The following is a 69,417-nucleotide window of genomic DNA, read 5'->3' on the forward strand; positions in this document are numbered from 1 at the left end:
CCTTCCACTGACCGCTGCACACCTGCACCAGGGTAAACCTCCGCCTACTGCAGTCCTGCTTTACAGGTGAAAATAGAGCAACAGGACCGCTGAGTCTTTGACTTTATTTATGTTCTGCTGTGTTTTACTTGCATCTATTTGAAAGAGTGAGTGTAAACACAAAAAATTATTTTATTTTATGTGCTGGAATGTGCAGAAAATAGGTTTAAATGTTAAACTCATTTATTCAAGTCAGAGAATGTTGCATATAATTAAATTTTTGCTTGATGCATAAAGTTAAAAGATTAAAAATGATAAAACAAGTTAAAAAAAGAGACTTTTCCATTTGATTACATTTTGTATGATGGATTATGTAGAAAAAGTAGAATTGGGCTGAAAGATCTATTGCTTTATCACCTCTTCAGGTTGTAAATCGTGTTTTTAAAAAGTAACTAAGTAACTAAGTAACTAAGTAATTAATTACTTTTGAAAATAAGTAATCAGTAAAGTAACGGGATTACTTTTTTGGGGAAGTAATCAGTAATTAGTTACTGATTACTTTTTTCAAGTAACTTGACCAACACTGCTCGTGTAAATATTTTTTACAAACACACAAATCCTCCTCTGTAGCCGGTGCTCTCCTTTGGTTTAGAACCAGTAATAAAAATGTATAAACCTGTCACAGCATCCTGCTGATGTGCACAACTGACAACACAGCAAACGTGTTGTTGTGTTGTCAGGGCTCGTGTTAGCAGCTCACTACAAAGGTCCCACTGGGAATCTGCCATTTTTAGTCAGCATGCATGAAGGTCACAGTTACAGCTTCATGATGAACTTTATCAGAACGAGCTGACGGCCGCGCTGTGTGACTGTTTATGCTTCTTGTTTTGTAGTGAAAATAAATCAGCACAGGTTCAAACGTTGTGACAGGAAACTTCAGCATCATAACCCTAACCCTCCTGGCTCAGCTGTGTACTTGACGTCTCTTCTAAGCAGAAAGGAAGCTCTGAATCAAAAAGGACGACTTCCTGACACAGAGCGGACTTTTAGGTTCTACAGGTCAAAGGTCAGGACAGCGTAAACCTGTTGTATCCGCGGCTGAAGCTCAGACTGAGCTCTCCTGGGACAGCAGGATGCTACCAGGGCGCTTACATTTGGCCCTGCAGTGTTATCCATGTGATATATCACTGTGAGTCCGTGAGCTGCGTCCCCACTGTGGCCAAAGTGCGCACTCATGTGTGTCATGTGTGTGTCATTGTAAGGTGATGTAATCAGGTACCAGTCTACTTAATAAGGTAGGCTGTTGTTGTGATTTGGTGCTTTATAAATAAAACTGAATTGAATTGGATGTGGTCATAAACTTTCCCCAGGTGGACTTTCCTTCCTCCTCAGACATTCCTGACCTTTGACCCCATGTTTGAGCTGCTGTCGGGTTTACCTGCCTTCAACCTGCAGGGTGAAGTCTGAGCGCGCTCAGGAGTTACACTCTTAGTTTTTTCTGAGGCAGATTTCAAATGTACGACATAAATGTAGAAATGATTGATCGTCATCACGTCGCCAGCGAACAGGCTGCGTGTGATTGGTGGACGAGGTGTAAGTGTGCCGCTTGTTTACACTCCACACATCCTCAGACACACACATCGATCAGCTGCTGATAGCTTTCATCACACTCTTATTGACACAACAGGAGGCGGAGGGCCAACGTGTGCCGTCTGTTTGCCGCCACAGGCCTCATCCATGCAGCGCGTGGGGGCAAAACACCCCCCCAGTCATCCCCATTAAAACCACAGCATTTGCATCTGAGACTGGGAGGAGGAGGGGGAGGAGAGGGAGGGTGGTGCTGAATGATCTCAGCTGGCAGGATGACTGAAGCCCTGAGGTACGACTCAGTGATGAGGCTGCACACACACACACACAGACTCACACACACACACACACACAGACTCACACACACACACACACACAGACTCACACACAGACTCACACAGACTCACACACACACACACACACAGACTCACACACACACACACACACACAGACTCACACAGACTCACACACACACACACACACACACACACACACACACACACACAGACTCACACACACACACACACACACACACAGACTCACACACACACACACACACAGACTCACACACACACACACACACACACAGACTCACACAGACTCACACACACACACACACACACAGACTCACACACACACACACACACACACACAGACTCACACAGACTCACACACACACACACACAGACTCACACACACACACAGACTCACACAGACTCACACACACACACAGACTCACACACACACACACACACACACAGACAGACACACACACACACACACACACACACACAGACTCACACACAGACTCACACACACACACACACACAGACTCACACAGACTCACACACACACACACACACACACACACACACACACACACACACACACAGACTCACACACAGACTCACACACAGACAGACACACACACACACACACACACACACACACAGACTCACACACAGACAGACACACACACACACACACAGACTCACACACAGACTCACACACACACACACACACAGACTCACACACACACACACAGACTCACACACAGACACACACAGACTCACACAGACTCACACACACACACACACACACACACACACACACAGACTCACACACAGACAGACACACACACACACACACAGACTCACACACACACACACACAGACTCACAGCAGGTTGTTGGTCTTCGGTCAAATCTGAAGTCGTTTTTTTAGACGCGGTTATGAAAACGATGGCGTGCACACAGTCATTACAGAAACCTGACCTTTGACCTCTGCCACATCCAACTTCGACTTCATTATCCTCCAATCAGAGGTCCCCTGAAACAGCAGCGTGGAGGTCAAAGGTCAGACAGCAGGGAGCAGACTACAGGTGAGGCTGCGCTGTGAGGACACAGCACTAACACATCACAAGTACAAGTACCTCGGGCTGTGGGTGGACAATAAACTGGACTGGTCATGCAACACAGAGCACCTGTATAAAAAAGCCCAAAGCCGACTGTACTTCCTCAGGAGGCTGAGGTCTTTTAACATCTGCAGGAAGCTCCTGAGGATGTTTTACCAGTCGGTGGTTGCTGGAGTACTTTTCTATGCTGTGGTGTGCTGGGGGAGCAGCACAGCAAAGAAGGACTCATCCAGGCTGGAGAAACTGATCAGGAGGGCTAGCTCTGTGGTCGGCATGAAGCTGGACACTCTGGTGACAGTGGCAGAGAAAAGGACACTAAAGAAACTGCTGGACATTATGAACAATGCTGGGCATCCTCTGCACACGGCCATAAACAACCAGAAGAGTCTGTTCAGTGACAGGTTGCTTCTCCCCAAGACAAGAACTAACAGACTTAAAAACTCCTTTGTCCCACACGCCATCAGACTGTTTAACTCCTCTCTGGAGGGGAGAGGGAGGGGAAACAGGAGGACAAAGGAGGGGGGAACAACTAAGCTGTAGTGCCTCTGCACCTCACTGTGCAATACCTTTTGTAAATAGTCAACAGTGCAATAGACTCAATACTTGAAATGTGCAATTCACTTGTATTTTTATTTTTTATTCCTATTTATTCTATTTATCCCCTTTGTATATTTTATTTATATTTGTCTCTGTATTTATATATGTGTGTGTGTGTGTGTGTGTGTGTGTGTATATGTGTGTATATATATATATATATATATTAGGGGTGCAACGATATTCGTATCGATATTGAACCGTTCGATACAGTGCTTTCGGTTCGGTACGCATATGTATCGAACAATACAACATTTGTAATTTATTTTATCAACTTTCCTTCTGATGATGCTGTCTGTGTTGAGCGCTCAGTGAATCTGCGTTCGACTACTCCGCCTAGGCTGCACTGTCGAGCGCAGATCCACTGAGCGCTCAACACAGACAGCATCGTCGGAAGGAAGAGCGCAGGGCACCTCCCCCACCCTCATTCAGATCTGGCGTTTGGAATTATTTTGGTCTTCATGTGACGTATGACCCTGAAGGTAAGCGAGTCATGGACTAAAGTAAAACAGTATGTTGGATGTGCCATGCAATGCTCAATTACATGGGTGGGAACTAGTGTGTTAGCGCAGTTAGCTTGTTAACGTGTTGGCCGTCTATCCCCACGCACGGGGCGATCGGCGGTAGCTCGTTAACGGAGATTTGCCGTGTTGTGGCGTTAAGGTCATTTCAACGAGATTAACCTGAAAGCACTAGTGGGAACACAACGAATATGACTGCACATTTACATCATCCTAGTGCAAAGACAAGTGGAAGCAGACAAAAACAATCAAGCATGCTACTAACTTTAGCCGAGTCACTTAGACAGCTGTTAGCACATGATTCTCCTTATGCTGCTGAGAATATAGCCCAGAAGAAGCGGATAGTATAGCTTTTATTTTGGAAAGAGACATTTCTCTGTAATAAACTCTCTTTTCCAAAGATGAGTGATTCCTCAATCAGATACAGGGCTCACAATATCGCTAGCCCGACGTCCTGGGGCTAGCGATTTTTTCAGTCGGGCTACCAAAATGTATCTCTTCCCTGCCCGTCGGGCTATTGTAGGAAGGAAAAATATATGTCAATGCTTTTGCATTCTTTCAGAAATGTAGCTGGGTAATTATGTCATTGGCATCGGTGAGCCACTGTCAATATGTGACATATTGAAATCGCGTTTGAATTTGCGCTTGTTTTTTTGCTTTCACTTTGCAATCGTGTGAACTGTGTATAGAGAGCGACAGCACTGATCTGTGAGTGATGATAATTTGTGCACCAATTCCTCTGATATCGTCTTATTAATCGTTAGCTTACTATGCAAACATGACAAGTGAAATCTCCTGCAGCAAGCTTACACATGTGAGAGGTTGATCGCAGAGAATCGCTGAGCTTATGTGAGTCCGTGTGTAAAAGCAGCAGGATATATATTTTAGTTCTGCTGAGCCAAATAAGACAGGTCAGGGTGAAGAAGTGACAGCCAAAGAAAAGCTTACCACAAAACGGAGAAGTTATGACAAATCAGACTATAAGGCAAAAAGAAAGTGCAGCTTTATGGTTTCATGGACAAAAGAATTTCTGTGGCTGCAATATGATGAGCTAAATAACCAGGGCTGCACATAAGTGGTCCGCAGGTGCACATTCGCTGTCAAAATAAAAAACACGCACAAGGGTTAGGGTTAAATTTAAAAACTGTACTTTTGAGTTAAAATATAAATTTATAATTTTAATAAATGAAAAATTAAAAAGGCATGAACATTTTTTTTGTATCGAAAAAATATCGAACCGTGACACCAAAGTATCGAACCGAACCGAACCGTGAATTTTGTGTATCGTTGCACCCCTAATATGTATATATATATATATATATATATATATATATATACATAGAGGAACCCACCCGAGGGATTAATAAAGTTCTATCTTATCTTATCTTATCTCTTATCAGCCAGTAACCCCGGGCAAGAGCGCAGGCTGGACTGAACCCGGGACCTTGGTTCTGTGAGGCGACAGCGCCCCCGCCGTCCCCTGTGCCGGTCTGACCGGCATCCTCCTCCAGAGTCCGGAGATGCGTGTGATGGTCCTGATCAGCTGCTCCGGCACAAGCAGAGAGAAACACGCCAGCCTCCTCAGCAGACGCCGCAGCTCGCAGACCGCCGTGGTCCTGCACCGGCGTCCTGTCCTCCTCCACCTCAGACTCCCCGCTCCCTGACGTCCCGGCTCCATCCCTGAGTGAGGAGCAGCTGGAGACAGCGTAGCTCCCGCCTACAGAGGACATCCTATGAGCGTGAGGCGAGCTCATCGGTCCACGCCTCTGTGCTCGCAGCAGCAACGGACGCCATGTCCACACCAACGCGTTCTGTGTTGTGGCCTCCCGTCAGCACTGAGGCGGCGTGTTACGTCAAGGGAAACGCAGCGTTTTGGAAACGCTCTCCCAAGCAGATACATTTGAAAACACTCCATCGCAGTGTGGACTGCGTAACCGCAGGTGTTTGGAAACAATGATGCATTTCAGTCATGTGATGCAGTCATGTGACCAATAAGACAGCAGAGGCCGTTACACAGCAGCTGTTTGTCTGCAGCCCTGTTACCGTCTGTGCTCCTCGTAGCTTTTCTTCAAATTCTTTAACGCGCAGCAACAACTCCACCTCATCGTCGGTCCATTTTCAAAACTCGCTGCTTTTCCTCGACGTTCTGCTGCTGCGACATTTCAGAGCGCCGGAAAGTAAAGCGGCAGACGAGCCTCATGCATGCGCAGTACGGGACGTTTCAGTGAGGATGAACAGCTGTTCGACTGAAAACAACAGTGTGGACGTCGCCACCGTCAGGCTGTGTAGCTCCACTCACGCTGGTTCAAGTCCAGCGTTTGTGCAGCGACGTGGTCTACCTCCCCTATGTGTCTGGTGGATATAAACACATTAACACACCAAATCCGAGAGGTTCTACTCGTCACTCAGAGGGTTCACTTGTCTGTGTGTCTGGTTTGCTAAAGGTCTGGAGGTTCAGATGTCCTGAAGGACCAATCATAACACCCATACAGTGTTATGATTGGTCCTGTATGGATATGAAGTTACGGGGAGCAGAGCTCTGCATGGGCTCACTCAGAGGTTTCACCAGTCCAGATACAGTGAAGACCAATCAAACCACTTAAAACCTCACAGAGGTTCCAGTGAACAGCAGCAGGTCAGCTGAGGCTTCTCTTGTTCGGGGGCTGTGATCCAGATTTGACTGAAGGCTGAAGAAAAGATTTTTAATGGAGCAGATTTGAGTGTTTTGTGTTTCTGCAGGTTTCACCAGTTTGAGTTTGAATGTGCTCAGAAAACAAACTGTCGCTGCTCTGAGAGCTGTCAGCAGGTGAGTCTCCCTGATGGTTGGGGGAGGAGCCGATGTGGTTTCACTTTAACGGACGTGAAACGAAGGATAGAGGTCGCCCTGAATAAAGCTGTCAGGATACCAGCGTGACGAGCCGCCCGCCAGCTCACCGTCAACTGTTTCAGCGCATCATCATCATCATCATCATCATCATCACTTAGCGCTTTAAACACATGCTGTTCACTAAAGAATCAAATTACATAAGAAAAAGTAAAATAATGAATCATTTAATGAAAAGAGAAACTGAGTCTCTCTGAGGCCAACAGAATGAAAATGGCTTTAACGCGTCTTTGAAGTGGACAAGAAGCGGCCGCTCTAACGTGTGGAGGGGGGCTATTCCATCATTTAGGAGCCACCATAGAAAAGGCCCCGCCCCCTCTGGTCAGCTGACCTGAGAGACCGACAGGATGTGTGCGGATGAAGAAGCTCAGAGAGGCGAGACTGAGGGCACCGACAGCCAGAGAGGCCAGCACAGGGTCACATGCTCTGTTTGACCTGCTAGCAGTCGTGCAGCTGCGACAGCAGCGACTGGCTCACCTCCTCATTACTGTGGTGAGCTACACAAGTAAGAGCCTGGATCAGGTTCAAAGGTGCTGTCAGTCGCATTAAAAGATAAAAACTGGACTTCCCCACTGCTCTGATTTAGCTGTCCACTTTGAAACCCACGTCAGGAACAACAGGTATAAAATAAACATCAGGATCCCAAATCTACACAAGAGCACTCACAGGGACACCAGGACCAAACAGGGACACCAGGACCAAACAGGGACACCAGGACCAAACAGGGACACCAGGACCAAACAGGGACACCAGGACCGAACAGGGACACCAGGAACAAACACCTGCTGTCTTTTCTTTCAAATGTAAACAGTTTAGAGCCAACCGAGCTTTACTGTCATCCAGACGCCAGAGGTTTATGGAGACGCATCAATCTGCTTTAGGGGTGGGTAGATTTGGCAGAGGGGACAGAGGGACACAGAGGACAGAGGGGACAGAGAGGACAGAGGGGACAGAGGGGACAGAGGGACACAGAGGACAGAGGGGACAGAGAGGACAGAGACAGAGGGGACAGAGACAGAGGGGACAGAGCCCCGTCCTTTTCAATAAAGCTCAGACAATGACGTCAGGAGAAACTTGCAGACAGACTCGGTGCAGCAGTAAGAACCGAGTGTTACACAGGTGAGTTACGACTGTTGGAAGAGGTTAGGTCATATCTGCAGGGTCGGGGTGAGATTAGCTTTGTGCCGAGGTCAGACTGAGGTCAGACTGAGGTCAGACTGTCATATATGTAATAAACATGAGGGTGTGCTGCTGTCAGTTTCCCTCTCCGGCTCTCAGACTCCATCTATGTGACGTTATGCAAATATGCGGCAGCCAGACATGCTGCCACTTGTTGCCAGCTCCTCTGCCAGCCCTCGTGCTGATGTGCCCTTTAGCAACAGAGACTCTGTGATGACGTGTCTCATGGGGGGATTTACGCCCTCTGTAGTGCAGAGGGATGAGGTGGGCTCGGTCACAGCCGTGGGTCGCAGAGTGGGCTGACAGAGACTCGGCAGAGGTCTGAGCTCTGGCCTGTCTGTGATGTTTCTACACCAGCAGAGAGCACAAAGACAGCTGCAGGTGTTTGCGTCGTGCGATCTCCTGCGAGTGGATCAGGAAACATGCAGGCAGGGATTGTTAACGTTACCGTGGTGTTGGGGTTGCTGAGCTTCCTCTGTCAGGCGGACAAACACAGAAACTGCTGGTGTGTAAAGTTCTCGTGAGGACGTCCCGACCCGAGGAGGCACGCTGAGACACGAGCACGGCGTCATGGGGGTAATAACTGCTGCAAACAATAACAACGTGTCCCGCAGCTCCGACAGGTGATTTATTAATGCAGCCGTTCAAAAGGAGCATCAAGACTCAGAGAGGGACGAAACAACGCTCCGCAGAGAGTCAGGCTGAAACAGAAACCAAAGGAGCGCCTGCCGTCATCGAGCCAATTCAATTCAATTCATAGTCGCCTGAAGGCACTTTATATTGTACAGTTGATCGTACAATAATAGATACAGAGATGAGTCCACTGTCAGAGGCCATAAGAAGATCATTTGTAACCTTCACTAAAGCTGTTTCTGTGCTGTGCTGAGCTCTGAAACCTGACTGAAACTCTTCAAATAAACCTCTGCAGATGATCTGTTCGCTGTTTGACAACTACTCTTTCAAGGATGTTTGATATAAAGGAAGGTTGGAGATTGGCCTATAATTAGCTAAGACTGCTGGGTCTAGAGATGCTTTTTGAGTAAAGGTTTAACTACAGCCAGCTTGAAGGCCTGTGGTACATGGCTGATCATTAGAGATAGGTTGATCATATTTAAGATCGAAGAATTAATTAATGGCAGGACTTCTTTGAGCAGTTTTGTAGGAATGGGGTCTAAAAGACACGTTGATGGTTTGGAGGAAGTAATTATTGAAGTTAACTCAGAAAGATCAATTAGAGAAAAAGAGTCTAACTTAACATCAATGGTACTAAGAGTAGCTGTAGATAATATTACATCTGTGGGATGATTACTGGTAATTTTTTCTCTAATGATTAAAATGTTATTTGTGAAGAAGTTCATGAAGTCATTACTAGTTAACGTTAAAGGGATGGTTGGCTCAACAGAGCTCTGACTGTTTGTCAGCCTGGCTACAGAGCTGAAGAGAAACCTGGGGTTGTTCTTATTGTCTTCAATCAGTGATGAATAGTAAGATGTTCTGGCTTTGTGGAGGGCTTTCTTATAAAGCAGCAAACTATTTCTCCAGGCTAAATGATGATCCTCTAAATTTGTGACACGCCATTTCCTCTCCAGCTTACGAGTCATCTGCTTTAGGCTACGTGTTTGAGATTATACCACGGAGTCAGGTACTTCTGATTAGAGACCTTAGAACTGACCTCACAGCCCATTGTTCCTTCAGTGGGCTGGTTTCAGTCATTATGCAAATGTCCTGTTTATAAGGTTGGAACCTGCAGGGTTCTTTTACACTTTGACAGAAGCCGGTTGAGTCTAATAACAGATTAAATGCTGTGTTGAGGCACGTTGAGCTGACCGAGCGTGAAAACATTCCTGACAGTAATCAGCGATGATGTGGGGAAAAACAAAACGCTAATAATGAAACTGCTCGTGGTTTTAGCAGCCTCACTGGGTCATGACCATCTTTTATATACAGTCTGTGGCCACACTGACCCCACCGTGCCGGACGACCCCGGAGACGTGTCCGTCCTCCTGTTTCAGACCCGGCACGTGGCTCCGGGTCCAGCTCGCGGGTTAGATGCTGCAGGGTCACTGATGATGTAACAGCTGTGACATCATTTCCTGTCTCACCCTTTAATGTTTGTGCTTTTTAAACTTCAAATATTCATTTGATTCTTTCTTCAATTTCGATCAAATTTATTTGTATTTTTACTCATTTTTGGTCCTTTTGCTCGTTTCTGTGGATCAATGAGTGTGTTTATTGATTATTGGTGAGACGAGTCACTCATGTTGCTTCGCTGTCGCTCATCATCGATCTGCTGTAACAAACCAGGGCTGCATAAATAAGCAAAGCTGCTCCATATTGAACACAAACACTGTCTCTGTGCTGCAGTAACAGCCTCTGTGTGGCGCTGCTGCCCCCGTGTGGCTGCACCGCAGACCTGCAGCAGCTGAAACTGAGCCACATGTTCCAGATGTTTTCCCTGCACAGCTGTTTCACACTCAGCCTTAATTTACTGATTCATCAGATCGAAATATGACTGATCAATCGAGGTGATCGGATTTGTTTGTTTACCTTCAGCCGAATCACATCTCCATTTCTGACTAAGTGAAATCAAGCTCTGGTTTACTCACAACTTTCTTAAACTTAATGGCAATAAAACAGAATTCATTTTAACAGGCACCAGATCAAAACTGACCAAAGTCCCGACCAGAAGTCACTGATCACTCTGCTGTCACACCCTCCCCGCAGGTCCTGGGGTCATCCTCGACAGCACAGAAAAAACATCACTCAGCCTTCCTACTTTCATCTCCATAACATTGACCTCCTCCAATCAGTACACTATAAACATCTGCTCTGGATTTCTGTGATTTATGGTCCGTCTCATGAATCCCTCCATAAACTGCAGTTGGTTCAAAAACAGCTGCTCGTAATATTTCCAGAGCTAGATCCACTGAACATAGAACAGCTGTTCATTGGTTCACCTCCGTGTCAATTCCAACATCCTCCATATTTATCTGATCTTCTCCACCCACCCCCTCGTACACGCCGCTCTTCTCCAGCCTTCTGTCTGCTCCACCTGCTCGCCTGATCACCGCGGGACTCTTCGTCAGGTCTCCAGACCACAAACTCTCTCTCACCTTTAAATCACGTCTCAAACTCATCTGTTCAGAGCAGCGTACAGCTGATCTGTCTCGGTCCATCTTTACCATAGTTGTTGTTGTTTTGACCTTATGGCTAAATTTTATTTTGCCATGTTTATTATATTTTATTGCTGCTATTGTAAAATGACCTTGAGGTCTTAAAGGCGCCTGTGAATAACATGTGTTATTATTATTATAACAAAAACTGATTTTTGATCAGCACAGATCATCATCATCATCATCATCAGTATTCTTGTTGTTACACTTTAGCAGGTAAATAATACCTTAAAAAATGTCATAAAATTAGAAATTTTAACTATTACGAAGCTTTTATAACCTTTACATTTGATATTGTTTACATATATAATCAAACATGTTGTAATAATTTAACAATTAGAGAAAATATGTTGAACAATATAATTTTCAGTCCAGATTTTATGTAAAAAATAAAAATGTTGTAATAAATAATTTTTCGATCCTTTTGTTCAGCACGTATGTAAATATAATAACGACCTGTTTCGTTAAAGCTCCCGTTCGTGTTTCACAGGTAACGTTTCAAACAGCTGTTGTCAGGTCAGTGCATCCTTCATTGCCTCCTTTACCTGAGGAGACACTGAAGCCTCCTTTATGAAGGGGAGGAGACGACGCGACCATCAAGATGTTTGTGCGGCTGCAGGAACGAGTTCAGACGCGTCACGGCGTTAACGACTTTAATAAGAAAAAACAAAAACATCTGTGAAACATCTGCCTTCACAGTCCTGATCACAGATCAATACATCGATCATACAGAAACATTTTTCACTCAAACATCAACATCGTTCTTTATCTGAAGTCTGGATTTAAAATTCTCCTGCTGGATTAGCCTAGCTTAGCACAAACACTGGCAGTGGATGGAAACTGTTAGCGCAGCTGGAGGAAGAACTGTTCATTTGGGGGTGGGGCTTATGAAGGGGAGGCCGGGTGGGCTTCAGAGGGGTTTGGGCAGGCTGGAAACTTCCTGCAAGCACTCGTCATACGCTTCCTGGTACTCTTCATGAGGTTTGATGAGGATGACGCAGGTCGGCCTCTTCGAGCCCGCAGAGGAACCCAGATCCTGGAACAGAGTTTCACAATAAGAGTCAGGAAATGAAAAACACTTTAAAGCCAGAACTTTCACTGCTATGCTGATGACACCCAGCTCTATCTGTCCATGAAGCCAGATAACACACACCAATGAGTTAAACTGCAGGAATGTCTTAAAGACATAAAGACCTGGATGGCCGCTAACTTTCTGCTTCTTAATTCAGATCAAACTGAGGTTATTGTACTCGGCCCTGAAAAGCTTAGAAATATGGTATCTAACCAGATTCTTACTCTGGATGGCATTACCTTGGCCTCCAGTAACACTGTGAGGAACCTTGGAGTCATTTTTGACCAGGACATGTCCTTCAACGCACATATTAAACAAATATGTAAGACTGCTTTCTTCCATTTGTGCAACATCTCTAAAGTTAGAAATATCCTGTCTCAGAGTGACGCTGAAAAACTAGTTCATGCATTTATTACTTCCAGGCTGGACGACCGTAATTCATTATTATCAGGAAGTCCTAAAAACTCCCTGAAACACCTGTTGTTGTGATTTGTTGCTGTATAAATAAAACTGAATTGGAAGCACACAGACTTTTCAAAATAAGAGAAATTATCCCAACACTAAAAGTCAGGAAATCACAAAAGATTTGAAAATAAGAGTCTGAAGCTGACACGTGCTCACGTGTCACATGATCAGACGTTTGATTTGATTGATTGGCTGAAGCTCAGCCGGTCATCGACTAATCAGAAGGTTGGTGGTTTGATCTGCATGCAAGAAAGCTTTTCTACTGAAAACGTCTCGATGCACACTCGATCATCCAGGGAAGTAAATCTGCAAAAGTTGATTCTGTTCATGTGGATGTTTTCAATGGTGCTCATGGCCACTGATCAGCGGTCATGAGAATCTGCATAATTAAGATTAAGGAGCTGACCCCCCAGCCCGTTGTTCCTTCAGTGGGCTGGTTTCAGTGATTATGCAAATGTCCTGTTTATAAGATTGAAATCTGCAGTCAGCTGAGACTGAAGAAGCAGGGTTCATACGCCTTTTTCAGGGTCAAATTCAAGCACTTTTCAAGCACTTTCAAGGTCCCTTTTCAAGCTTTTCCAGCACCCCCCCCCAAAATAAATAAGTAAGTCTTCTCATCAGATATTGATGCTTCTTTCCTGTAGGAGACAGATGTTTGTTTGTTTTTTAAGTTAATTCCCAATAAAACCTTTTGCTAACTACGTCGCTGTCTGTATCATTGCTGAAGGCCTAAACGTCACCTTTGAAGTGTTTGTGCTGATAACATCATGCACAGTCAGACTGGAGAACAGCACAGACTGGGAGGCTCTGAACACATCACATACTTCAATTCAACATATACGACTTTAAGGATGCACAAGCATCCACTTAAAATATTTAATTTATCATCTGTCATATTATTATGTACAAGTCCAGTGTATTTTGTTCATCTGCCTTAAATAAACAGGCAGCCTTACAGTATGAAATATTCATGTACAAACTCACATAACTGTGTGAACTGTCTCAGCAGCTGATTGTGCCCCACAGGCCTCAGTGTGAGCTTGAAGACATTTATAATGTTGAAGTGGTTTAATGTGTCGGTGCTGACGATAAACACAGTTTGAATGAAACTGTGGTCGCACAGAAACAAGAGGCTATTCTTTGGATCAGTCATATCACCATCACTTCACCCAAAAGCACCAAGTTAATACTCAAAGAAGCTGCAGCTACACACAAATATAAAGAGTACTTTTAGCCTCTGACCCTCTGGCTCCAGGGTTGATTTGTTCTCTATCTTTCACCTTTAAAAACTGTTTATCTTGCCAATCTGTTATTTTCTCATTTTGACAAACTGTTTCAGCACAATTGATCTAAATTCAGACAAAATTTAAAATACGAGTAGAAAGAGATCTTACTGACTGCAAAACCCACAAACATCTTTACACTGCAGTCTGCTGTTGGTGGCTTTTTTGCAGCAACTGTGACGTTCACTACTAGAACTGACACACAAAACAACGACTACACACTAACTACAAAATGCAACACACTAACTTGAGACTCCAAACATGGCAAACGTCACAAACCTCCCTCTCTCTCTCTCTCTCGCTCACTCCTAAAACCTCCTCCTCTTCCCAAACAACCAGATGCCACATGTTGCCGTATCATTTTTTGATTGGTCCACACGTTAACATTTTTCCACCAATAGGGATGGAGTGTTTTTTCTTTTTCTTTTTTCACTCACAAGCAAAGCGTGCTTGCTGGCGCTCTCCTTAGAAAACGCTGTTTTTACCGTTTCTTCCCGGAGTAAACGCCACTGTTGTAACAAACAAACAAACATCGGTTTTACGTGGCCTATCAACACAGTTTAAACACTGATACATAGTTTGAAATCTGCACATTCGACCCAAGTTGAAATGGAGACTCTGGTCCCAGAGGGTTAACCAGAAATCCTACGTTAGCTAGTTATGTATCAGGCTAAAGTTTAAAGCTTTCACTGGAGTAAATGAACTCATATCACTGCTCAGTAATGTTAGCTAAGCTCACAGCATATCCCATAACAGCGCTGCCATACTGCATCACACTCAGTGCATCTCAATCATGTCTCCAGCGAGTTTGATAGCAAAATAATAATCACAATTTAAAAATAGCGTGTGTAACGTACACGTACTGGAAAATATTTACTAGCACTCACCTATCATGACTGGAGAGCACAAACTCCGCCATTGTTGTTTTCCATCAAACACTCATTAAAACAGCGACCTACAGGAATGTTAGCGCACTCATCCCCGACTGTCCGAGGGAGGGGCGGGGCCACACGGTGAAACAGATGCAAGGCAGCCAGGCGGGGAAAATTCGCGACTCATTTTATTTCTATCTGATAAGAAAACGATTCAATCAGTTATTTGTGGTGAATGAAACACAGCTACACTTTCAAGCACTTTTAAGCACCACATCTGAAATTCAAGCACTTTTCAAACCTTGAAAAGACAACATTAAAATTCAAGCATTTTCAAGGATTTCAAGCGAACGAACCCTGAAGGAGTCAGCTGATGATGACGAAACGTTTCTCCCACTGAAAACGTCCAGATGAACAGAATCGACTTTTGGAGCTTCAGCTGAAAAGTTTGTTTTGTGAGTCGTACAAAGTGTTGTACAAGAACCAATCAGCTTCTCCGACCTCCTCACCAACTGTTTTCTACAAGACGTGAGGTCAAATGAGCGCCACAGCCACAGACGGTGCACGCTGTCCAAAGACAGAGTAAGAGCTGAACTCCTGATTGTATAATCTGCTGCCTGGGGAGCGCGGGCAGCCGGAGCGCGGGCAGCCGTGTCCACATGGTCAGAAACAGCAGGCAGAGACACGGACGCCTGCACACTCGTACGGACCGTCTGAGACGTCACATTCACACAGCGCTCTGAGACACACTCGTGTCGACTGTAACGTTTTCCTGCTGCGCTGAGGAAAGTGCAGCGAGCAGTGCACACACATGCTGTGTGAGCGGCGCTCTGCAAGCACAGACTGAGTTTCAGCCACGCCCATGACGCCTCCATCCAACCTTGACAGAGCGACGCGTTCAGAGCCCGCCCCCATCAGGTGACAGACCTTCAGCACACCTGTCCACTGTCACTCACCACTTTAGACGGGATGTAGGCGTACGGCAGGCTTCTGTCCTCACACATGACGGGCAGGTGGGAGTAGACGTCGATGGGCAGCGTGTCGCCCGCCATCACCACGATGCTGCAGACACATCAGAAACACACCTGTGATCGTCACGAACACCTGGACACACCTGAGGACGCGCTGGAAGGTGCAGCAGCGGCTCACCCTTTCTCTCCTTTGTTGATGAACTTCTGAACTTCTTTGACTCCTCGTCGGATGTTCTTCACTTTGGCAGCTGGACGATAGAAACAGAGACACATTGAACCAGACTCCAGTCAAAAACCTGCAGTTTTAAGCTCAAGTGCAACATGAAGGATCTGCGCCTCCTTCAAGCCCAGTCCAGCTGCAAACTGCATTTAAAGTGAGGAGGAGCACATCTGGATGTTTAAAGCTCTAACATCTGCAGTGGTTCACATGATTCCCGACAACAAAAGTTCCCTCACAAACCAAACTGTGAAGGAGATTTTCTCACATACTAAAAACACTTCAAAATAAAAGCACATGCAGCTGCCTTTTAAAACGCCCAGTGTAACCGGAAGCGGTTCTGACTGAACCTTTCACTGAGGATGACGCTGTACAAACAGCCGCTGATTTCTCACAGAAAATTACCAATAGATTAGAAACTGTGCATCTATAAACGACGTGTTTACGGCCGAATTAACCAGAAGCTTTAGACGACTCGAACACTTTCTTATTTAAAGTCCTACATCGACTCTATCAACTGCAGAGCAGAAAGAAACCGTTAAATTCGTGAATTTTTAAACAGAGTTCGGCGCCACCTCCACGAGAACAGCAATCTCCAACATTTCCCGGCCGTTATTCTTCTTCTTCTCACCTTTTTTCACGCATTTGTAGAGCTTCTTGCTGAGTTTTTTGGAGGCCAGCGGCTGAGCGATCGGGTTCAGGTGAGCGATCAGCTCCTGGTACGACCTGTCGGTGCCCCCGGTACCGGCTTCTTCACCCTCCTCCGAAACTTTCTCCTTCTTCACCTTCGTCATTTCTGATCGATAATCACTGGTGATCGATACCCGTTTAATTGTTTTCTGCTCGGACTCCTGCCTGCTGATCACAACACGCACACAGAAAAGACCCCACACGTGTTTCAAGACTCTTTCTCTGCCGTTTATGAAAATGCTGAACCACAGCGCCACCAGCGGCCCGGAGGGCAGCGGCAGCACCACCCTTCAAAATAAAATACCAAACTTCCTTTTTTAGGTTTAGTCAGAATTTTACTGACACGTCAGAAAATTTCCTCGTAAATATATATCTATATCTATGTCTATAAAGAGATAAATAATAACATTAAAAAAAGTGAAAGTTTAAGTGAAGAGTTTTGGATTCAGTAAGAAGGAAATAATTTCCCCCTAAAATCTAAAAACCAGCTTCACTGTGTGGACACTCGAATTTTCTTTCATTACAAGAAGCTAACAAACAAATTAATTACTGCTCATCAGAATAATCTGAAGAGAGTATGTTATTAATATTTTTCTTATAAACGTAATGATCAAGTTTTATTGCAAAGTGACACGACAGTAAAATGAAAAACTGCTAAATGAAAAGTAATGAACAGTATAAGACCTTTGATTCCACATACACATTACTCATAGTGTTTATTTCATTACATTTGATCGGGAAGAAATAAAAAAAAAAGTTTAAATACAATTTCCATTTTTAAAGGTTTTTATTTTGTCAGTATTGAATTTGGCTAGAAGCCAAACCTGAATTGTGTAAAAACATTTAAATGATTTCATGTGAATTGTGAATCCTGAAATCACCTTCAAAGCTCACACAGACTGAATATTTGTGCAATGATTAAATATCAGATCTGAGCTTCTCTCCACAGTCTCGATTCATCTTTAAGCTCAGTCACAAGCATGAATTTAATTTTAATGAATTTAAGCTAACAAACATCTAAATCGAGTAAACAGATGAGCAACAGAACAAAAACTGGTTTGTTAAAAACAAATAACTGATAAACACAGTAAACACTGATGATTATTGATTTGTCCTGGTGCGGAGCTGGGCCACGACGGCCGGTCTGGAGCAATGACTTCACGCTGATGACATCATCACTGGCGGATGATGTCACTGCATGGTGGGGAGCTTCTGCTTCTTCATCTCGGTGGCCATTTGACACCAAACGCAGGGCAGACAGAAGGTGGAGCACAAACAGTCGGTGCAGAGGTTCCCCTGAAACAGGCAGAGTGAGCCACACTGACTAATGTTAGCTTAGCGGCTGCTAACTACAACCAAACGAGCGTCTCAGCGCCACCTCGTGGTCCTACTTTGATGCCGTAGCGCTGACGCAGCGACACCCTGATGGACATCGTGATGGGACGGACGCAGCCGAACACGTCCAGCAGGGGGAGACAGAGACACTGACCGAACTGTTGGGTGGTTCGACAGACGAAGCAGGGGCAGCACCAGAAGGCGAAGCAGCCTGAACGACAGACGACGACAAACAAACTGAATAACGACATGAAACAAAGTAACACAAAAAACTGAAAAAAACAAGAGCAACAAACTGCAAACTCTAAATAAAAATAAAAACAGCATCTTTATATTTGATTTAAAAAAAAGTTCAATCATAAAATATGAATTGTTTCCTTTTGTTTAACAAATAAACGTATTGTTTACACTGTAGATGCTGCTTAGGTTCAGACCATGTTTTTGTTTTTTTAAAGATGCGAGTAAAACCAAACCTCAGCTGATGTTGTTAGCCTTTGGATGGATTCACACACTGATGATAATTTGACGCTTTTTGAATGGAGTTTGGTGCAGAGCCTCAGCAGCTGCTCTGAATATGAACTCATCAAAGAACCAAAGAAGCTTTGTGTCTGATTCTGAACTTTGGGACATTTTTAGATTCAAACTGATTCAGTGTGAATGAACGAACATGTGACCTCAGTGCTGTTTATATTCTGATCTATTTAAAATGATAAACTTATTTAAAATCAAAGGAAAACAGATGACAGCTGATGTTTGTCTCTGTGGAAGCTGATAAATTAAAGAACGAGTGTTTGTTTATGTTCAATTAGATTCTTATAATAATTCTTATGAGCTGTTAAAGCGTCGGCTGCATGCCCGTGTCCAGCTGTTAGTCTGGTCCCGAGTGTCAGCGTGGGATCAGTGAAGTCCGCTCTGATTGAAGCGTGGTTGTTACTCTACATTGCTTCTTGTCGTCGCAGCAGTCGCAGATCCCTGAAGCCCAGTCAGCTTCCACCGAGGAAACGAAGAGCTGCTGAGGCTGCGTCATCACCGGCCGGCTCATCGTTCACCTGTGGTACCCAGTCGTTAGTGATCATTTATTAACAGATTCCATAATCATCACAAGTGTGCGTTAGTACAAGTTATTCACATGGGTCACTGCCTCCCTGAGTTAGCAGGGCAAAGGTCAAAGTTCATGACAGGACATGAGAAAAAGATTGAACCCTCTCCTAGAGTTAGGGTGAGGAGCTCCAACCTGAACCGCTGCGCCACATCGAGAGGAGCCAGTCGAGGAGGTTTGGGCTCCTGCTGGGCGTTTGAAGCATGTCGTACTGACGGAGGCCCCGGGACAGAGCCGGGACTCACGGACAGATCGCAGCTCCTGACTGGTGTGAGTGAGGGACCCTGGGCTTACAGCTGCTGGAAGAGTATAGCCTGGTTGGAAGAGCCGCCAGGCAGCTTGACTTAGGTTTGCAAAGCTGCACCTGAACTAACCACAAGAACCAAAGATCAGAGAGCTGTGCATGGATGCTGCGAGCCTCAATGACCTGCAGCTGTAAAGAAGAGTGGACCAAAACTCGCCCACAGAGATGTGACCCACAGAAACCAGCACCGAGACTTTATCTACAAACTGCACTGTCACAGGAATGCAGAGAGCCGTGTGAGCAACGGGAGAAACAATAACAAGAAACATCCGAGAACGTCGGCACTAACAGCACGACGCAGCCACAGAGGAGAGAAGACAAACCTCCACGGTCCAAAGAGTCAGGTCCACTTCCTGTGATCTTGAAAGGATCATGCAGCTGTCACGAGTTCAAGCTTTTACTTTGATATTTTACAAACAGGAAATATGAGGTTACATTAAACTATGTACACAAGTCACACAAACCACATTAAAAAGTCGAGTGAAATTCTCGCACACAAGAATTTCACTCGCATGTGCTGTGCCAGTGTGCCTGCACATGTGATGTGACAATAAAAGTGATTTGATTTGACAAGTCACACAAACCACATTAAAAAGTCTTATCAAATCCAAATGTTGCTGATGATTTTTGAAAAAATATGAAGCTCGAGGTGAAACAGTTCTCATCACCATCTACACCAGGACTCGAGTGTCCGTGATCCAGCACAGCTGATTTAAATGACTAAATTATCTCCTCAACATGTCCTGAGGTTCTCCAGAGGCCTGGTAATGAACTAATCATGTGATTCAGGTGTGTTGACCCAGGGTGAGCTCTATAGAGAATCCCCCATGTTTGTATCCTGTGGACGCAGTGAGGATGAATGAAAATACCAAATATTTCGTCACACGCTGTACAGTCATCAAGCCCAAGACTGTGATCAGTGGATATACACAGACATGGGTAAAATAACAACAACATTCATGTGAGACAACGTGACAGGAATGTTAGAATAACTGTTTCAAACCATCGAAGAAGCAAAGAGCAGCAGACACACAAACCCACAATCCCAGCTGCTGCGACTAAAACCTGAACAATAATGAGATGATATAAAAGTGGGATCGTCTTACCTGTGTGACTGATGTGGTCGCTCTGATTGGGGAGGTGAAGGTTTCGGATAAACCTGATGGAGTTCAGGTGGGCGGAGCCTGCTGAACTCAGCTGCATACGAGGTCTCATCTCGTTCATTTAAAATGTGTTAAAAACAAGTTTGATTATTTATTTAAACTGGTTTCATTCAACTTTATAAAAATATATAAATTAAAATAAAACACTTTATATGTTCCAGTTTTTTTTTTTACCTGTATGTCAGATTGAGACATTTGCAATGCAGTTTAACATAAACTGCCTCATTTACAGTCAGTGCTGAGTGTAACGTGTTATCATCACTTGCTACGTTACTATAATCACATTACATTCTCAGTAATGCAGTAAAGTAATGCATTTAATCACTGCAGGACGGACAGCAGAGCAGCCACACAGCTGTGAACGTGACTTTTATGTCATTGCACAAAAGGATGAGAGCGTGACGGTAAAGTGGAGACGGCTCCAGGACAGAAGCAGCAGCACTGCTAACACAACTCGTGCTGTCCGATGGCTCTTCAGTCCAACACTGATTTTAGTGTAATTTATCAATTCTGAATGTTTTGGGAAAACATTTTATTAAAAGCTTCGTTTGAATGTTTTTACTATGGAGAACACACCCGGACAAAAGTTTCAAATCTTTTGTCCTCCAGGCCTGCAGCTGTACACTCGCTGTCTTTGGATCTGTCCCCCCCCTTCCATATTTGACATAATAGTATGATCCTAGTGTGTCTTTGCATGTGATTGGCTGCATGGTGTGCCCGTCAGTACAAAGTACCGCCTGCCTGGACTCTCATCAGGGCTGAGCAGCAGGTGCTGAATAGCGATGATAAATTTGATTCTTTTTACTGAATCGAGTTTTAATGACTCACTCACCAAAGTGAATCGAATTTTTGAGTCATTTGAGTCACTGAGTCAGTTGACCAGAGAGTGCAAAAATGTACATTTTCACTCAAACTTAATTTGCTAAGATGAGTGATTGTAAAAGAAAACAACTATCTTATAGAGCAAAAAATAGCAAAAAAAATCTAAAGGGAACATTTATTTATTTTTCCTCAAATGTGTCAAATATATATTTTCTCATCTAAATGTCCACTGAGCTGTGAGCCAGGGGGCGGTAATGGACCTTAACATTGGTCGCCAACCAAGAAGAAGAAGAAGCTGTGAGCCAGGAGGGAGGGGGTGAGTAGCTCAAATGTGCTGTTAGCATGTTAGCAGAGCGATGCTACTGTGAACCGAGGAGCTATTGTCTTGATGTGAGCTTCTACTCAGGGTTTTTTCTTCCAGTTCAGAGCAGAAACGTTGTTGTTAAGATACTGGATGTTGTGTTTTTCTCCACAATTTTAATTATAAGCTAGACATATTTCTACTAATGGAATTAGTTTGCTAACAGCAACAGGGATGAGTCAGTGAGTCAGTTGGGCTTGTGAATCATGATTCACGAGTCAGTAAAATGATTATCGAGTATTGAACGATTCGTTCATGATTCGCGCATCACTAGTGCTGAACATTCGGCTCTCCCTGAGGAGTCTGCTGTTATGAGTGACACATCACCATGCTAATGCTAAGCTAACGGTAAGCTAGCCACAGACTCAGTGATGTATGCAGACTCCAGCACAGCAGCCAGAGCCTGAACTTCACCAGGTAACAGTCAGGCTGCTGTTTCTACCTGCTCATGTCTCTACAGTAGAATCACCGTGGCGACCGCCTCTCTGTGCTGAGACATCCGGTGTGTCCTCACGAGTTCATGACGGTGTGCTTAGCCTCAGGTTTACAGTATATTATGAGACCGTGTGTTTCAGGTCATTTTACAGAGACGTGAAAGTAACAAACATACTGCATTACATTTAAGAAAAGGAACAAGTAATGTGTAATAGATTACTTTTCTTTATAGTCACTCTGTAGTTTGAGTAAATGTGGAGTATGCAGTGGAAGGATCTGAATAATTGTAAGACATATTTAGATTTTAATGCATAAAACACAATAATATAATAAAGTTTTTTATATTTGAGGAGCGAGGGAGAGCCAACATGTCAAAAACAACAAGAATGTTGTACTTTATACGAGATGTGCCACAAATTATTACTATGATTATAGTGATTAAGTCACTAACGGGCAGAGATGGGCAGTAACGCGTTACAAGTAACGCGTTACTGTAATCCGATTACTTTTTCAATTAATGAGTAAAATAAGAGATTACCTTAGCAAAAACGGTAATTAGATTACCGTTACTTTCCCGTAGGAACGCTGCGTTACTGCGTTACTAAAACTGTGATTTTTTTTGCGAGAATGTCTCACGACAGTGACGTAAGCGAGTGCGCCGTTCGTGACAACAGCTTTGTGCAGATCAATAATGGATCATATATCGAGTGCAGAGAGAGTATGAGCGTGCAGCGTTTAAAGCGTGGAAGTACTGACCTTACTTTGAGTTTGATTCCATAAAAAGTGACAAAAACATTAGTGTCCGCTGTGCGTGGGAAGAAAACTTCTTTTTACAGCGAAAAAACCCCTAAACTTCCAACAAGCACCGAGTAGCTACGACGTAATGGGAAACTCACAGAGAAACTCGCGGATTCTTCCACTGACCGCGGCACACCTGCACCAGCGTAAACCTCCGCCTGCCCCACTCCTGCTTTACAGGTGAAAATAGAGCAACAGGACCGCTGAGTCTTTGACTTTATTTATTTTCTGCTGTGTTTTACTTGATTTTTAGAATAGAATAGAATAGAATAATCCTTTAATTGTCCCACAAGGGGAAATTTGTTTTGTGCATAAACACAAAAAAATATTTTATTTTATGTGCAGAAAATAGGTTTAAATGTTCAACAAACAGAGAAAATGTTTAAAGGATGAAAAACTAATAGCTATAAAAACTCTGATCAAAGAAGTTCAAAAAATTTTTCAAATATTTTATTAAATCTGAGAAAAACCTGAAATCATACCAGATCTTTCACAATAAGAGCTCATTTGTATTTACATGTTAGTCTGTTAACCACCTGCTGCCTACAGACCCTCCCACCTGAGGGAGATTTACCACCTGAAGCTCTCTGATTGGACAGAAATGAAGGCACAGCTCTGGCTCAAACTCCAGAAAGCCTGTTGTTATTCGTTATATCGTCTTCAGCCCCGGCAGCTGAGTGGGCGGAGCCTCAGATCTGCAGAGGTAGTTCTCGTATACGCCTTCGCTGCCGCTGATGTGGTACACGGCGTCCCCGGCGGAGCTTTTGCTGTGAAGCTGCACAGCAGACGACGTGGAGCTGAAGCGGGCCGAGGTGTCGAACTGCTGAAACTTCTGAGGGCTGAGACACGAGAGCCGAGAGTCAGCAGCTTTAATTATTATTAAATGTCTTCATAGTTACTTCCTGTACAGAATAAAAGACTTCCTGTGGAGACGTTCTAGACTCATTTGTAGGATTCTTTAAAGCTGCTGAACTTTCAGGGAAATTTGTAGAAACTATGTTGACTTGAAATTGGAAAATAAACTGCAGATAAATGATCAGCGGAGCGGGCGTTAAAATAACGAGCGGGCTGCAGCTTCATGAGGATGCTTAAAGGGTCTGAAGCTCACTGCTCAGTTTCCGCTCGTTTGAAATTGGCTGTGTGGTTTGTGGTTTTGGACACATCTGGTTTCAGTCTGAGCGCGTGTGAAGACGTTATGATGAAGCTGTATCGACAGACTGAAGGCTGAGAAATCGTGAAAAGCTCATAGATGTCGTCCTTCAGTGCCGTCGATGATCGAGGCGCTGAGCCGCGTCATTTATTCAGGAGACACAAAGAAGAAGTCCATGATCATACTCACCGTCTGCAGAGCAGCTTCAGGCCTCCTGCTGCAGAGACACAGAGGACAGACAGACGTGAGCTGTGGGCGACCTCGTGCCCCTGTAAACATTTGAAACCCTGTTGCAGCCGCCATCTACAAACCACAGAGCTGCCGGGACACGCACACCGTGACCGAGCTTCAGCTGGGCGAGCTACTCTGCAGATATGAGCTTCTGATCATTACAGTTACTTTGATGGGAAGTTAGAAGGCGTCATAAATGGAGTCACGAGTGCTGAAACTGAACAGGATGGATGTTTATCTGGATCCCATCCTGGCACCAAACGAAGGTGGAAACACATCAGGCTCAGTGCAGAACTAAAGCTTTGTTTTGGCTTCAGAGTTTCACACTCACTGGATGTGAAACTTCAGACAATAACAGAACTGAAAGGTTTTCCATCTCTGATCATCTGAAGTGACGTCGTGGCTGCGTGAGGGCGTCACTCGCAGCATTCAGTGTGGAGGTGAGGTTCTGACAGTCGTCTTTGATCAGTAACATGAGAAACAGCAGTGGGTCAAACATGTAACGCAGCTGTGGCGAGCTGAAGAACTCACCGATGAGGAGCAGCAACACCGAACCCAGCAGCACGTAGAACACAACGCCCGTCAGAGCTCCGCCCTCCTGCTTCTGCAGACACACAAACACACAGCGGCGGTTTAACACGTCACACGTCTGTGCAGATTAGCAACACGTGAGCAGCAGACTGAGCTGATCCAAGACAACAAAAAGGCAAAGAAACAAAATCCAGAGCAGGAACTGAGGGGCGGGACTATTTATACACACACCGGGTAATCAGGACGTTCACGCTAATAATATAATCACATGAGAGTAAAAGCAACCATTAGACCAGGCTACGTCCATAATGAAGTCTCTGGAGATCGACCGTCGGTGGCTCGTACCGCGGGGGGTGACGGGCAGTACTAACGGTAACATCGATAACAAAATTATAACCAGAACCAAAGACTCAAAGCACTGAACGTCCAAACCCAACCAATCAAAAGCATCAAACAATCAACGAGCACCAAACTCTTAGCCTGCCGTCCTCTGCCTCCGTTTTCCGGCCCCTGATGACAGGATGCGAAAGGATTCAGTGCTGCTGTTTCATTTAAGGACCTTTCATTAGTGCATGTGTAGTTGGACCACAGACACCCTGAAGCCACAGCTGTTTGTGCACATCACTCCGTCCTTTGGGGACGCTCACATGGATCCTGCTGCTGGTACTCAGAGGAGAGACTTCTACAAACAGCTTCAGTCTCCAACATTAGACACGCCTGACATCAATAGAACAGGTTACTCATTGTGTTTCTCACAGGATCTCTCACCTCACTGCCGCTCGTCACACTGTGGGAGGAAGTCAGCAGGCTTTCTGTGGAGGTCAGGTGACCTGCAGGATGAGGAAGTGAAAGCAACCGCTTTAAAGGGAGTTTCATCAGCAGCCCGACGCTCTAGCGCAGGGGTGTCAAACTCAAACACACAGTGGGCCAAAATTCAAAACTGGAACAAAGTCGCGGGCTAACGTTAATATTTATTGAAATATATTTATTCCTCCAGATATAAGAATGAATCTTTTCTTATGGACACGTTTTGCTGGAAAACTGAATATGGAACAAGCAAAGCTTAATACTAAACAATACATATATTAGCTGTATAATAGCAGTAGGCCAGCTCTGATAGTCATTTGGTGTGGCTTCGCGGGCCAGAGTCTGACACCTACGCTCTAGAGCTTCACTTTAACCTGCTGATGCTGTATCGCAGACACACTGGGAGCCTGATGTCACAGCATCACTGGGACCATCAATCTGACAAATCAGGAGCTGCTGCTGTAAATATGTGACGACTAATGAAGTTTACTCCACAGAAATGCTGTTGTTTGTTTGTGTGTCACTGAGGAAATGATGGGTTTAAGCTGAAAGACCTGGTTTCATGTGCAGATTTGCTGTGAGCAGGACGAGTGTGCAGCGCGTTACAAACTACACACAGCTTTGGATCGGTCACCTGCAGTCTGAGAGGCCGCGGTGGTCTTTGTCGTCGAGGCTGTTGATGTGTGAATTTGTGGAGCTGAAACAAACACGAACTCGTTACCATCATGAACATAAAAGTTCAGGCAGACAGTTTAAACGCACGAGTGGATTCTGCTGTTTGATCCTCAGCTGCAGACTCACCTGGGACAACGGTCAGCTCGATCTGATGCTTCTCATCGTTGAACAGCCCGGGTATATGCACCCTGCAGCCGTATCGTCCAGCGTCTCCCTCTGTCAGGCTCTTTATGGTCAGAGACACGTCTCCGTCCTCCAGTCGGCCCAGCAGCTCATACCTGCTGGAAGCTCTGGTTAACACTTTGTCTCCATCTGTGGAGATCAGCTGATTGGAGCACTTGTTGGGCGGTATCTCTCCTCGCTGCCAGCACACTTCCACGGCGCCGTGATATTTCCTGTCATATTTACAGGGCAGAGTGACGTCCTGACCTGTGTGACCTTTGACCCTGCTGTCACATTCACAGACTGGAAACAGAAACACAGGAAAACGTTGTTACATCAGATCCAAACTCTGCTCAGGTCAGCGTCTCGTCATCTTCACTGGTTTCACTGGTTCCAGTAGACTCAGCTGTGCAGCCTGGGACATCTCACACAGCTCCATGAAGTCGTCCCATCAAACACTTACAAACCCTCCCAGACCAGTTCAGGCTGCAGACTGGGATGAAACCAGGTTTGATGTGTGTGTTCATGTACAGGTGACCCGGGTCTGTCCAAGTCACAACATGACCACACGCTTGTGTCTATAACCCAGCTGTGCAGCTGAGACTGAACAACTAAACTCCAACAGCAGACTGACCTCTGACCCTAACACGCTCTGCAGCCGTGTTTGTCCTGACAGACACATCAGCAGGCGAGACTCGCGCTCGTTTCTGTAAAAGCATTTTCATTCAGACTGAGCTCGACCGCTCTGCACACAGAGTCACGTAGCGAGCGCTCCTCTGTGGTGCCCGCCCCCCGTCACTGACCTACTTCACTGACCTACACAGAGCAGAGAGCAGCACAGACCTGATGATGGGCTCTGCTTTAATGCTGCTATCAACGACAGAGACAGGAAGCTGCTCACAGTCAGAGACTCTTAGAGATCTGCTCATCTGGATTTAAGGTTTTACAGACAAAACTGAAGCAGAGGAAAGACACACACACACACACACACACACACACACACACACACACACACACACACAGCAGTTACCTGAGAGCAGAGCGAGCAGCAGCCTGAGCTTCATGACGGAGCTGAATGCGCCTCAGAGCAGCTCCAACAGCTGCTGACAGCCACCACAGCTGCACGCTGCAAGAAATGAAGTGACGCGTAAAAACCAGCACCACACGCTGCTGCGGCAGGAGCATCACACACAGCAGGCAGGGACCAATCAGAGAGCAGCTCTCTGTTTACACGCACACAATAATGTCACGAAAGTACATTTTAAAAAGGGCTCTGTAAACATGGCCGATCACTTTCATTCTGATGATCTGCAGAAAAATCTGGACACGAAAAGCTGCAGACGTGACTACATACAGTGCAGACAGCCTGGACCCTCTGTGGGATCTGATCTCTGAATAGCTGCAGACCAAACTGTGGTTTGTTTACTTCCACAGCACGTCTCGTAGACATAGAGCAGAGAGCAGTCCTATCTCAGGTCTGAGAACAGAAGACAGGAAAAGATCAGGAAAGAAACAACTTCCCCAAACCAAAGCACCAATGAAACGAACGGTAACACAGGCTGATCGAGAGTAGCCTGATTAATATAAATGTGACTGACAAAAGCCAAAATAATTCCCGCTGATGTCTTTGTGTCCATCAGCTCCTTTTCTAGACATTTCTATCCAACCAAATTTGTCGCAGTCTGTGGTGGCAGACCGTGGGTGTTTGGGGAAGTAGGACCCAAAATGCAGGACTCTTCAATGCAAGCAATGCGTTGTGCCTCAGCCGCACGCTGCAAGAAATGAAGTGACGTGATAGGGTTGGGTAGGTTTGACAACGAGCTCACCCGAAACCTTGGCTGATTGTGACCCACACCTGTGTTCACACCTTGGCTCATGTGATTGGTCTGGGCTCTTATCGAGTAACTGCTAGTGATGATAAATTTGATTCTTTTTACTGAATCGAGTTTTAATGAGTCACTCACCGAAGTGAATCGGGTTTTTTGAGTCACTGAGTCAGTCGACCAGAGAGTGCAAAAATGTACATTTTCACTCAAACTTAATTTGCTTCTCTTTTCATGTAAATCCTACTGCTAAGATGAGTGATTGTAAAAGAAAACAACTATTTTATAGAGCAAAAACATTAAAACATTCTAAAGGAAATATTTATTTTTATTTTTTTTATTAGTATTTTCCTCAAATGTGTCAAATATATATTTTCTCATCTAAATGTCCACTGAGCTGTGAGCCAGGGGGCGGTAATGGACCTTAACATTGGTCGCCAACCAAGAAGAAGAAGCTGTGAGCCAGGAGGGAGGGGGTGAGTGAGTCAAATGCAGTGTTGCCAACTTAGCAACTTTGTCGCTATATTTAGCGAGTTTTCAGACCCCCTAAAAAAGACGTGAGAGCGCGTATCGCTTTTACTCTCAACAAGCAGCGGGTGCTGTAACGCAGTCAGTTCTTCTTTTACTCTTATGCTGTTTTGTGGATCACAAGGTTTAAAACTACTTATACACACACACACACAGTAACTCCACCAGAGCGCCTATTTCGGGTCACTTTTGCCGGTCCAAGCCCGGGTAAAGGAGCAGGGTTGGAATTGTGTCATTAAAAAAACAATAATTGCTAAAAGAAATTTAATTTGTAGTTCTAAATAGACTCTAAATGCATTTAGGACGTTTTTTACTGACTTTATGTCTCTTCCACGATGTAATTTCTCTCTCCAACAACATAGGTTACAATTAGATTAGCATGACCAATTATGCAAATTAGGCGATGACGTCATTTAGCGACTTTTAGGACAACCAATAGCGATTTTCCTTACTGAGGAGTTTGCAACACTGGTCAAATGTGCTGTTAGCAGAGCGATGCTACTGTGAACCGAGGAGCTATTGTCTTGATGTGAGCTTCTACTCAGGGTTTTTTCTTCCAGTTCAGAGCAGAAACGTTTTTGTTGAGATACTGGATGTTGTGTTTTTTTCTCCACAATTTTAATTATAAGCTAGACATATTTCTACTAATGGAATTAGTTTGCTAATTTCAGTTGACCCTAGAACTGAAGAAGCTTCTCGGATGAGAGGTGAAACGTCTTCAAGTAACTTACAGGAGTCCATCGGCCTCAGTGATTGCAATGGTTCCAGTACTCACTGACAGGTTCTGGGCACTTTTTGCGTGTCTCTGGCCAGCCTGACTGGATGATGCGTTTGAGGGTAGAGAGTTGTTCGTCTTGGGCCGTGGCGGTTTTGATGCATTCCAGTTTCTCTGTGCTCACTGGTGCTGTCTGGATGATTGTGTGTACTTGTGTTTCCATTTCCTCACTTAGTGAGCTGTCACTGTCGTCTGTTGACTTTCTTGATAGCGTGTCTGCTACTGGGATCTCTTTTCCAGGCCTGTGGACAAGTGTTATGCTGTACTTCTGAAGCGCAAGCAGCGTACGTTGTAGTCCAGGCGGTGCAGTGATGTAGTGATGAAATCTTTTACAGCCATAGAGGACGGCGTAGAGTTCTTTCTCTCTTTGGGCGTAGTTTTGCTCTGTTTTGTTGAGCGGTTTCGACGCGTATGTGACCGGCCTTCCTTCTTTTTTTTTAGAAGCGTCTATTTGTAGTGTTACCTCCTTTTGAGGGTTGAAATATGCAAGCACTGGCCCTGGTTCGGCAGTAAGGGTGTCTTGGATTTGCTGGAAAGCACGCACGTGTTCTTCTTCCCATTTGAACAGCATGTCTTGGCGCAGCAGCAGTCTGAGTGGTGCGCTCATTTCTGCCAGGTGAATTAATCTGGCGAGATAATTCACCATATCTAGGATTGTCTCCAGCTCTGCAGCGTTTTCTGGAGGTTTCATGTTTTTGATAGCTTTTACCTTGAGTGGGTCTGGTTTCAGCCCGTTGTTTGTGGGCTTATGTCCGGAAAAGCTCACCTCTGTAACACAGATGCGGCACTAAACCTCTCTCTCTTGTGCGGTTGAGCATGGCTTTGAGGTTCTTGTCGTGTTCCTCTTTTGTTTTCCCGAACACAATGATGTCGTCCACGATGCCTGCCACTCCTTCCAGGCCTTCATACGTCTCGTCAATCCTCCTCTGGAACTCATCTTGAGCAGACACAATGCCAAAGGGGAGTCTGAGGAAACGGTGTCTGCCGAAGATTGTGTTGAAAGTAGTCAGAAAGGACGACTCTTCACTTAGCTTGATGGGCCAATAGCCGGAACGTGTGTCGAGGATGCTGAAAAACTTTGCACCTGTAGGCTTGTATGTCACATCCTCAAGAGTGGGGAGTGGATAGTGTGGTCTCATTATGGCTTTGTTTAGAGGTCTTGGGTCCAGGCACAGCCGGAGTTTGGGTCTTTTCGGGTTCTCGCAGATTACAACAACGTTGACCCATTTGGTGGCCTCTGTCACTTTCTGGACAATCTTGTCTCTTCCCATATTGTTCAGCTCTGATTTGACCCGATCTGTGAGGACAAAAGGCACTATTTTTGGTGGGCACACGACTGGTGCGACAGTCGGGTCCACTGTGAAGCTGCACTCACCTTGGAATTCCTCAATGCCTTTGAAAACGTCAGAATATTCGCTCATGATGTCTGGTGCTTTGGTGGGCTGCTCTGCTTCCATGCTCTCCGTTACTGCGTACTACAGATGGCACGATACCACTTTTTTATGTCCGATACCGATATGAATCCGATATAGTGTGTTTTAATAAATAAAACTGTTTTTTAAATATCTTTCTGCATTTTGTATAAGTTCAAACTCAACTTTAAATAAACAACAACACTAAAGCTATTCTGTTATACCTGTATGCAAAAAACACACTGCACCCAAAATATTTCATAGTTCAGCAAAACTGATCAATCTAATAAACTTAAACCTGTTCAATCCTCCTATTCTGGTATTTTAAAGAGTAAGCAACCAAACTAATAGGTTTGCCAACTCCCAGCAAAAAAGGTTTATGTGGAACATAAACAAGCGGACACGCGATGGTCTTACCATCGTTGTTGCTAACGACAACGCATAAAAACAGGCGCTTGTCCGTCCGTAGTGTGGTTATATTAAATATAAGAGAAAGAGAGAACTTTAATAAATGAACATAGCCACTACAGCGACCATCAGAACGATGAAAAACATATTATCGTAAACAGTTTATTTTACGACACCACGAAACAAACGATAGCGTAAAATGAAACGATAGATGTTTTTATATCGTCATCCGATATATATGGTTATATGAACAGCCCTACTATAACCTAGTAAAGTATAAAGAGTAAATGTACTTAGTTACCTTCCACCACTGAAAAGCTTAATTTCCAGGTTACTTAGTTCTTCTAATTTAAGCAACTCAAGTTTAGTCTGCTTAATTTTTCTAACTAAGCAGAAGTTCGTTATTGATGTAAACAGCAGTGCAGGTGAGGGTGCTGAGCCTGAGCTCCAAACAGATAAACAAGCTTCATCCTTACACGACCGCCACGTGTCACAGTCAGGAGGGCGTGCTGAGCCAACCAGAGGAGAAGAGAGCCATTGGTACCACATCAGGTATGCACGGTCAATTGCTGGGTGCCGAACAGCACGCAAGTAGTTTCAGTGACAACTTTTATTTTCACCACAAGTGTTCACAACTGGAATGTGAGTTTCACAAATGCTAAATACAACAACTAAACCATAGAGGTTTATGCAGCCTGAGCTAAGTGAGCAATCTGGTCATTCGTCAGTGGAAAACAGCTGCTCCGAGGATTGGGCTGGAGGGAGAGTCAACCTGGGTCCGGGGAAAGGGTCAGAGTCACTGAATATAGACGTTCAGGTAGGGTTCGGGAGGAATATGGGCAAGCTGTGAGTTAGCGCAGGTGGTCTGTAGTGGCAGGGAGGCAGGCAGGTGAACGGGGTGAACAACCCGTGGGACTGGCAGGTGGTCCAGCGTCCAGATGGGAGCTCTTCGGCAGAGATTTGCGTCCAGCAACTTGATGCGTGGAAGGGTTAGCTGAGAATCTGCCGAAGAGAGGTTGCGTACGCTGGCCTTATGAGTCCCCGGCTTAATCACCCACAGGTGCGAGCAATCAGCAGAACACAGAGGCCCCTCCCAGCGGTGGAGATGCCGGCTCAGAGGGAGACGCACTAGCACACCCCTGGACCATGACACGCACAAAACACACCTGCACCTGCAGCACAGAGTCCTCCAGCCGGGGTGTAGCTTTGAGCCTGTGGCCTGATGGGAGTTGTAGTTCTTTCACAGGGTCTTCTCTCTTAATCAGAGAATCAGTGATCTGAGGAGGAGGCTCCATCTGTGAAGATAGCTGATCACTGAGGTGGTGGAGGAAAAAATGCAGCAGTACAGAGCCGTTCTCCTCCTGCAGGGGGTGCTGTGGTGTCTTCAGCCTGAGCGGGTGGAGCAGGAGAGCTGGAGATGAACTTCCTGAGTGAGCTGCTGGGCATGAAGGTGGTGCTGCTGCTGGAGCAGAGAGTCTTTACAGGAGAGACAGGGGGAGGGCGCCGCCATGATGGTGATGTTGGTGTAACGCCATCATGGATGAAATAAAGCTCGTGTGCTTTTTTCTGACATGTCAACTTTTTTTCCCCTTTCAGAAACAAAGACGTCACATCTGAGCTGGATCAAAGGAACAAATAACGTTTATTACTGTCGTCATAGCGATCTTACAAAATTGCATCTTTACCCTAGTACAGGTGTGGGGTTCTCACGCGTAACTCCGCCCCCATGGCTGTGATTAGAGATATTACAGAGTCTTTTTTAATCATAGTCAGTCCATCAAACAGCCTGAGCTCACAGCACAGCTGAGTCTGTGTAGCTGCAGGTCATCTGTCCGGCCAGCAGGTGGAAGCAGCGTGCAGAAGAAGAACTGAGCGCCCAGGTTACCAGTCAGAGGTAAACGTGTTTCAAGGAACAGAAGAAGAGTTCAAACCAACCTTTAAAAGTCCTCCAAACATTTTATTAAATTAAATCTGAAAAGCCAGGAAACCTCACCAAACCTTTCACAATAAAAGCTCTTTACATCTTTATTTACATGTTAGCACCTGCTGTCTGCAAACCTTCAGCCTGAAGGCGGGGTTAGTCACCTGGGACCACAGCTGTAGCTCTCTGATTGGACGCTTTCAAAGCAAAGCGTGAGAGCAAGGCTATCTTCCTAAAATACTGGAGGCTTCTCAGGGCAAAGCTGTTGTCTCGTCTGTCCGCGACAGAGCTCGTCATCGTCCTGCCTCCAGACTCTGCGGATGAGTGGGTGGAGCCTCAGAGCTCAGGGGCAATTCTCGTATACGCCTCCCTCACCACCATCCATCTGGTAGATGTTGTCCACGGCGGCGGGCTGAGCGTGCAGCTGCAGAGTCGACGACGTGGGGTTGAACCGCACCGAGTCGCTGATATGCCGATGCTGCCGAGGACTGAGACATGAGAGCGAGAGTGTTAGTCAGCTGACCTTTGGCTATAGAAACATTAATGAGATTACTCTGACTGCAGGAGATTATAACATCCTGCAGAGAAGCTCCAAAATAAAACGATTTGCTGCTTCTGTCACATTTTATTATAAACCAAATATTAAAAAATATGATTTAATTTTATCCACACATCTAAAACTCTAAGCTGCTGATTGAATCTGTTTCCTGCTTCCATCCTCATCATGACTCAGATTTTCCAAAGTAAAAGCCTCAGACTTGACTCAAAGCAGTGTGAAAGGTCACTTCCTGTTCGTGACTCTGATTATGCTGCAGTTCAAATGAAGCATTAACGAGCAGTCGTGTTAATGATGATGATGAAGGACCTTCCTCCCCATGCTCTGAGGCTCCAGTGCAGCAGTGATGGAGCTGGAAACACTGAGGCTGTGGATCAACCACACCCACTCGTGCTGGAGCAGCTCTGATGGACTCGGCTCACAGTCGCTGAATCACAAACCAAAGATCGAGACAACCCGTCCCTGTAAACGGCAGAGCTTTGGTAGTGTCGCGCTTGTTCTTGAGTTTGGACGCCATAATGGCGGACTGTGTTCAGGGCTTTTATGGACGGTGTTTCTAGTAGCGGAGGGGTGGAGGGTGTGGTGCTGCTGTGGGTGAACATGAGGCTCTGACACGGGCGTCAGCTCGAAATGATTCCACTCTGATGGGCCTTAAAGGTCGAGCGAGCCGCCGTTGGCTGGTTTGAACTCTGTGGTTGTCTCACCTCTCAGTTTCAGTCTGAACACGCGATGAAGGCTGAGAGATGATGAGTCACGACTTCTCAGCAGCGCCCGCGATGGTCGAGGTGCGGAGACACGTTAGTTACTCAGAAACACAAAGATAAGGATCGTGCACTCACACTGTGTGGAGGAGCTTCAGTCTTCTCACTGCAGAGACACAAAACAGCAGAAACATGTTAATGACGAGACGTTTGTGACATAAAAAGAACAAAGCACACAAATCAGCACCAAGCCGAGCGACCGAGCCCGACGCGAGAAACACAAAGACCAACACACTGAGACGCGCTCCTGATGATCAGTGACCTCGCCTGAAACATCCAGACACCGTCGCTCTGTGAGGGCGGCGAGGTCAACGCTGCCGACGCCATGTTGGGTCCAGATCACAGCTCACGAAGAGCTGAATGAGCTCAGAACATCGTTCAGTTTCTTTATTTTAACGTTGTTTCCTGTCTTACATGCGCGCACAGCAGCAGACTGCAGCTAGCTTCATGCATGCAGCAGATGCTTCGGCCCGTGGGAGGACCAGAGGAGGCCCTGACACGCACCTTCATCTGGAGTTTAACATGATTCACTGCAGAAATGATGAGTCACGTCACACGGACGTGTTCGCTAATGCAGCTCAGCGTTTCCATCAGAGCTGCTGCTACAGAGCGGGGGCGCTGACGTCAGCACGAGGGTCTACCGCACGATTCTCAGTAATGATGAGCGATCCAGCCCACGCGCTCGCTCTGCGGCGACACAGACCCGAACATCTGGTTCTCAGGAGAAGGCGGAGCTCCTCGGGCGTGTCTGCAGAGGTGAAGCTCGGGAACAAACTGTTGAAATGTTCACACCTTCAGCTCGGCCTCCGCACCATCTCAGCGGTCTCGCCTCCTGCAGGGGGCGCTGTGGTGTCTCTAAGCTTCCCTCTCACTGGAGCTCCATGTTTGTGTTAAACAGTCTGGTTTCAGCGCACTCTCTTGTCTCCGAGACATCTCCACGCCTTCACAGGTGTGCAACACCTGTCCACTCCTCATCCTCTTGTCCTTTTGCAAGGCTCCATTAAATATCCAACGATTATTGTACAAAAATAAAAACAATCAGCTGATCTGAGAGGACCTGACCAGGATGCGTCCCTGTTTATTAAACCGCGCTGCGTCACATGACCTCCATGTTTCCTGTCTGGCTCAGCTAAAAACACCAGATCATGGACGGGGAACTTCCTCTTTGTCCTCCTTTACTTTGTGCTTCTCTGCTCTGGCTTCCAGTTTCCTACAGGATCAAACTTTTAGCCGAGCCCCTTCATACCTGTCTGAGCTCCTTTCATGCTCCAGAAAAAGCAGGAGGTCCAGCTCAGGATGAATTAGTCCGTCCCTCGGACTAAACTCAAATCTCGTGGCGATAGAGCCTTCTCTCTGGCAGGTCCCAGACTTTGGAGTAGTTTCCGCCTAAATATTTAAATCACTTCTAAAGACACATTTTTATACTCTGTTTAACACACTATGACCATTTGGTCTTATTCAGTAGTCTTAGGTTTTGTTTTATTCTCTTATTGTCCCTTTATGTTTATTGTTTTACATTGTTTCTGTTTTAATGGCATCATTGTTGGGCACTTTGTGCAGCACGAGCTGTCTGGAAATGTGTATAGACAAACTTGACCTTGTCACTGTGAGGACAGTTTGACTAAACTCACCCAGGAGTCCTACGATGGCAAGCAGAGACACCAGCCCCAGCAGGACGCAGACGACCACCACCATCAGCTGACCGCCGTCCTCGCCCTGTAAACCCAGAAAAACACCACATGACTCTGTCACAGGGAAGCTTCACCTTCTGTAATGCAATCAGCAGAGAGTTCGTCTGTTTGACTGACTACTCTTTGGTCTCACAGCATTTATTCAGATAACACTTTTATATTTGGTGCCTTCTTTCCCAGCATGCATCTGGCTGCCACAGTGAAGTCAGTGCGATGGCTTTAAAAAGCTCAACAACACAATGAACTCGTATTGATCCACACAAAGTTCAGTGTATTTCCCATTTAGCCTCCTTACCCCTCAGAGACTGAGCACAAAATCACTACATGTCCACCTGCTGCCCCTGGACAGGTGTGGTAAAAGGTGTGACTCCACCTGTGTCGTGTTATTCAGTATCTGTGGTGTATAAATAGCCCTGCTGCTTCTCTGATTATCAGGTGGTCAGTGGGTTGGTCTTGTTTGTGGTTTTCTGGTCTCACTCTCTTGTTGTCTAAACTGCTTTTGTTTCCTCTTGTTCTTGTTGCAATTATAATCATTGCATATTAGGACCATATCACCCTATTAGAGACCTTGTAGTACCATATCACCCTATCAGAGCACTTGGCTCTCGCTCTGCAGGCCTACTTGTTGTTCCTAGAGTATTTAAAAGTAGAATGGGAGGCAGAGCCTTCAGTTTTCAGGCCCCTCTTCTGTGGAACCAGCTTCCAGTTTGGATTCAGGAGACAGACACTATCTCTACTTTCAAGATTAGGCTTCAAACTTTCCTTTTTGATAAAGCATATAGTTAGAGCTGGACCAGGTGACCCTGAATCCTCCCTTAGTTATGCTGCAATAGACGTAGGCTGCCGGGGATTCCCATGATGCATTGAGTTTTTCCTTTCCAGTCACCTTTCTCACTCACTATGTGTTAACAGACCTCTCTGCATTGAATCATATCTGTTATTAATCTCTGTCTCTCTTCCACAGCATGTCTTTATCCTGTCTTCCTTCTCTCACCCCAACCAATCACAGCAGATGGCCCCGCCCCTCCCTGAGCCTGGTTCTGTTGGAGGTTTCTTCCTGTTAAAAGGGAGTTTTTCCTTCCCACTGTCGCCAAAGTGCTTGTTCATAGGGGGTCATATGATTGTTGGGTTTATCTCTGTGCGTATTATTGTACGATCTACTGTATGATTAAAGCGCCTTGAGGCGACTGTTGTTGTGATTTGAGGCTGTATAAATAGTTTTTATCAGCTTGTCAGTTATCTTTAAGTTGCTCTAATCTTTACAAATACTGTGTGTGTGTGAAAAAATAATAAATTTTATATATAAAGAACCAAGAAATACTTTTTTATCTCAGGTTCTGGTTTGGACTGTCCAATCACACGAGGCCGCGTTAGCAGCAGTGTGAGGTGCAGACAATCCAAATAACATGATCAGAAACATTTAAGACACAAGCTGACATGAATACAATTTACTGCTTTTTAAGATATAATGTGAGACGTAAGGACCCACAGACACCTGGGAGATGTTTATTCATGTAACTCGATGAGGGTCGCTCACATGGATCCTGCTGCTGGATGTAACTCTGTGAACCTGCAGGGATTTCATACACTCAGAGGAAAGACTTCTACAAACAGCTGGAAGCGTGCAGGATTATTGTTAGGATGATTCTCACTGTTCACATCCTCAGTATGAAATATGTGAGGTGATGGTAACAACAGCAGGTTTGACACAGCTAAGGGAGGACGTAACTCCATTAGGTTTAGCGGTTATAGATCGCAGTGACTGCAGTGTTTTTAATGTGAAACTGTCTTTAAGGATGTGAAAGTCCCGACACCCTGACTTTGGTCGTTCTCAGCGACTTCATGTTTTCATGGTGTTTTTCTTTCCTCACCTCGCTGCTGTTCGTCATGGTGGAGGGCGAAGTCAGGAGGCTTTCTGCGGAGGTCATGTGACCTGCAGCATGAGGAAGCGAAAGCAGAAGATTTTAAGACAGCTGTGTCAGCAGCAGCATGATGTCATGATGATTTAATTTTAGCCTCTGATTCTTTATTCCAGAAACACACTGAGTCTGAGATCAAACAGTTCCTGTCACTTTCAGTCTGATTGGACAAAAATCAGGAAGCGATGCTATAATTATGTGACGACTAATAAAGTTTGTTCCACAGAAATGTAAACGATCCTCTTTCCTGTCATCTGTGTTTGGTCCTGACAATCATGTGTTACTTCATTTCTGTCATCAGCTGATTAATCACAGGTCACCTTCAGAGGCTGCCGTCGGCTCTGTGGGCGTCTCTGAGTTTGGCGCCGTCCATGTGGGAGTTTGTGGCGCTGAAACAGATCATTGACATGACGTCAGCACACTCTGCTTCAGATGAGTCTTTGTAATGAGAGGATCAGCAGGTGAGAGCAGTTAAATGGACACGTCTTCAGAGAGCTGCAGCTTCCTCGTGATGCTATTATCAGGAAACTAAAGCTAAACAGAGATTTCTTTATTTAAACACGACTCGAGTCACGACTTCATGATGCTCAAATGAAAAGAGGAAAAGGAAACAGCCCCGAGGTTAGACCTGGTCGACGTGCTGATTTCTGAACAAGGACAACTGTGTGAGGAAGACTCTCTTCTCACTGTGTAGACTGAGACGAAGCTGTAGTTGCTATGATACCAGAGTCCGATGGTTCTGGTGTTGTAATAATTCCTCACCTGTGGCGACGCTCAGGTCAAAGTGATGCTTCTCATCGTTGAACCAGCCGGGTATCTCCACCCTGCAGCCGTATCGTCCAGCGTCTCCCTCTGTGAGGTTCATGATGGTCAGAGACACGTCTCCGTCCTCCAGTCGGCCCAGCAGCTCATACCTGCTGGAAGCTCTGGTTAACACTCTGAGTCCATCTGTGGAGATCAGCGGATTGGAGCAGCGACTGGCTGGTATTTCTCCTCGCTGCCAGCACGCTGACAGAGCGCCGTGATATTTCCTGTCATATTTACAGGGCAGAGTGACGTCCTGACCTGTGTGACCTTTGACCCTGCTGCTGTCACATTCACAGACTGGAAACAGAAACACAGGAAAGCTTTGTTACATCAGATCCAAACTCTGCTCAGGGCTCAGATCAGGTCAATGTCATATCATCTTCACTGGTTTTACTGGTTTAACTGGGTCTGAGAGAGTAATTTCGAAACGGGGATCAATAAAGAATAGATTATTATCATTATTAAACTGGCGTTTTAATCGATACCAGTGCCTGATCAGTTTTATAGATTCTGCTTGTTTGGCAGTTTGATGTCAAAGTTTAAAAGAGAAGGTCAAAGGAGCTTGCAAAGAAAAGCGTCTGGACTTCTTTAAGTTTCTTGAAGACGTTTTAACTCTCATCCGAGAAGCTTCTTCAGTTCTAAAACCAGAAGTTTAGTTCAAAAATCATCCCCTATGTAGCCGGTGTATCAGAGAAACTCAGGAGAGTTTTCTCCAAGCACGACATCCTGGTTTCAGACCCAGCAACACGCTCAGACACAAACTGGTTCATCCCAAAGATTACAAGACGAACTCCCAACTCTTGAGCCACGATCGCCCTTTCGCCTCCTTTATCTTAGTGTCCTCGATTACTTTCAACTCTGTCTTGTTACCCTTATGTTTCCTTGCTCTCGGATCACCTGCTGCTTCCATGTAAAGCTTCAGTTTGTTTCTCTTCTCTGTATGTTCCCTTTGTTCCTTCGGTCTTTAGGTATTCAGACTCTGCTCTTTGTGTGTTATTGGAGTTATTAAAGGTTAGTTTTGTCTTTGACCTCCAAGACTCAAAAACAACACATAAGGATGAGAATCATGGAAAACAAACCCAGATGATGTTTGTGAAGCCTCAACATGAACATTTCCATCGTCACCATGGAAACCAAACATGAGAAGCAGGAGGTGGATGAGACTGAAACAACTTGTCAGTCACAGGTTTTTAGCCAATGAGCATTTCCAGGATAATCCTCCTCTCCGACACATGGAGTGACCAAAATCTACAAACTACACGTTAAATTAGATTAAATATGAAAACAGTGACTGAGTTCACACTCATCAGGTCGGGGATCAGCCCCAGGCCCCCTGCTGGTCATTAGAAGAATGCAGGTTTAAGACACATTTGGCTTCACTTTTTAGAAATCCAAGCTCCGTCCAGCTTTGCTCTCTGTCAGCTCACCCAGGCTCAGCGCCAGAGAGACTTTGACCTTTAGATGAATTCTCACACAGCTACAGATATGACAGAGAGAAGAAGACGTTTATCCACCGTAACCCTGGAGAGGACGGCAGTGAGGTTTAGACCGCCACTGACCCTGTCCCCCCGAGGTTGTGACAAAATCACTGCTTTTTGTTCATCAGTGAAGAGACGTCAGAGATCAGTTTCAGTAAAAAAAAGACCTTTGGGGTCATCTGAGGTTAAAAGGAAGCACACGGTGAACCAGCTGTTATCGCTGGGTAACATGACGGTTAACAGGTTTTCATTCTCGTTGTTAGCCAACCCTTCAGGAAACCCAGCTGTGCTGACGGGGAATCGAGTTTTCACACAACTATAAAACACATCCACCATGTGAGGCAGAGAGATAAAAAAACAGCAAAGTTTCACCAGCAGCACAGCTGAGGTGGATCCCACGTTTTCAGTGATGATGAAGGTTAAATAAAGACACCAGACAAATAAATCTCAGGATCAGAGACAGTGGAAAGGTGCAGGTTACCTGTGAGCAGCGCCAGCAGCAGCACGACCTTCATGACGAAGCCCGAGTGACTCGTCAGAGCTCGCCAACAGCCTGCGAGTCATCACAGCTGCACGCTGCAAAAAATGATCCTGAAACCACAAAAACAGAGAGGCGGGGCTCCTGACACAGTCTTTACTCAAACAGTTAATCCACGGATTCGACTCCAGATTATTTCCTTTACAGTTCAGCGTTTTGTTGACATTTAGCTCCCTCTGTTATCATCCTCACCCCCTCGTGTCCTCCATGTTTTCTTCCTTTACGTTTTATAGTTTGTTTTTTTCTGGAGGTCTCATGCTTTGTAGCGCTGTGGTTCTTGTTGTACTTGAGTTTATGATTGATGCACTCTGTTCAGTGTAGCCTGTGTAGTATTTATTCTTGGAGTTATTTCCTGTTTTATTTTGGTAGTTGGCTTTCTTCTGTCTTGTGCTTAGTTTTACTTCCTCCCCCGTCTGTCGCCCTCCTGATCACCCCAGGTGTATAAATAGTCCTTCCCTCAGTCTTTGGTTCAGTTTGTTGCCTTCGTTGGACTGTTATTAGGCCGGGCCGTTAACCAGATTAACCAGTCAGGAGCAGATTATAGAGCAGAGATGGTGGTTTCGCAGCACAGCGACCCCTGAAAGCTGAGCTGAGAACGGTCACAGACAACAACAATAAAGAAACAAAAATAGTTTTGAGTTCAGTTTAAGTCCAGAGTCTTTGTGTCCGTCCCTCTCGTCTTATGCACATAGAACAAATGTCTGAAGGTTGACGTAAGCATGAAGGTGGTGCTGCTGTTCAGATGAAGCTGACCTCAGACGTTTGCTTCTGTCTGCTCTCAGAACTGAAGCCACAGTAGACGCCAGAATGAAGCTTTGAATCCTCAGAGTTAAACCAGCAGCATCGTTTCGCTTAGATTAATCAAAAACAGCTATTTACTAGAAATGAAACCTTCAGAGCTCACCAGGGGCCGCAGGCCACGCTTTGTGAACCACTGATGTGAAAAACATTAAATATGATATTTCAGTCATTACAAAACATGTATTATAGTATTTAATTAATAGCTGCAGTATTTATTGTGTATTAAACTATTTTATTGTCTACAGAGAACATTTAATATCTATTCTGTGTACATTTGTAATATTTTATGCGTAATTATGGTTTATTTATAGTATTTTCTTGCATCTTTCAGTGTTTCTGCAGCTGAGCAGGCAGAGCTGAGCTGCAGTCACTACTTTCATGGTTAAGTTACTAAACTTCCGCCTCACAGACAGCAGGATGACTACGAGGGGGAAGTTTTCCCCCACAGCACAGCTGAGTCTGTTCAGCTGCAGTTCATCGATCAGCCACACGGTGGAGGCAACGAGCATTAAACAGGAGTGAGAAACACAAGAAGAAGAACTCACAGTGAGGAAAAAAAGGTGAGTTCCAACCGACCATTAAAACAATTAAATTAGCAGACTCATTTGTACTGTTGAAAGTGATTATTTAACACATCAAGCCTTAAATAAAGGATTGTTTAAGGCTTCCAAGCTTGAGGTCCATACGGTACATCTCAAGGAATCAATTTTCTCACTTAACGAGATTATAAAAGATGCCAGAACTGAATATTTTGCTTATCTAACAGCTTCAAAAAAGAAAAATCCCAGAGTATAGTTTGAAACAATTAAAAACATTGTCTCTCGTGATATTCCTCATGTACCAGTCTATACTAAATCTCATTGTAATGACTTTATTTTAATTGAATTGATTGATTTACCTTTATTAGTCCCACAAGGGGAAATTTCATAAGGCTGCCGACCTATTGCACGCAATGGCGGCGCCATCTTACCCTCCGACCATACATACATGACACAAAACATCACATGGGGAAGACAGGTCAGAGAGGTATAACAATGGAAAATGCACCACATGAGGAAAGATAAGGAGAAAAAAATAACTCCCCCAGACTGAGCTCCAACAGTTTGAGAACAGAAAAAACACCTCTGCACACGAAACACCTATCAATACACAGTGTTGGGGAGTAACGGAATACATGTACCGCCGTTACGTATTTAAAATACAAAATATGAGTAACTGTATTCCGTTACAGTTACCGTTTAAAAAGGTGGTATTCAGAATACAGTTACTTTGTTGAAATAAATGGATTACACTGCGGTACTTTCCTGTTTCATATTGTCGCGGGTCAGGACTGTTTGGGTTTTGTTTGACAGCTACGTTCTGTTGTTCCAGGCGGCAGCAGCGTTACGGTTGCCATGGTTACAGGGCGACGCTCTCTCTCTCTCTGCGACTGTGTGTTTCCTGGGTGAGAGAGGCCTTTTCGTTGTTGTTGTTGTGCTAAGCTAACAGGCAGAATGCTACAAGCATAGCTCTAAAGAATGTAGCATCATGGGCAGTGTAGTCCGTGCTGCAGGGAGAATGGACTGCCATACACGTTATGGGTCTGTGAGCGCGAGGAGGGAGAAAAAGGAGAGTGGAAAAGTACGAGTTGTCATCGAGGAAAAACGGGAGCTGGAAGCATGTAAATATAATAATAACCACTTCAGCCAAGAAGAGAGCCTGACGAGCCCAGTTGTAAGTAAGCTATTAAGACTCGACTGTACACCGTGTTCCTGTTTTCCTCCAAAAACAATAAGTTCCGTTGGAGCAGCCTTTCAACGCCTCTCTCTGTCTCTCGCAAGAAAAGTTGACCCAGACAACAAAGTAAAGCTATTTTTCGGCTACGAGCCGACAGGGACCCCGCCGTATTAGTCAGAGGTCCCTTTACTACAGTTCGGAGTCGTGGACCTTCAGTAATAGTAATAAATCACACAGCAATAGTACATTCACGTTGTTGTAAAAAGCATGATAATATATTAAGTAATCCAAAGTATTCAGAATACGTTACTGTCATTGAGTAACGTAACGGAATACGTTACAGAATACATTTTGGGGCATGTAATCTGTAATCTGTAATGGAATACATTTTAAAAGTAACCTTCCCAACACTGTCAATACACCAAAGAAACACATGACAAGCAACAGGGGGGGTAAAGGGTGAGAGACCGCCGATTTAGACAGCACATCCGGGCCTGCAGCCTGTGCGCTGGTCTCCTTGATCCACCGTCAGCATCGGAGGGGAATAAGTGTCGAAGGCGTTTGGAAAGGGAGGGGGGATGAGTGCATATCAGTGTATATGTGTGTGTGTGTGTGTGTGTGTCTGTGTGTGTGCGTGTCCAGAGTTCAGCTGAGACAGTGTCCTTCGCCCTGCCAGGCTAAGTAAACAGTCTTCCAGCCAACCCAGGTGGCCTTGCATGGAATGGGAAGAACAGTCTAAACACAGTCGTTATCAGGGTGTTGTTGTTCGGCTCCAGCCTTGAGCCCACAGCTGGTGCCGAGAGGGTATCCGCATGAAGTGATGGTGCTTTTTACTTTAGTGCGAACAGCTCATATGAATTTCAAAGCAGTTCTACAGTCCAACACTGGTCTCTCAATCTCCCGTTGGAGCGCCGCGAGCTTCGCCATACTTGCGTTCTGTGATGTTGTCATTTCTTGTGCTCAAGGAGCTGATTTCTGAGAACTCACGACCGCAGTGTGCCTCCCCGAGATGTATCCAGTCTGCAGTCAGAGATCTTATTCTGAGTGTTCACAGCAGCCGTAGCCTCTCCAAGATCTTCTCCGTGCTGACTCAATGAGCCCATTTTGAGAAACTCACGCCTCATCCCATCGTTTCAATCCCAGCGGGCAGCCTTGTGGGGGTTTGAACAGCCGGTTCCGCTTCCTTAATTCTTCGATAAGTCAGGGCCAAGCCAGCTCCGATCAGCCAGAACCCTGTTACCATGGTTCCAAATAGGTAGATATCTTCAGCACTCAGGCTCACCCGAGCCCAGACTTCTCGTTGAGAAAGGGGTGTCAATTGCATTTAGGGACCAGTTGATCAAATCCATAATTCCTCTTTTAGGTTTTAGAGAGCAGACTGTGAGAGAGTGTTCCAGGGAAAAGTAAAAACACAAGACAAGACAAGGACATAAGCAGGGAAGCTAAGGGAGAGGAGGAGGAGAAAAGTGCGACCGCCTTCATCAAGAGCAAGAGCAGTGTTTTTAAACTATTCTGTTAATAAGGTCGCTGCTGTCAGGTCTAATATTTCTCCATCCTCCTCCCAGTATCACACTGACACGTTGCTGATACCTGCTCCTCTGTTACTCCTGTCACCTTACAGGACGTCAGTGTCTGCTTGGTCAGATGAAACTGACTTCAAGCCACCTCGATGTACTTCATCATTTTTCATTAGTGTGTTTGACTCTATTGGCCTCTGTATTCTGGAAATAATGAATACTTCTCTTCATACTGGCTCAGTTTCCAGCTATTGTAAACAAGCTGTTGTTGAACCAGTATTAAAGAAACCAAATGTGGACCCATCTCTTTACAGTTACAGGCCAATATCAAAATGACTGTTGGTGTCAGAGATCTTGGAAAAAACAGCTGCAGAACAACTTAACAACTTTTTGGAGAAGAACAATGTTCTGGACATTTGCACTCCACTGAAACCGCTTTGCTTAAAGCATGTGGGGACACTCTGATGGCAGCAGACTCTGGAGAGTACATCGTTCTGGTTCTGTTGATCACAGCATCCTGATAAATAGGCTGAAGGACTTGTTTGGGATTACTGGTGTTGTTTAAAATGGTTTATGTCGCATCTATCTGAGAGATCCTTTACTGTCTGTATGAATCAGGTGCTGTCTGAAGCATCAGTTCTGCCTTCTGGGGCACCTCAAGGATCTGTTTTAGGTCCGATTCTCTTTTTGCTGTATATCCTCCCTCTAGGCCACATTATCAGACGTTACAATAATGACCCGTACCGGGTTTAAAACACGTGGGGATCGAGCTTTTCTGTCTAGACTCTGCTGACTCCTTTAAAAAGCAGCTGAAGACATTTTTATACAAACGGGCTTTTAATTAATTTTAACTTGCATGTCTGATCTTATTGTGAAGCACTTTGTGATTTCTATCTGTGAAATGTGCTATATAAATACATTTTACTTACTTACATCACTGAAGCTTAATTAAAAGTAGCCCCTCCCACTGTCAGCGATGTCACAGAGGAGACACACACGAGAAATGTTTTCCATATTTAGAAAGCCATGTTTACATCGCTCTGATGCTGTAAAACTCAGAGCTGAGGCACCTTCAACAAGCTGCTGCAGAAAACTGACCATCAGACTTACATCACGAGGAGCTCCGCCCATCCGTGACGTGCTTCGTCTGATTGGCTCCAGCGAGGAGCTTCAGAGATCAGGACGCGACTCGCCGTGTGAGGACAGACTGAAATAGCCAAATCTGAACAATTTCACTCATTTTTCATGCTTTTATTGTTTAAACAACAACAGGAAACATATTGATCAATAAGAAAACAGATGATTGGTGCCGTGTGACAAGCACGTCACATGACCTTATGTGTGTTTGTCACAATAAAAATCTGACGACCGTCTTCAGTTTGACGGCTTCAGGTCACGTGTCAGACAGGACGTGTTGTCACGAGTCCCTCGCTTGTCACATGACAAGACATCAAACGAAAGTTTAAAACTTTACAGGGAACTTTCGTGGGTGTCTAAAGGGGCGGGGTCACCTGTGTCACTGTGGATACTTATAGGTTAACTCTGAAAAAACAACCTATCAGAATAAAAGCTCGCTGTATCTGTAGGCAGCAACTACACCTGCTGCACACCCGGAGCTCTGTGATTGGAGCCTTTCAAAGCAAAGTGTCCAATCAGAGATACGCTCCTGCTTCCTGTTATCATCCTGCCTCCAGGCGGGTGGGTGGGACCTCAGGGGCAGTACTCATAGTCTCCCCCATCTTCTCCTCTACCTCCATCACCGCCGCCGCCATCGCTACTGCCACCATCGCTACTGCCACCATCGCCGCCATCGCCGCCATCACCGTCGCTCTCCATCTGGTAGATGTTGTCCACGGTGGAGCTCTGCAGCTGCAGAGTGGACGCCGTGGAGCTGAACTGGACCTGCTGACCCGGGCCGACCTTCTCCTGAGGGCTGAGACAGGAGAGCATCAGTTTCATCATCACAGCGACTTCCTGTGGACAGTGAAAGACTTCCTGTAGAGAAGCTCCAGCTTCTCATTAGACATGTCAGCTTTAAAACCTTTGAGATGAATTTGAATAAAAAACGATGACTGATCTTAAAGTAACCATGGCAGCCGATCGACTGTGTCGGACACGTTTGATCATAAACTGGTGACCTGACACTGTCGCCGATGATCGTTTATATTTCTGCTGCGTGGATCCGTTTCCTGCTTCATAACGAGTTTGATTTTCCAAAGTAAAAGCCTCAAACTTTAAAAATGAGTCCCAGCAGACTCTGAAAGGTCACAGAGTTACGCTGGTTACGCCGTGCTTCAGGCTGAGTGGTCATGTGACCCTCTAATTCAGGCTGTGACATTTCAGCGCGGGGCGCTCGGCCGGGCGAGGATGAGGAGGAGGCAGGGTGTAAACCTCAGAGCTTCCTCTCCTCGCTCGCAGCTTCTGGTAAGCCGAGCAGCAGGGAACCGAAACTCTTGCGGTTGGTGGGCGGAGTCTGCAGCGGGCTCACGGGTGGAGCTCCTGATGCTGGTCGTACATCACCCGGACCCCAGGAGATGTGAAGAGCGTTGCTATGGAAACAATGATGATCTCAGGTGTTCTGCAGATGTGCCGCAGCTGTGCGCTCCACCTGCCTCACTTACACGTATTTAAAGTTTATTCAAAGTTTTTATGGCTGCACGACCACAACCTCAACTTCCTGTTTCCTGTCGTCTGGTCACCGTTCATGACTGTCACACGTGCATAAAACATCCTCGAGTTCCTCTTTCTGCTGCGACCCTGCGACTGCGCTGGAACATGGCTGCCAGCCCGCTGCACACAGCCTCGGCCGTGACGCTCCGCCTTTCTGCTCCGGCGCTGTGACAGCAGCGTGGACACATCTGGGCCCGTGGGCCTGCGTGCTGGGCTTTAACGATCAGGCTGCTTCGTTCTCGCTCAGCATCTCAACGCCACCTGAAACCTCCTGCTCAGCTCGCCTTCGTTTGAAATCGCCCGCGTGGTTTGTGGGTTTCTTTATCTGTGAGTTTCAGTCTGAGCGCGCTCAGTCGTGAGAAGACGCTGCCAAGATGATCGCAGCGCGCCGAAGGCCCGCGAGCCGAGACCCCACGAAGGTCAAACCTGACTCAGGGTTCATCAGCGGCGATCGAGGCGCTCAGACACGGCGTTTATTCAGAAAACAGGAAGTTCACTCACGTGCTGACGAGCTGCTTCAGTCTTCTCACTGCAGAGACACAAACGACGTGATGAGGAGCTCGCCGTGCGTCACAGAGTAAAACACAGTTCAAACTAATAAATGTTTCCTGCATCACTGAGGGCGGGATTAAGAACCCGCTGCCACACCGACCATGGTCGCCGTCCTCGATGTTTCGAGGCCGTGAGAACAGACGGGTTTATTCTCGTACTCACCGGCGACGACGAGTCCACCGAGCGTGAGCAGAAACACGAAGACCAGCAGGACGGCGATCAGAGGCGCCATCGTCTGCGAACCCTGAAAAACACGACATCACCGTCACAGCGAGGCCCGCGTCTGCTCAAACACTGACACTTTATTAGGAACAGCCAATCACTGCTCAGACTGATGTTCAAAACCTACAAAGAAACTGTCAGAGCGAGACATCAAGTCATAATCTGACTTCATCATCTTCATCATCAGGGTCTATAAACAGTCTGGTTTTACTTCCTGTTTAACTTATCTGCTGATATCGATCCACCAATCACAGCGAGGGTGCACTGTGCAGTCTGTTCAAATAATATTTTCATTGCTCAGAACATCAGTGTGGCGCTCGTGCTGAGCTTCGTCTTCGTGTGGCGGTGGCGTCACACGTCTCACGTTTCACAGCGTTCGTTCGTTTTCTCACCTCGTGGCTGCGCTTCACACCGGAGGAGGCCGTCAGGGGGCTTTCTGTGGAGGTCACATGACCTGCGGACGTGAAAGCAGACATTTTTAGGACAGCGTGTCAGCAGCAGGATGATGTCATAGCGCTCTCATTTGACCCTGACACGTCTGACTGTACGAAACCCACGAGACACAAACACAGAGGTCGTCCACTGCGGCGTCGTCGATGTTCAAGTGTCCAATAAAGTTAACTGAAAACTTTACACCTGCACTTCCTCTGACTGACACAGACGCTGCTGGTCTCTGTAGGTCATCGTCACCTTCATCACCCGTTCACCTCAGAGCTCCTGACTGGATTATCTGAGTTCATTTGAATTTCTCCTTTTTCCTGCTTTCAGATTCTGTCGCTACATCAAACAGATTCACGGCAGCTCTGTCGTCACCTTCAGTCGGAGAGGACGACGTCGACTCTGTGGGCGTGTCTGTCGTGCGGGCCGTGGGAGCGTCTGAAACAGATCAATGACATGAACACAACGAGCATCAGAGCTGACTCCGAGTCTGATCAGCTGTAAATCAACATCTGGATCTCACAGATGTGCTTCTCTGAGCTGCTGTCAGCGACATGAACGAGTCGTCCTCAGAGAGCCGCTGATGGTTCAGGACGATGATCCCGACACGTGAGCTCGGTCGAACCTGCAGACTCACCTGTGGCGACGCTCAGGTCAAAGTGATGCTTCTCATCGTTGAACCAGCCGGGTATCTCCACCCTGCAGCCGTATTGTCCAGCGTCTCCCTCTGTCAGGTTCATGATGGTCAGAGACACGTCTCCGTCCTCCAGTCGGCCCAGCAGCTCATACCTGCTGGAAGCTCTGGTTAACACTCTGAGTCCATCTGTGGAGATCAGCTGATTGGAGCACTTGTTGAACGGTATGTCTCCTCGCTGCCAGCACGCTGACAGAGCGGCGTGATATTTCCTGTCATATTTACAGGGCAGAGTGACGTCCTGACCTGTGTGACCTTTGACCCTGCTGCTGTCACATTCACAGACTGGAAACAGAAACAGAGGAAAGCTTTGTTACATCAGATCCAAACTCTGCTCAGATCAGGTCAGACTATCGGAGAGGTCACCTCTGACCTGAACTCTGACCCTCGCTGACCTCGGCCTGTAAGCCTGCAGGAGGTCAGCGGGAACGAGCCCACGTTACAGCTGTTACAACACCAGCAGCTCGTCCTCAGACCTCTGCACGTCTCTACCACAGAGACTCAGCCCTGTCACGAGTAATAACCACAGCAGCTCCTCGTCTTTACTCGCTGCAGTCTGAACAAGACTCATCCTGCAAACTCAGGCTAAAGCTACAAAAGTGCAGAAGAAGAACGCAGCAGTGACATCAGAGCGGCTAAAGTTTCTGTGTTTACAGAGTTTCAGGGAAAGAGAGCCAGCAGTTACCTGAGAGCAGAGCGAGCAGCAGCCTGAGCTTCATGACGGAGCTGAATGCGCCTCAGAGCAGCTCCAACAGCTGCTGACAGCCACCACAGCTGCACGCTGCAAGAAATGAAGTGACGCGTAAAAACCAGCACCACACGCTGCTGCGGCAGGAGCATCACACACAGCAGGCAGGGACCAATCAGAGAGCAGCTCTCGGTTTACTGTGCTCAGTCAGACGAGTCTGTTTTTACTCTGATTACTTACACTACTTTGGCTTTTACAGATCATATGTGATGATTTATGATCACATGACTGTCGTTACTCGTGTTTATTTCATTGTTTTATAACCTGATGACGTTTTTATCTGCTGAACTAAAATAATAATTCTGGTTTATTCATCATCAATAACATGCAGCTCGTGTTCTCTCGTGACTCCTTCCTAAAAACCTTCACCTTTTACAGATATGATGATTCCACGCGGTGGGCGGGGCTTGGAGGTAAACTGCGGCGGTTCAGCGACGACAGAGTTGAACCCACAGCTCAGTGTTTGCTCCCGCAGGTCTTTCATCACCGATCACGTTCATAGTGTTGAATATCACATTTCATATCAAATATAAAGCCCGAGTCATGTGACCTGTTATTGTAATGACAGAGAATTTGAAACATCCCAGTTTCCTTGAGAGTGATTTGTGTTCACACGGTAACAGGATCAGGACGACTACACACTGAGGCCACGTCCACACCGGCCGGATAGATCTGAAAACGGCGTCCACGCTAGCGTTTCCAGTCGTTTTCACAGAGCCGTGCGTCCACATTGAAACGGTCCAAAGCACAAACTCAAGTGAGAATTAAAGATTTGAAGGAAAGCTGTCTGCAGCACAGATCTGTAACAGGGCCGTCAAAGCTGAGAGCAAACAAAACAGCTGCTGTGTAGTGTCCTCCGCTTGATTTGGTCACGTGACTGCATCACATGACTAAAATGCATCATCGTTTTAGAAAGTCTGCGTGTTCGAGTGTCCACACTGCGACGACAGCTCCGTTTTGAAATGTACTCGTTTTCAAAACGCTGCGTTTCTCCTTGAGGAAAACGCCGTCTCAGTGTGGACGGGAGGCCAAACGTTGCGTTTTTAAACAGAAACGTGTTTCATTGTGGACGTAGCCTCAGCCACAGAGTCTGCAAACAGTCCAGAACTACTGGAGAGACACTTGTGGGAGGTTTAGTCCTAAGGAAGACGTCACTGAACCGTGGACAGGAACAAACAGAGGTCTCAGGTGAGCTGGACAGACGCCTGCAGCCAGACTGAAGGACGAGCAGGACAAAGGTCCTGCAGGCTGAAGCGTCCTTCGGCCAGACGAGCTGAGACGCTGCTCGTGGTTGGAGGAAGACGGCAGAGGCCACGCCCCCGCAGTGAAGCACGGTGGTGGCAGCATTCTGACTCATCGGGGTGTTTGTGCTTTCATGTCTGGTTTTAGCATCAGCACAGTGGAGCTACTGTGTACCAGAGATGCAGATCTAAGCCAGCACAGACCACTGGTTCTCTTATTTTGAAAGGTCCTGATCCTGTGTTGTTCCTTGTGTCTGACTTCCTGCTGCTGGGTGGAGAAACCCCTGACAGATGTTTGTTTCACTGCCGTGCTTTGAATGGAACCAGTGATGTCGGCCATGACAGCATCACACAGTGTGTAAGAAACACCAGGATGTGACTGTGGGTGATGTAACCTGAGATCTGAGGGTCAGTTTCTCTAAACGTGAGATTTCAGTTTCCTGCGCTGACCCACATTTCTACACATGTGAGGGAGGGAACACCATCAGCATCCACCACAGAGCTGTTTGTTGTGTGGTTGGAGAGCAGTGGTCACCATGGTTTCCTGTTTGCAGCAGCTGATGGAGGCTGTTTCCTGTGACTACACCCTGGATGCTTTCACTTCCCTTTTTCACCTCTGACAGCCCGCTGTAAGAAATATCTGCAGCTGGACTCATGACACATATTTTAAAGAAAGATTTTTTCAGCCTCCAGAAATGAAAAAAGGAAATAATTTGCTTCATTTTTATGTTTCATTAAAATAAAAACATTTTCCTGTGGGAGGTCGTAGCTAGGGCCGGGTTTTTATAATCGATTCATCGATTAAAATCGATTCTGGCTCGGATAACGTAAAATCGATTCATTAAAATCCTGAATCGATTTTTTAATATAAATTTATTTTGCCCGAAATGCCAGAATCTCAGGTGACATCTCACAAAATTTCAACAACCACCAAACAGCTAAGACAGTAAATGAGAGCAGGAACACGGATTCTGCACAAAGACGTAAACACACAGCGCGACCCGCGGATCAGAATCAGTGAGATGTCGCCTTTCTCACAGTCGGGGCTGAAAGCCGACAGCTGCTGATTCTGATCTGTCGGCGCTTTGTGTTCACGCCCTTTATGCGCTGATTCTAAAGCTGTTAGTTTGATGTCTCTCCAAACAATATTGACCGAACCAGCAGCAGAAGAAGATCCAAACTACGCTTCACATGAACATCGTCATGAATTCACTCTGACTTTTACTGTTTTGCTTCCACCAGGATGCACAGCTCTCTCTCTCTCTCTCCCTCTCTCTCCCCCCCCTCTCTCTCTCTCTCTCCCCCCTCTCTCTCTCTCTCTCTCTCACCCCCTCTCTCTCTCTCTCTCTCTGTACTTCAAGAACAGTTTCCTTTTCTTCATTATTCGTTTGCTTGTTACGCACAAGTCCGGGACCAATAAAGTACACTTTCTTTCTTTTCTTTCTAAATGTACTGATCTGAATTATAATATTTCTGACTGTCAAAATTTCCCAGATTTAAATCGAATCGAATCAAATTAAATCGAATCGTGGATCGAATCGATTCGGGACCTTGTGAATCAGAATTAAATCGATTCTAGAAATCAGTGACGATACCCAGCCCTAGTCGTAGCGTCTCACACACTGCAGTACCACCTTTGACCACAGCAGGGAACCCCGGCGCTGTTGTTACGTTTCTCAGGTCCGCGCCGGGTTCACGTCTGGGTCTAAAATGTGTTCTGGTCACTGAGTTACGACGTGGATCTGACAAAGAGGGATCATTCATGTGAGACGTGTCTGTCACTGATAAATTCCAACCTGCACAGCTGCCTGTCAGGGAATCGAACCCCCGTCTATACGTGACACACACAAGGTTTAGGGCTGGCCAATAACAGCAGGTCTGACTTGATCCAGCTTCATAAAGTCTGTGCTCAGCTTCGCAGCCTGATGCTCGTTTTTTTCCACTTGTTCCGTCACGTTACACAAAACGTGCTGATGGAAAGGCTGCCTGAGAACGTCTGCCCCCGTCCCTTCTTCAGCCCGCAGGCCGTACGTTTGACATCTCTGCCCACCCGTCAATCTGAGTAACCCTCTTCACTCAGGCCACTCCCACACAGTCAGGGAATCGAACCCCCGTCTCCCACGTGACCGGCGGGAAGACTCATCACTAACGTTCCCTCTAAGCTGCGCGCAGTTGCAGTCACGTACTGTTGCACGGTCTCTGCGCACAAAAACCGAACCTGCATTGAAATTAAAATAAACACGTAAAAAGTCTGTTTTGCAGTGTGAGTCAGCGAGTGACCGGCTGCTCCAGCCAATCACGCGATTCACATTCGTATATACGCAGCTAATCTACGTCGTTGACGGGCTCTGACAGCGTCCTCATGTGCCGACGCCGGCGTTTTAGCAAAGCGGCTGATGTGGAGTGAAGCCACGTTAATGACAACGTTTTAGGAGTGACGGCGGTGTTACGATGTGCCGGGAGTCCGCTGTTCTTGACCTCGCTGTCTGCTGTGGAGCTGGCGGGTCACAGACGTCTCTGAAAACATCGGAGCGCGTTTGGAAATATGTGATATCTTGATAAATCGAGCAGATATGTGAAGTTTACACAGCTACATTCTCGCTTGAAAATAACTTAAAAGCTTATTTTGTGACCCAGAAATATTTAAGAGTTTTTAGCCTCGCTCGTCCACCATTGCAGCGTTTGAGTTTTTGGATGAAATGCATTCTGGGATATTTAGCTGTACCAAGTCCACACAAGTCACCAGTAGGTGGCAGGTGAAGTGTCTTGCCCAAGGACACAACGACCCAGACTGTCCGAGCCGGGGCTCGAACAGGCAACCTTCCGATTACAAGACGAACTCTCAACTCTTGAGCCACGACCGCCCACAGCAGCGGTGAGTGTTCCCACCTCCTGCTCTTTGTAACTTAACGCCATCTTTCCGTTTTTGAGTTTTGGACATGATTGTGGAGGATATCTTTGCAGCAAGTAAAGCTACCGGAAATGTACAACCCCACGCCCGGCCTCAAACCAGGAAGTTAGCATTTTCTCGTGCACAGGGTCTATTTATACATAAAGTTTCAGCTGCGCTCTGATCAGCTGATCTGAAAAAGACTCAAATGAAAACACTGAACATCTCCAATGAAATCTTAAATTTATCATTTTCAAATCATCCAGAAAAGAAATTGAAGAAGAAGATCCAGAGCGTCCACAACACAAAGACTGTCACAGTTTGTGGCATTCAGGTGTCACATAGTACAAGCTCCAAGCAGCTGTGATGGAGATGCCGCACTTCCTGAGACACAGTTTGATGCCCTGAACAATACACAAGCGAAGAAAGCCACGCCCCCCACCACCGACCAGACCATCTGTCTGCCTGCAGCGTGAGATCTCTCACTGCTGCTGGACCAGACAACATCCCAGGTCGCGTGCCGAGAGACCGCGCTGATCAGCTGGCCGATGTCAGACATTTTCAACTCATCACTGAGCCAGATGATCGTCCAGCGTGCTTCAAGTCCACCACCACAGTGCCAAAGACATCCTCAGGATCCTGCCTGAATGATTACCCGTCGCCCTGACCCCCATCATCATGAAGTGCTTCGACAGACTTGTCATGGCACATGTGAAGAGCGACCTGCTCCGCTCTGGACCCGCTGCAGTCTGCACACCAGCCCAACAGGTCGACGAGGATGCTGTTTCCACTGCACTTCACCTCCGCCTCAGTCCGTCCGAATCGTCAGGCTGAGCACAGGAGCTCCTCAGGGCTGTGTTCTCAGCCCTCTGTTGTTCACCCTCCTCGACTGCGCCGCCCTACACAGCTCCAGCTACATCAACAAGTTCGCTGGCGACACAGCCGTGGTTGGTCTCATCAGCAACAACGACGAGTCAGTGTACAGATGTGCGGTTCAGCAGCTGGCGCTCTGGTGCAGTGAAAACAACCTAACACTGAATGTGAACAAAAGCAAGGAGATGATCGTCGGCTTCAGGAAGACTCGCTCCACCCACACACCGCTCAGCATCCACGGTTCCACGGTAGAGACTGTTAACAGCACTCACACGGACTCCTTTCCCTCCTCCCATCCAGGGGGCCCGATCATCCAGACTGCGAGACAGCTTTTTCCCACAAGCCATCAGCATCATGAACTCACCACCAGCTCTCCTGCTCCCCCACACACGCACACGCACGCACACGCACACGCACGCACACGCACACACACACACACACACACACACGCACACGCACACACACACACACACACTCCGTTAGCTGAGTCTATGTGCTCCACACCACTGCTCTGTGGACAGGCTGCTGCACTGGTCACTTTAAACCACTGTTAACTGTAAATGTTAAATTATAATTTCTCTCAGTCCTCTTAGTCTGAAGTGTATATTTATTTTCTTCTTTTATTTCTGTTTATTGTTGTTTTTTGTCCTGATGTAACCGGATACAGCAGAGATGACAATAAAGTTTGACTTGAAATGATAAAGAAATTATTAGTTGATGAGTTTGTGATCGATCGTTAAGTGCTGATTATTTTGACCTCATTCTGATTTCTGTGTGGTTTCACTTTTATGTTGTTTTATTATTCTTATAAAGTATAATGAACTCGTTTATTTTACTCTGTGAAGCCAATTTTATTCTAACACAGTTTTTCACTGACTTTTCTTTCAGTGATTAACTGTATGTTATTTTCTCCACCTGGTGTTTCTGTTTCTCCTGCTGTCTAATGCTGGGCTACACTGCGCGATTTTTTTCAGTCGTGTTATTCAGCTTCTGCTCAAACTGCACGATTGACTCGCAGGGTTAGAAGTTCATAGGTCACGATGCTCTGATGCGACCCGAGTCACACTGTGCGTCCATAACATGAAGCTTATCGCTCTCCCTCTCTGTCTCACACACACACACACACACACACACACACACACACACACACCACCAGCTTTGCTAAATTGCTGATGAAAAACATGATCAGCTGTGATTGAGCAGCGATGTAAATCCAACTATTTTCACGGTCGTTGTGGTCGTGATCATTTTGTGAGGCCACAAAAGTTGTGCCTCCGTCGCTTGTGTCCCGATCACAGGCTGCACCGCTGCTCCGTCTTTTTCGCTGACACTTGTGTTTGCGCGTGCGCAGTGTGAGAAGCTGCGCTGACACCCTCACGACGGTCGCGAGGATTTCAAATCAAGCCATTGATGATCGGGAGCTGGTCGTGAGGTGTTAATCGCGTCTCGTTACCCCACGTATACGACACGACGCACGATGAAGGCCAAAATCGGGCCGATCGCCAAAACGGTCGCACGACTCAAAACGGGCCAAACGTCGCACAGTGTCTGCCCAGCATTACGCGGAGCTTCCACAGTGTGTTTGTCCAATAAAAACAAGAGCCTGTTCTGGTCTGTATGTGTGAATCACGGAGGTGAAAAAGATTTTCTCCCCGTCGGGGAATCGAACCCCGGTCTCCCGCGTGACAGGCGGGGATACTCACCACTATACTAACGAGGAGTAATTCTTTTCCTAATCCTGCAGTACTCGTTTTATCCACAACGTGTCTTACCTGAACGTGACCATGACATAACTACGATGGTCGGCCTGCCCCCTGCTGTCTGACAGCAGTACTACAGCTGATCACAGCAGGAGGGGACATTTCGACAGTTTAGAAATCGTTTCACTTATTAAGAAACCAAACAAACAAAAACAAAAAAGCAAACATGCAACCTCATAAAAAGATAACGGAAGTGAATAAAAACAATAAAACATGTAAAACTAACAGGTGTTTTCTGTACCTCGTGCCTGACGTGGACAGGTGTCTGCAGCCTGCATGGCCATGAGGCTGAGAGCTGTGCTGCTAACAGGCTCAAATAATATGAGATCAGAGCGTGGGGCAGACACCTCAAACACTCCACCCTCTCCGACTGACCCACAGCTGTCCTGCTGATGCTGACAATGGAGGCTCTCCTGCACACTCTGGTATTGGAGCTGCTGCTGTGACATGCTCCTCTCACAGGGAGCTGCTGCTCACTGGAGATTTCCTCATGTTGGACCATTCCCAGTAAACCCTGGAGCTGAAAACCCCAGCACAGCAGCCTGCGTGACGTCAACAAACCTGTTCAGCCATCTTTGTCCTGATGGTCGCTCTGAGCTCCACATGAGCTGCTGCTGCTGTGGGACAGGTGTACCTAATAAAGTGACAGCTCAGCGTGGTGAGACCTGAGCCAACGTTTTTACTGTTATCAGCAGCTTCCTTACAAAGTTCTGCAAACTGTGTGAAGCACAAGAACAAGGAAACAGGCAGAGCAGCCACTTTATTGGGTACACCGTTAGTCCAAATATTTAATCAGCCAATCACAGGCCTGCTCTCAGCATTTAGGCGGGTAGACATGTGGAGATGACCTGCTGGAGCTCAGACCGAGCATGAGGCTAAAAGCTGACTGAAGGTACGTTGTTGATGATGTCAGACAGGCGGAGTCAGTTACCTGAGTTACACTGAGTGACTTCTTCACTGTTTACATGAAAACTTTATTAAACACATTAAGCACAGTCTGACGATGGAGTTTATTAACAAACATCGCTCCTGTCACAGCTCACAGAGGACACGTGTCACTCAGGGGCGAGGGCGTCCACCTGTGACGTGAGTGACATCACTCCTGAGGTGAGTGCAGCAGATTTATTTTGCTTCTTGTGCAGAGAACGTTCGACTGAGGCTTTCCGAGATGTTCCAGATGGGAATTCAAACACTTTCATAATCAGGTCGGTGTCACACGGCGCTGCTCTCCTCCTCCTTCTCTGATTGGTCTGGCCTCCTCTTTGCTTCCTGTTTGGACCTCCAGACTCCTGCAGGAACACAAACACACTTCCTGTCACAGATCCAGGCTTTCTCTGAGTTCAACAAAAACTAAACCTCAGTCAGAGATAACGGGGTCAGGGGTCAGGGTGGTGGTTGTCAGCTTTCAGGCCCTGAATGAATGTGATTGGCTGAACAGGTGTGACAGTGTGTAAATGATCAACGATGAGCCCGAGCTGACCCAGTGTTAGTCTCAGCAGTTATGCAGATGGAGTGTTTATAATGTTGGAAACCTGCAGTCAGCTGAGACATCAACACAGAAGTGTCTATGCTCATGTCTCGACAAAGCAGCAGCTTTACAAGAGTCAATAATGGAGGTGAAGAACATCACGCCTCCCGGTCGGGGAATCGAACCCCGGTCTCCCGCGGGGATACTCATACTGTGCAGTACCAGCTGTGACCACTAAATGACTGCATGTATGTGGGTGGCGCTGTTTACCACTTCTCCACAGTGAAGGTTTATTGTGACCACAGCTGCAGTACCGCTTTCAACCACAACGTGAACGTATAGGAGAGTGGCGCTGTTTCACAGGTTCGACAAAAACGAAAAGAGAAAAACATCAAAAACTGTTTTTAAATGTGTGCAAGCAGTGTGTGTGTGTGTGTGTGTGTGTGTGTGTGTGTGTGTGTGTGTGTACTGACTGTAAGCTGCGGTCAGCAGCAGAGCTGGGATGAAGACGAGGGAGGAAGCTCTCACTGTGTTTCCAACAAACGTCTGCAGAACGTTTACCTGCTGCTCAGCTGACTGTCAACAAACAAACAAATACAAATAAAAACAAACAAAGAAACACATAACACATCAACACATAAACATGAAGTGTTTGTACCTGAACCAGAGCCACCACTGGCTGCGTGGTGTCGTCTCCTGTGATGTCACTTCCTGCCTCCTGGGCGATGTGACCTGGCCAACAGATGATGCTTGTTTACGTCTGACTTGACCGCACTTTGTGTTCAGATTTAAAGATGCTGAACATGAGGACGTCACGCTCACAGGGTCATGGCTGTGACCTCACGTTAGCAACAGCTGCAGGGTAACGCCGCGTCACACAAACAGCTTCCTGTACTGACAGCATGAAGCATCAGCGAGCAGCTTCTTGAAGCTCCAAACGAACACTAAAATATAATTTCTCTTCCTTCTCTTTCTTTAAGTCCGAACTCAAAACTTACTAGTTCAAAATAGTTTATCCCACATAACCTCTCCACTCGGCTATTTTAAATGTGTCTTATGTCTTATTCTTTTATGATTGTGTAAACTGCTGGCTTTTATGTTGCTTTTTTCATTACTGTGTACAGTGACTTTGAGTGCTCTGAAAGGCACTTTCAAATAAAATGTATTATTATTATTATTATTATTATTATTATTATTATTAATGACCAGCAGGGGGCGACTCTTCTATGAGTGTAAAGACATGCAGTGAGAAAGAGAACGGTACCTGTGGTGGTGTGCGGTGCGTTCAGGTCCCCGTCTGAGAGCTCAGTGTTTTCTGTTACGGCCACAGAGCGAGCTGCAGGCGAAAGACAAACAAACACTTTGAGGTTTTCATGTTGTTTTCAGCGCTCTGAACAGGCGTGTGTGGACGTACGGCTGCTGAGGATGATGAGGTGGACAGTGAAGGTCTGGTCGTTGAAGAGTCCGGGCACCTGAACTCTGCAGTGGTAGAAACCCGAGTCTGACGGCTGTGAGTGGAAGATGGACAGAGAGGAGGAGGAGGCAGACACAGAGTACCTGCACAGGAGGGACGAAGGCCGGTTTTACTCCACATGCTGACAGGAAGCTACAGTCTGCTCTGATGGGACGCACACCTGCGCTCACCTCTGTGACTTCCTGTAGGTGATGCGGGCTGCAGCGCTGTTGATCACAGCGTTGTGGCAGGTGAACAGTGAAGGTTTGCCCCGCCCCCAGCACACCTCCACTCCGCCCTGTTTGCCCGCCCCTGTGCGACACGGCAGCATCACCTTTGTCCCGACGTGGCCCACCACTGTCTCCATGGTGACCGCTGACACACAGGTCAGCGCTGACAGGAAGACAAACACAGGAGTGAGTTAAAAAGACACCTGATGATGTCAGAGCGGACAGCCGATACTGGAAACCATCATCACCAGTCTGACTGAAGCTGCTGCTCCAGCAGACACGATGTCACGGCTCGCCGCTGAGCGCCGAGGCTTCCAGACGAGCTGCAAACACTGAGAGTCAGCCCCAGAAATCAGAAACGGTTTAAAAACGAACAGCAGGAAGAAAGAATGTGAGCCGTGTTTTTTTGAACTCTTATTCATGAATATTCAGAGCACGCAGCGGCAAACCGAGCGAGCTTTCAGACAGGTAAATGGCCTGCATTTGTATAGCGCTTTACACTACATTCAGTCATCCACACATTGGTGATGGCAGCTACATTGTAGCCACAGCCACCCTGGGGCGCACTGACAGAGGCGAGGCTGCCGGACACTGGCGCCACCGGGCCCTCTGACCACCACCAGTAGGCAAACACGGGGTTAGTATCTTGGCCAAGGACATTTGGCATGCAGCCAGGAGGCAGCCTGGGATCGAACCACCGACCTTCTGATTAGTGGCTGACCTGCTCTGCCACCTGAGCTACAGCCAGCCATGCCGTGACAGGTGCGTCACGTTCTTCTGTCAGGTAATAATCACGGAGCCGTTTTACCGCAAACACACAGAAAACGTATCATCTGCAGATACGAAGACCTCACGGCGACCTGAGGAGGCGGGGTCGTGACCTTTCAAAGCTTTGTGGTCTAATTTGTCTGCTTCACTCATTTTAGGGTCAGAGACAGAAATCTGTTTTCCTGGCTGCTGATGGTAACGTGAGGCTGCTGTGGAGAAACATTCAAACGTGTCAATCTGAGAAACCTCACTTTCATACTCAGGACCTTTGATCGCTCATAATTACAGGAGATGTTAGCATGAACACATTTAAGCTCAGCTTAACACTGACAGCAAGGCCACGCCCCTTTACATCCAGGAGGATTTTTTTTCTATCCGGTTGTTCAGTCTGACGTCACTGGCCGTGTCTGGGTCTAAACTCCGCTGCAGGTCCATACATCAAACGATCACTATGGCATTACTGAGAGTTGAAAAACTGTCTAAAGTCTTTCATCTTTAATAAAATGATCAGCGTTCTGCTCTACCAGGTGTAACAATTGAGTTTAACATCCAGGCATCCATGAAAACGGAATTTATGACATTTAACGGAGTTAGAAGTTAGCAGGGAGTTAGCTCGCTAGCTTCTATCTAAATACAATATAGCATGTCCTGACTGCGGGGTTTTGGAAACAAATTAAAACGTACAGCTCTGTTATCACTTCCAGCATAAATGAAGACAGAAAACTAAACAGCAGTGACGTTTGTAGGGTTACTGAAGTTGGGCTAGCTGGTATATAATGATGTGCTACGTGACCGCTAGCGACACAGCTATGTTAGCATAATATAAACAAGCTAACTTTTTTTCCACTCGATAAAAGTTAACGTGAGTGTTCTCGGTGGTCAGGAACAAATGTAATCGCATGGCAGGATGCTGTAAAAGGACCAAACTTCAGCCAGGAGAACAACTGAGATAATCCATCCACAATACGAGGTTAGTCATTCATATACTGCTGCATGGGCTGGGCTGTAGTTACATCCTAAGGTTTTAAAAACTGAGCTTAAATAAATGATTAGTGGTAATAAAAGCCGAGGGAGCTCAACAGTGATCACTGACTGTTTTAGGAGCTTTTTGAGATTAAATAGAAGAAAATACAAAACATTAAACATGTTAACAACACAAAAGCCATATTAAACGCAGACTACTTTAGACCAGGAAGTAGGATTCGTCGCGTCATCACTTAACGACCGGATAACAAACTTAGAGGTTTGATTTGACCAATCCGAGGACAGCTTTGGGATCATTTCAAATCATCAATGGTTTTATTGGCTCTCTCACCCCAACCAATCACAGCAGATGGCCCCGCCCCTCCCTGAGCCTGGTTCTGTTGGAGGTTTCTTCCTGTTAAAAGGGAGTTTTTCCTTCCCACTGTCGCCAAAGTGCTGCTCACAGGGGGTCATATGATTGTTGGGTTTTTCTCTGTATCTATTATTGTACGAGCTACTGTGCAATATAAAGCACCTCGAGGTGACTGTTGTTGTGATTTGGTGCTGTATAATTAAAGCTGAACTGAACTGATTCAAGCGTGTCCACTGACGACCTGCAGGTGTGAGGTGTTTGTGGTCCGTCCAGCGCTCTGTCTGTGGTCTCATCTTTCCCACAGTCTGGAGTTTCTCTTGGTAAAACTTTAACACTTCGAGTTTTCCAAACAACAAAAAGTCCTGACAGCACCAGGTCCTCCTTAAATGACTGCTGTGGCCTCCGTCTGTAAACTCACTGCTTTCAAGAAGCGTCCGTGTCGCGTTGGACACATGAAAAGTTTGATCCTGACAGATTTTCTCCTCGGCTGCTTTAATTCCAGACTCTGACTTTTCTGTGAGGATCCAGGTCCAGCAGTCTCAGACAAACATCCACAGCCCAGAGGAGCTCTGAGCGACCCTGACCTACAGGTTACACTCACCTGAGAGGACGCAGACAGCGTGCAGCGGCGGCAGCATGGTGGTGTTGTTCCTGCTGCAGACAGACAAATGGATGAGCAGTCAGATGAGTCAGTTGTCGCTCTGACTTCCTCTTTCCACTCAGTTATTCATAGAGTCGTCTCGCCGGCACAAAACAGGCCGGAGGTCAGCAAACATGTTTGAGATGAGCCGTCGCACCATCAGAGCTCCACGTCGCTCCACCCCATGTCTCCATGTCAGAGCGTGCTCACGGCAATACTACGGACAGCATGGTCAGCAGGTTAAAGCTCACCTGACAATGACCTTTCACCTTTCATCAAACAAATGTCAGTTTTGTTTTTTGTATCTTTATTCTGAACAACAACAGAGAAAAAAAGACAAACAAACAAAGTCAAACAATAATCACAAATAACTCAGCAGGAAGAAGCATCGGCTTATTTAACCCCACCCCCCTGTTTCCTAACTAACAGTAAGTAGTAGTCGACACTTTTTCTTCCTGTTACGTCCATCAGAAATATATTTATTTAAAACAACTTAAAGATATATATACACTCATGTAAACATACTCACACACTGGTGATGGCAGCTACATTGTAGCCACAGCCACCCTGGGGTGCACTGACAGAGGCGAGGCTGCCGGACACTGGCGCCACCGGGCCCTCTGACCACCACCAGTGGGCAACGGGTGAAGTGTCTTGCCCAAGGACACAACGACCGAGACTGTCCAAGCTGGGGCTCGAACCGGCAACCTTCCGATTACAAGACAAACTCCCAACTCTTGAGCCACGATCGCCCCGTATAAGTTGCAGTAAGTTGCAGATGTATGTCAGTGGCTCTGAGATTCCTTCTATGACCTTCTTTACAATCAGTGCATGTTTTATATTTACATGTTTACAGTCTCAATGATTCCTTTTCCCACTGCTGTGAGGAACATTTCTCTGCTGATGGCAGTGACTCAGGAATTCGTTCTGTCAGATTTGGTCCAATATTTGCAGAATCATTATTAAAGCTTTGACAGCATCAGCAGCTTTTTCCATTATGTTGCCAATATCAGTAAAATATTGTTTGCAGTGAGCTGTAACTCTGCTGGCCTGGTTTCGCATTCTGTTTAGAGTTTAAAGATGTTTCCTGTCAGTTTATTTCTGCTGCTGTTGATCAATAATCAATCTATCAATAACAGTGAATTATTTTTAAGGTGGAACTTTAAACATTTGGACCTGAGCAGCATCATCAGGTGTAATGTGCTGTACTATTCCTTGTTGCTTCATGGCAGCCACACTTGGTTGTGATTTCTGTGCTCTTGAGCAAAGAACCAGTTTTAAATGGTCTTTAGGCTCAGTGTTAGCAGCAGGTCCACCTGAGTTATGGCTCAGATTTACAACAAAACTCCCCAGCTAGCTTAGCTATTCATTAGAAAGCTAATGCGCTAACAGCTAACATGTTAGCATTAAGCAAAGTAAGAAGAAGCTCTTGAGCTAGCTAGCTTAGTCCAAGCTAGCTTGCCCACACACCTTGTCTTACCTTCAGTCTGGTGTGTCGCAGGTGAAGGAAGTCACAAATTGATGACAACGCAAATCCACGAAGCGAACGCAAGTGAGACGCAGCGAGCTTTAGAGTTTGTTTGTTTTGTTTCCTTTTAGTTGTTGTTTAGGTTTTTATTTTGTTTATTAGCTTGAAGGTTTTTAGTTTGGAGTTTATTGGTTTGAGTTGTTGCATACCTGCAGTGGGAGTCGAACCCACGCTGTGATGCTGACGCTCCGGGCTGGATGTAGCGTTGTTCCCTCGTGGACCATCTTCAGCGCTGATGAAGCCTCAGCAGGATGAAGCCTGATGCAGAAAACAGACTCGGGTCCTTCACTACACACCTGCACACAGTCTGAGCAGGAAAACAAGCCTCAGCACAGAAACTGAGCATGAAGGCTGCGTCACCTGTGGAGGAGGAGTCCATGTTTGGTGCTGGTATGAGGACCAATCAGAGCCTCTGAGGTGACGTGCAGCTCTCTGTGGTTCACACTGCTGTTAGTTCAGGTTCAGGCTGGACTGAAGTCTTCAGTGGCTCAGCAGGTAAAGCAGCTCCCCCTGCAGTCATGAGACCACAGGTTCAACTCTCACAGCTCCCTGTTCTCTTCATGTGGGGACGTGTCCAGGTGTGCTCCGCCTCTCGCCCTGCTGGGTGAGGGTCGTGTTACGTTCACTGAACTCCAAACTCTGCAGGATTCATTGACGATGCGCTCCCGCCCGGCCTCCCGCCTCCTCCGCCCGCAGTCATCTCCGTGTTACCCAGCAGGTGGAGGCTCGCCTCTCGCGCTCAGCCGCAGCTCAGATTTAATTCATGCTGCCGAGACGTTCACAACAACAACACGCCGCCTGCTGAGGAGGAGAGGGAGGTCAGAGCCTCGTTAACCCGGCGGAGACGGAGGGAAATCAGGTCGACCTCGTTACCCGCTGATGTCACTTTATTGGTGGTTGCCATGACTGCGACGATGATGGAAGCAGCATGTTTGTTTCTTTCAGTGTCTGAGACGAGGAGACGACACGTCCGTCTCCATCCGACCTGCTGATTCTGCAGCTGCTGCCATTAAACACCAAAGAAGAAGACGCACGGGGACGTGATGTCATTAAAAAAGCTCCAATGAAACACTTTGCACAACAAATGAACTCTTTAACCTCAAAAAGCAACGCGTGAGAGAGTTAATCTGATATGAATCGTGTCAAAGGTCACGACCCGAGAGGAATTCAAACCCACAACCCGACCACGGCCTGAAACCTGGAGCAGGAAACCAGCATCGACCACAAAGACCAGACCAGGAAGCAGAGACAGAGAATGAAACTGTGATGAATGAATGTGCCTGAAACTCTGAGCTCCCTGCTGCTGATCACAGATCAGCTTTAAAACTGAGTCAAATGCTGCGCGTGCGTTCAGGTTAAAGCCGTCTCTGACCCGTGAGCGAGCTGGCGTCCAGAGGCAGGCTCTCAGCTTAATGAGCACGAGATTAGCATCGGCGTCGACGCCGTGAGCTAATGTGAGCACGGCGTCTGTGTCAGGCGTTTCTATGACAGCAGGTGTGAGTGAAGAGCGTGCAGCCGCACTCATTATGTCTTTATGAGACACCATTAGCACATAATCAGTGTACACGACCCCACAGAGTACTCTGATTACACTCTGTTCCCACAGAGCAAATGGAAGAAACAAACCGCACAGTGACGTCTGTGGTAGCTGTGAGCTGCACTCAGACCTGCTGGATCCAAGGTCAACGTATCAGGATATCTTTAATGATCTGGCTTCACTGACAGTGTGACGCCGAGGTTCATCCTGCTGCCTCGGGGTCGAAGGTCACAGGGTTCAGGTTTCGCTCTGACCCTTTCTGCTCTGTCTGTAAGACTGATGAGGACAGGCTGCATTACTCCACCTGTCCGGTTGTTCTCTCCTCTCAGAGGCGATGGTGTGCGCTCTGTGATGTAGGACGATGCAGTCCTCGCCCAGGCAGACTTTAAATGGACGGATGTGGGAACAAACATCCACCTCCGCTGCGAGCAACCACGCTATCCCGCCTCGCCCTGGTATTCCTGGACCAGGAGGCGGAGCTCGGCGTTCTTCCTCCTTCCCGGGGTCAGAGCTGCAGATGGTCCCAGCGGGTTTGTTTGGCATCCGCCTTCTTTCATAAAAGTTTTGTTTTGACGGGATGATCGACTCCACCTCCAGCATCGTTTGGACATGAGGATGAAGATGTGAACGCCTGCACAGAAGACGAAAGAGGAAACGTCCCCCGTTAATGAGGTGGTTGATGCGTGCACGTGTTTGCACTGTGACCATGCACGGGGAGGCCCCGCCCACTCACACTGCTACAGGGACCAGAGAGTCAGTCAGGATGTTCCTGAGCTAAGAGCTAAAGGGCGGCGTTGCCATAATGAGCCTCGTCCCGCCCCCTGATGTGGAGCACTGCTCATAACATGGAGTCTGTTTACGTGTCACAGCTGACATGACCCTGAGCCTGACTGTAACCCTAAAAACACGGTTTGAGTCTCAAACTGTTGGTCCCCACAGAGATATGAAAACACGCACACGCACACATCAGAGGCCTGCTGTAGGAGGGAACAGCTTCAGGATGTAGAAGGTGAGTCTCTATTTTTCGCTCTTCACCCACAGACTTCCTGCAGGAACATTTGAGAGTTTGGCGGTTTGAGTGTTTCAGGTGGGGGCGATAAGACTGCAACACGATTCAAACCCACGCACACACACACACAGACACACACACACAGACACACACACACATAGTCACACACACACAGACACACACACGCTGAGGGATGAAGATGTCCTAAAACTGCTACAGAGTAGGAGTACTGCAAACACACACAGACAGTAATGCTGGACGGGTTCAATAAAAACAATCTGATAGTAATAAAGTTTATTTACTCAGGCTGTCCCTGCACACACAACAGTGACTGATTTTACTCATTAATTGGAATCAGTGTGTGACGTCATCAAACAGTCCCGATCAAAAGTTCTGAAAATGTCAAAACATCCTGTTTTGCATGTTTGGATCTTCACAAGGTTGCAACTCGAGCTGCAACATGAAACAAGAAGAACCGAGAGTGAGACAGAGCAACGCTTACACTGAAGCTGGCTGTTTTACAGCTGATGCCTTTAAAAGGCCAAATCTGTGCAAAAATGTGGCTTCGTTGTCCTTTCCTGTCAGGATGCTCCCTGTTTGAACGTGGTCGGGTTGTTGAACCGCATGAGCTGAGGTGTTTTCTACACTCCACAGTGGAGGGGGTGGTTTTTCCTTCAGTGGAACATCAGGAGGTGCAGGGCTGTCAAACAGCTGCTGGCTGTGTCCAGATGTTGCAGAGAACATCCCTCCTGACCTGGCCCTCGTCTGTGTGGTAACCACTGGGTTTATCAACGGGACAACGCTACGACTTCTTCCAGGAGAATAACATCACTCTGTTGGACCATCCTGCGTGCTCCCTGATCTAAACCCAACTGAGAACCTTCAGGGATGGCTGGTGAGCGAAGTTTACAGAAATGGACGACAGCTCCAGACAGTAGATGCCTTCATGCAGCCCTCTTCACCATTTGGAGAAATGTTCAATTCAATTCAGTTCAATTTTATTTATATAGCGCCAAATCACAACAAAAGTCGCTTCAAGGCGCTTCATATCGTACAGTAGATTGTACAATAATAGATACAGAGAAAAACCCACCAATCATATGACCCCCTATGAGCAAGCACTTTGGCGACAGTGGGAAGGAAAAACTCCCTTTTAACAGGAAGAAACCTCCGGCAGAACCAGGCTCAGGGAGGGGCGGGGCCATCTGCTGTGATTGGTTGGGGTGAGAGAAGGAAGACAGGATAAAGACATGCTGTGGAAGAGAGACAGAGGTTAATAACAGATATGATTCAATGCAGAGAGGTCTGTTAATACATAGTGAGTGAAGAAGAAACACCCAATGCATCATGGGAATCCCCGGCAGCCTACGTCTATTGCAGCATAACTAAGGGAGGATTCAGGGTCACCTGGTCCAGCCCTAACTATATGCTTTAGCAAAAAGGAAAGTTTGAAGCCTAATCTTGAAAGTGGAGATAGTGTCTGTCTCCTGAATCCAAACTGGAAGCTGGTTCCACAGAAGAGGGGCCTGAAAACTGAAGGCTCTGCCTCCCATTCTACTTTTAAATACTCTAGGAACAACAAGTAGGCCTGCAGAGCGAGAGCGAAGTGCTCTAATAGGGTGATATGGTACTACAAGGTCATTAAGATAAGATGGGGCCTGATTATTTAAGACCTTGTATGTGAGGAGCAGGATTTTGAATTCTGGATTTAACAGGAAGCCAAAACAGGAGAAATCTGCTCTCTCTTTCTAGTCCCTGTCAGGACTCTTGCTGCAGCATTTTGGATTAGCTGAAGGCTTTTCAGGGAGTTTTTTGGACATCCTGATAATAATGAATTACAGTCGTCCAGCCTGGAAGTAATAAATGCATGAACTAGTTTTTCAGCGTCACTCTGAGACAGGATATTTCTAATTTTAGAGATGTTGCACAAATGGAA

General features: G+C 46.4%; 6 protein-coding genes and 1 non-coding gene across 8 annotated transcripts; all 7 read right to left on the reverse strand.

Moving 5' to 3' along the window:
- Positions 1–11,971: 11,971 nt before the first annotated feature.
- On the reverse strand, positions 11,972–17,170 carry nhp2 (NHP2 ribonucleoprotein homolog (yeast)). The gene is made up of 4 exons (XM_026182937.2): positions 16,842–17,170; positions 16,172–16,241; positions 15,979–16,084; positions 11,972–12,366 (listed from the first exon to the last, which is right to left on the reverse strand). Exons 1-4 carry the CDS (start codon positions 17,002–17,004, stop codon positions 12,241–12,243), a joined length of 465 nt encoding a protein of 154 aa, XP_026038722.1. The 5' UTR covers positions 17,005–17,170; the 3' UTR covers positions 11,972–12,240.
- Positions 17,171–17,668: 498 nt separating this feature from the next.
- LOC113031061 (cornifelin homolog B-like) lies at positions 17,669–28,628 on the reverse strand. Its single transcript, XM_080307673.1, has 4 exons — positions 28,624–28,628; positions 19,175–19,280; positions 18,292–18,446; positions 17,669–18,196 (listed from the first exon to the last, which is right to left on the reverse strand). Exons 2-4 carry the CDS (start codon positions 19,275–19,277, stop codon positions 18,092–18,094), a joined length of 363 nt encoding a protein of 120 aa, XP_080163799.1. The 5' UTR covers positions 19,278–19,280; positions 28,624–28,628; the 3' UTR covers positions 17,669–18,091.
- On the reverse strand, positions 23,653–27,933 carry LOC113031053 (hepatitis A virus cellular receptor 2 homolog). The gene is made up of 7 exons (XM_026182918.2): positions 27,804–27,933; positions 26,738–27,076; positions 26,571–26,633; positions 25,898–25,959; positions 25,130–25,202; positions 24,557–24,584; positions 23,653–24,056 (listed from the first exon to the last, which is right to left on the reverse strand). The coding sequence occupies exons 1-7, from the start codon at positions 27,835–27,837 to the stop codon at positions 23,867–23,869; spliced, it is 789 nt and encodes a 262-aa protein (XP_026038703.2). The 5' UTR covers positions 27,838–27,933; the 3' UTR covers positions 23,653–23,866.
- A 4,714-nt stretch (positions 28,629–33,342) lies between the features above and the next one.
- On the reverse strand, positions 33,343–41,476 carry LOC113031055 (hepatitis A virus cellular receptor 2 homolog). 2 transcript variants are annotated; one of them, XM_026182923.2, is made up of 7 exons: positions 41,334–41,476; positions 39,330–39,671; positions 38,888–38,956; positions 38,520–38,581; positions 36,589–36,673; positions 35,036–35,063; positions 33,343–34,128 (listed from the first exon to the last, which is right to left on the reverse strand). In XM_026182923.2, exons 1-7 carry the CDS (start codon positions 41,365–41,367, stop codon positions 33,984–33,986), a joined length of 765 nt encoding a protein of 254 aa, XP_026038708.2. In that variant the 5' UTR covers positions 41,368–41,476; the 3' UTR covers positions 33,343–33,983. The 2 variants fall into 2 exon arrangements, with proteins under 2 accessions (XP_026038708.2, XP_080163783.1); XM_080307657.1 differs by lacking the exon at positions 38,888–38,956.
- A 5,184-nt stretch (positions 41,477–46,660) lies between these two features.
- LOC113031050 (CMRF35-like molecule 2) lies at positions 46,661–50,915 on the reverse strand. Its single transcript, XM_026182911.2, has 7 exons — positions 50,686–50,915; positions 49,944–50,285; positions 49,682–49,744; positions 49,261–49,322; positions 48,809–48,890; positions 48,596–48,623; positions 46,661–47,357 (listed from the first exon to the last, which is right to left on the reverse strand). Exons 1-7 carry the CDS (start codon positions 50,717–50,719, stop codon positions 47,135–47,137), a joined length of 834 nt encoding a protein of 277 aa, XP_026038696.2. The 5' UTR covers positions 50,720–50,915; the 3' UTR covers positions 46,661–47,134.
- A 6,485-nt stretch (positions 50,916–57,400) lies between these two features.
- Positions 57,401–57,472, reverse strand: trnad-guc (transfer RNA aspartic acid (anticodon GUC)). The gene has a single exon. It is a non-coding gene; the product is annotated as a tRNA-Asp (tRNA).
- Positions 57,473–58,465: 993 nt separating this feature from the next.
- Positions 58,466–63,433, reverse strand: LOC145431513 (hepatitis A virus cellular receptor 2 homolog). The gene is made up of 7 exons (XM_080307398.1): positions 63,369–63,433; positions 60,625–60,826; positions 60,395–60,537; positions 60,245–60,316; positions 59,639–59,712; positions 59,454–59,556; positions 58,466–58,801 (listed from the first exon to the last, which is right to left on the reverse strand). Exons 1-7 carry the CDS (start codon positions 63,403–63,405, stop codon positions 58,725–58,727), a joined length of 708 nt encoding a protein of 235 aa, XP_080163524.1. The 5' UTR covers positions 63,406–63,433; the 3' UTR covers positions 58,466–58,724.
- Between the last annotated feature and the right edge of the window lie 5,984 nt (positions 63,434–69,417).

The sequence above is a fragment of the Astatotilapia calliptera genome, chromosome 10 (genome assembly GCF_964374335.1).
Source record: "Astatotilapia calliptera chromosome 10, fAstCal68.1, whole genome shotgun sequence".
Classification (NCBI taxonomy): Eukaryota; Metazoa; Chordata; class Actinopteri; order Cichliformes; family Cichlidae; genus Astatotilapia; species Astatotilapia calliptera.

Bases quoted from the DNA above. Each gene is read 5' to 3' on its own strand.
- LOC113031053 (XM_026182918.2), bottom strand. From the start codon at position 27,837: ATGAAGCTCAGGCTGCTGCTCGCTCTGCTCTCAG. The intron at 24,585-25,129 runs GTGAGTTCTTCA...GTGTCTCTGCAG, and splicing joins GGTGTTGCTGCTCCTCATCG to CAGGAGGCCTGAAGCTGCTC. The intron at 24,057-24,556 runs GTGAGTATGATC...CTCGTGTCTCAG, and splicing joins CTGAAGCTGCTCTGCAGACG to CCCTCAGAAGTTTCAGCAGT.
- LOC113031050 (XM_026182911.2), bottom strand. From the start codon at position 50,719: ATGAAGCTCAGGCTGCTGCTCGCTCTGCTCTCAG. The intron at 50,286-50,685 runs GTAACTGCTGGC...TTCTGTTTCCAG, and splicing joins GCTGCTCGCTCTGCTCTCAG to TCTGTGAATGTGACAGCAGC. The intron at 49,745-49,943 runs GTGAGTCTGCAG...GATCTGTTTCAG, and splicing joins TGACCTGAGCGTCGCCACAG to ACGCTCCCACGGCCCGCACG.
- LOC113031061 (XM_080307673.1), bottom strand. From the start codon at position 19,277: ATGAGCCGGCCGGTGATGACGCAGCCTCAGCAGCTCTTCGTTTCCTCG. The intron at 18,447-19,174 runs GTAGAGTAACAA...TCTGTCGTTCAG, and splicing joins CTGCGACGACAAGAAGCAAT to GCTGCTTCGCCTTCTGGTGC. The intron at 18,197-18,291 runs GTAGGACCACGA...TGCCTGTTTCAG, and splicing joins GTCAGCGCTACGGCATCAAA to GGGAACCTCTGCACCGACTG.
- nhp2 (XM_026182937.2), bottom strand. From the start codon at position 17,004: ATGACGAAGGTGAAGAAGGAGAAAGTTTCGGAGGAGGGTGAAGAAGCC. The intron at 16,242-16,841 runs GTGAGAAGAAGA...TCTATCGTCCAG, and splicing joins CTACAAATGCGTGAAAAAAG to CTGCCAAAGTGAAGAACATC. The intron at 16,085-16,171 runs GTGAGCCGCTGC...ATGTGTCTGCAG, and splicing joins ATCAACAAAGGAGAGAAAGG to CATCGTGGTGATGGCGGGCG.
- LOC113031055 (XM_026182923.2), bottom strand. From the start codon at position 41,367: ATGAAGGTCGTGCTGCTGCTGGCGCTGCTCACAG. The intron at 38,582-38,887 runs GTGACCTGTGAT...CTCATGCTGCAG, and splicing joins GCCGACGGCAGCCTCTGAAG to GTCACATGACCTCCGCAGAA. The intron at 35,064-36,588 runs GTGAGTTTAGTC...GTGTCTCTGCAG, and splicing joins TGCCATCGTAGGACTCCTGG to TGAGAAGACTGAAGCTCCTC.
- LOC145431513 (XM_080307398.1), bottom strand. From the start codon at position 63,405: ATGCTGCCGCCGCTGCACGCTGTCTGCGTCCTCTCAG. The intron at 60,827-63,368 runs GTGAGTGTAACC...TCTTCCTGTCAG, and splicing joins CGCTGTCTGCGTCCTCTCAG to CGCTGACCTGTGTGTCAGCG. The intron at 59,713-60,244 runs GTACCGTTCTCT...TCTGTTGGCCAG, and splicing joins CGCACCGCACACCACCACAG to GTCACATCGCCCAGGAGGCA.